Source organism: Ursus maritimus, unplaced genomic scaffold (assembly GCF_017311325.1).
Source record: "Ursus maritimus isolate PB19 unplaced genomic scaffold, ASM1731132v1 scaffold_1, whole genome shotgun sequence".
NCBI lineage: Eukaryota > Metazoa > Chordata > Mammalia > Carnivora > Ursidae > Ursus > Ursus maritimus.
Genome location: NW_024423343.1, coordinates 31212782 through 31284870, shown reverse-complemented (window position 1 = coordinate 31284870; position 72089 = coordinate 31212782). Strand labels below are relative to the sequence as shown.

At 39.7% G+C, this 72089-nt stretch overlaps 1 pseudogene; it reads right to left on the bottom strand.

The window, feature by feature from the left end:
* Positions 1–54011: 54011 nt before the first annotated feature.
* Positions 54012–54606, bottom strand: LOC103659773 (annotated as a pseudogene).
* Positions 54607–72089: the final 17483 nt, after the last annotated feature.

The following is a 72089-nucleotide window of genomic DNA, read 5'->3' as shown; positions in this document are numbered from 1 at the left end:
CAGACATATTAATCACCACACACAGACAGACACACATACACAGAGCTATTATCTTGTGGGTAGGGGAAAGCCCTTGAACAAGAGACACAGAGCTGGTCTGGTAATTTACATAGCAGCTCCTATTTACTTCATTGCAAATTGTGCTTTGAAGGTGACCTGAAGTCAAATCGGTGTGCCATGAGTTCTTCTCCAAAGAGACTCTTCTTTGTTGAAATAGAGCTCATGAAGTTAAATAAAGGTAAACTTGACACAGATGAGTTTAAATGTGTTGTTCTACTCCAGGGAAGACTGAACTTAGCTAGTCACTCATGAATTCAACTGGACAAAACAATTCAATCAGAAAGGGACAAGGTTGGTCAAAACTAGCCATTAAGTGAATCTGCTCAATAAGCACTCCTTTGTTGGGCTAATAAAAATAGTGTAACTTAGTTCTGTAAAAGGTTCTAGTACCTCGAAACCCAAGTTCAAAGAGAAATAAGATACAAATGTCATAACTTCACCTAGCAGACCTCCCACCATGTTCTAATTACATAACTATGTGAATGGTGTAATTGCTCACAGCCCTGAATTAACTTTTTTCCTCCAGTATGATAAAGTATAGGGATTTCTTTTAAAGAGTACCATTTCTCTGATCTCATCTTGCCCGGATCAAAGATAAAGGATGAGTGAGAAAATCAAAGAAACTTCTGGATCCATCATAATGGATGCTTAACTATCCCACTAAGCAGCAGCAAAAGGGATGGTCTGAGAGACCAGACCCTTGTTTGGTAACTTATCGGTGTCTCTTAAACTGAGGCACTAACTCTTGACCTTTCTTCAGTTTTCCTGGTCCTCAAAAGAAGCTTGGTTCTTCAGGAACAAATCTGAGGGGGTGGATCTCTCAACTTTCTCTGATTTGGCATCCCAAAGAATACGTGCTTTCCCTTCGAAGATTCACAGGCTCTCAGCACTTAGAAACCCAGACCACTGTCCAGAGCACACTTTCTCTGCGGTCCTTTTGTTCTTTTCAGGGTGTGTGGACACTTGGCCTCCATACTTGAAAAATGCCTGGGATGAAATATGGGTGATCCAACAATACTTTGTCTTTTCTAAGCTGACCCCGTTATTGAGGCCACTCTGAAGGCCAGACTGCATGCTTTCCAAGCCCTGTTTCCTAGCCTATTTGTCGGCTGAAAGTGTGAAAGGTTGCGGTGCGCCAGGAATTCGAGGGGACAAAAAGTCACAGAAGGGTGAATTTATCCCAGAGTAGGGGTGGACTGGATTCTCCTTACACTGCGCCTGACAATGCTATCTCAATGACAGACTCAAACGCTCCTCTGGCTCCAGAGAACGAGTTGTGAGAGCTGGCTGGAAATGTCAGTTGAGACAAAAGAGCAGCAAACAGCTTTGTTTTCCTATAGTTGTGGTTTTACTTGGTGATGATGACACATGAAGATGAAAATGTGCAGCACGAACTCCAGTTGTTATCTGAGTGAGCATCTCTGCCGACACTGAAGGATATGTGTGGGTGTCACCTGCAAGCAAAGAGAAGAGAGAAAGAAAAAGAGGCCCTGTTTCGGAAAGAAGAGCCAGTTAATCAAAGATCAACAAGTAGTGCTGTTTATTTCATGAGCTTTATATTCGATTTCCTTCCCCTTGTTAGTCTCCAAGTCTCAATTTAGTCTCTGGACAAAATATGTAAGTGTCCGGTGTTGGAGGAAGGGGTGGAAAAGGTGGGCTCGAATGGGCATCGTGGCCATTACTACAGTGAAGTCATTTCTTTCATGTCTCCTGGGCGCATACTTAACATCTGTTATGTTAGCTTCCAAATGGTATGTTAGCTTCTAACTCTTGAGAACCTGCGGCCTGTTATACAAGGGGAGACACACTTGAGCTTGCTGTTGGGGACCCTTTTCCACTCCCAACCCTTGTTTCACTTGTTTTATGCTTCTTCCTCCTCCCTTCCTCTTCATTTACTCAAGAACTACTTCATGAGCCCCTGCTCAGCTCCAAGAAGTGTGCCAGGTCCTGGGGATGTGGCAGCAAGCAACACGGGCATCATTATCTCCTCCCTGGCCGAGTATAAAATGTAGACTTCATCTAGCCCTTCTTCTTCCCCTTCTACTTTAAATGTCTGCTCCTCCTCTGGATAACCACTTAGTCTTAATTATGGGCTCACGCCTTCAGGGGTGTATTTGATAGCCTTTGGTTGGTTAGTTTGCCTGAAATTTACTTCTTTGAGATGTTCTTATTTCACATTGCTAATACATTTAATGTCTTAGATCAGGGATTGACAAACTTTTTCTGGAGAGGGCCAGAGAGTAACTAGTTTAGGCTTTGCAAACACACAGTCTTGTGCAGCTGCTCAACTCCTGTCACTGGAGTGCGAAAGCCGCCATAGACAATACGTAAACAAATGAGCGTGTCTGCGTTCCCATAAACTTTTATTTGTAGACATTGATATTTGAGTTTCATATAACTTTCATATGTCACACAATATGAGTATTCTTTTGATTTTTTTCCCCAGCCATTTATCACGTAAAATCCATTCTTAGCTCATGAGCTGTTCAAAGGCAGGCTGTGGGCTGGATTTGGCCTGCAGGCTGCAGTTCGCTGACTTAGACCCAAGCCACAATTTTAGCTACAAGTGTGTCTTTGAGTTTCAGCCACCATCTGCAATTTTAGGGCTGGAAGCAATCAGTTTGGATGTGTAAAGGCTTCTTGGGGGTGGTGAATGTTAAATACCTGTTTTGAAAGAAGGGCACAGCTCATTCAAGAAGAAGGAAGAAGAAACTGCTTTGGAGGGAAAGCCATTTTAGGTGGAAGGAACGGGAGATTATAAAGAATGATGGAGTCCCCTGCACATTATTGCCAAAAGCCTACAAATCTTGGGAATTGTGGTTACTCTCCTCTCAAGTCCTGTTTACCTTCTCTCCTCCTTTTCTAAGCATCAAATCCTTCTCATCTCTAAGGCAACAAAGTAAATTTTGAGTCACAGCAGGTGGGGGGCAAAAAATACGACCTTGTCTTATGTAATGAACAGGACTATATTCCCTATGAACTCTTCCACACATAACACAGTCAAGTCCAACATGGGCTGGGTGCAGCAGAGGTCAGAAGCAGCTGTCTCAGAATTCGCCCCCTACTTTCTGCCCATCACCAGTGCTTTCAGTCTGCACTTGGCTGCCATTTTATGGATGACCGAGAGTGACCCCCTTGGAATCCAAATTTACACAGGTAACTGGTGAAATCGGTTTTACTCAGATAAGGGCACTGACCTGGCCCTTACCATTCCCTCATCCCCACTCCTGACTCCCGTCTACAGCTGCTCGTTACACCCAAGGTACAAACAGTCCCTGGAAGCAGTCCAGTATATGTGGGCACCCCAAGCCACACACCCATTCACACCATCTGGGCAATTTAAAAATAGGGCCAAATGTAGCATTTAGCCTGATCTATCCAGCCAAGATCAGGAAATTGCCTCTAAAAGGTCAGATGATTAAGATCATTATGCCGACAGTCTAGGATGTCAGTAATGAATAAAGATTCTGGCAGAATGAATTTATCCTGACTTTGTTTATGACATTCGAGTTTTGGGTCTGCATGAACAGCCTCAGGAATTCCAAGATTTTTCTTCTCCCTCATGCAGGGCCACTGTGTACATTTATGTGTTGTATGCTGTGGACAAGGGCCCCGAGCCAGGGGACTAGAGGGGGCTGAAATCCCGTAGGAGGATCCCCTTAAGCTGCTCACCTGCAAGAGCTATGTCCACTGGGGGAGAGCGCCTTTCTCTAATGCCCACACATATGGGCTACTGAGGCACTGACAGAATGCTTGCCTCTCTGCCACTTGGTTACTGAGCTCTTTATAGAATAAATTTGATCCTCATTCTCAAAACCGGAATTATCTAGGATGAACAAGAGTTAAAAATCAACCAAAAAAGTGGAATGATTCTTAATTTCCATAAAAATTCCTCTCCTGGGTCCCTTCTTTAGTCTTTTCTACGCAGTTTAATTCAGTTGGTTGGTTTTTCCTGAAATAACAACTTGGTGGGGTTGAAGGAAGGTTGTTTTTTAGGAGTAATGTGAGAAGAAACTTCCTGGCTCAGATCTCAGAAGAAAAAATCTGCGACCTGGAGAACACTAGGTTTGGAGTTAGTTCTTGGGATGTCCTTGGAACTTTTCAGTTAATGGCAGAGTCTACCCTTATTTTATAGTTATCAGTACATGAGGGGTTTAGACTAAATGACGTCAAGTCTGATACTTATAATAGTTTCCATATTCCTTATTATTACTCTGCCAGGATAATCTTTCCAAAATAAATGCCCTTGTTTTGTGTTTTTGCCCGTCATCACATTCCTGTTTTATAGATATAAATATTTTATGTTCGATATTTGTCAATAAGCATTATTTGGAATAAACCTACAATTTCCTATAACTTTTAAATCCAACAATTTATCACAAAGCTTTCCATCACTTTCTCTTAAGAAAATAATTAATTTTATTCATGAGTTTAGGCTGGAAATCTTGAAAAATTTTTGGAACTTGTAGGCTTTTTGCGTGAATTTAATTTAAAAAGCACCTTCACATTATAACATAAGAAACTATTACATCATTTTTAGAGTTTGTCATTTTCCAAATAATGAACTTTTTCTTTTTCTTTTTTTTTTTGGAACGTGTGAGCAGTGGGGAGGGGCAGAGGGAGAGGGAGAGAGAGAATCTTAAGTAGGCTCCATGCTCAGTGTGGAGCCCCAATGCCGGGCTCAGTCTCACGACCCTGAGACCATCGCCTGAGTCAAAACCAAGAGTCAGATGCTTAACAGACTTGAGCCACCCAGGCACCCCTGAAATAATAAACTTCTTGATGACATAAACTTTATATTATTTAGTCTCCCATGGTGAACTCTATCTTGAATATGATAGGTGCTCAGGTACTCTTAACTGAATGACTAAATGGATGGATGAATGAACATCTTTTAACTGATAAATATCTGCAACCTGTTTTGGTCTTTGACAGATTAGATGAACTAGCTACTATGAAAAGACTGGGAAGATTGGGGACTACTGATAAAGATTTAGCATTTCTAAAAATGGTGAAATGTATTCTATTAGTATATACATTTTCAGACATTGTTCAGAGGTTCTGAAGCAATACCCATTTCCCCTTCTTTGGCAACAAACAGAACTCTAATTGTGTTCAGGTATCTACCCTTCACGTGCTTCTGGGGAGTTCCAGGAAGGGATAATGATTGGTTTAAGCCAGAAAAGTGGTCCTATCTTCTCATTACTGACTGTTATAAGCAGGGACATGTGACAACATTCTGACCAATAGCCATTGCAGTGTGTTCTAGGAGCCTCCATGAAAGTTTTTCCTCGCTCTTAAAAAGAGGTCTGTGGAAATAAAGAGTCTCTTCTCTGCTACAGAGTGTTGTGTCTGTAAGCAGCATCTGGAACAGTCATTTTAGGACTGTGAGGGCTTAGCCTGAGAAGAACATGCTGAGGCAGACAGAGCAGGAAGAGGGACAGAACCCGGGTTCTGATGACATTGTTGAGCTGCAGATGGAACCGACACGGAAGCTGTTCTTTTTTCAACTTCTTGTCATGTGAGACAATAAACAGCTGTACTATTTAAGGTATTTGAGTTGGATTTTCTATTGTGAGAAGCTTAAAGCATTTAACTAGTAACTCCATCTTCATGCTTACTGATGTTCATAAATACTCATAGATTATATTACTTGGGGATACACAGAACTTGACTAAACAGAATCTTGTCTTGTTGACCTGCTCAATAATTAGTCCCTGATAACTCTGAATAACTAAATGTTATTACCACACTCAGGACAGTATTCATATCTGGTGACATGTGAAACTTGGAAAGCTTGTTTCCTTGAACACGATGCCTGTTAGGGTGTTATAGATTACAGAACAGCAGAAGATACAAGACCCCCACAAGAGATCAGTAAGACTTTCTCCTTCTCTTCCTTCTATTATATGAATGGATGATATGAAAGGAGAACCTCTTGAAAGAAGTATGGGGAATTTATAGTTATTTTTGAATTAAATATATATGTGAAGATGTGAAGAACAGGAACATTGGCTTACTTCCTTGCAGTATAGGACACTACACACCAGTTAAGTCTTTCAAGATTCTTCTAGCTGAATAGTCTCCTTCTGTTTCTGTATTTCTTTTTTTTTATAATAATTTTTTATTATGTTATGTTAGTCACCATACAGTACATCCCTAGTGTTCCTGTATTTCTTAACACTCCTTAAACTCCAGGGACCAGTAGGAGAGGGAGGTCCTGGTAGGTGTAAGACAGTAAGTATTTAAAAAATATATTAAATTAAAAAAACACAAAATGTACTTTGTTAAAAATATAAATTAAAAGATTACGTTATTAATTTAGACCAGTGGCTTAAAATTAGGGGAAAAAAAACCCTCTCTTTCTTTTAATGAAATCTTATCAGAAGGTCAAAGTAGATTTACTAGGCTTGACCCTGATTGCTTCAGTCTCTCTTAGCTTCTGGCAGTGGCTACTCGGTAACACTGATCTTCCTTGGAATGACACATTAACTTCTAGAGTGGCTTTGGGATTTCCTGGAGGAAGCCTTGCGTCCTGTGAAAAGAATGTAAACTGAACCCATGTGTTCATGATAGTGATAGACACTGAGAAGGACAGAGAGGTTTAACACATAGTCCTGACCTCAGAAATTTACTATCTGGTTAGAGAAATAACTGGTCATAAACAGTAAATACTAAGCTCCAATTAAATGATACAGAATTCAAATACAGAGGTGAAAAATTATTGTGGACTGGAACTTCAGATATGGCTCTGGACTAGAATGAGTATTATTGTATACACATCTTTTCAAACTTGTGTGAAATAGAATTGCTTCGAGGAGGAGTATTTGCATTTTTAATTTTTAGAACTATTGTCCATTTGTTTTGCATAGAGGTCATACTGATGTTTGAGAGAGGCTGTCATCCTATTTATTTCCAATAATGCAGTGTTATCAACACTTTTGATCTTTGCCAGTTTGAAAGTTTAAAAATGATATCTCATCACTGAATTAATTTGCATTTCCTTTTTTATGAATCAGATTCGTTATCTTTTCATATGGTTAAGAGTAATTTATATTTCATTTTCTGTGAACTGTCAACTCATAATTTTGTTTATTCTTTTCAGCTGTACTGTTGCCTTTTAATGTGGACCCTTTAAGGAATCTAGTCCTTCGCTTGTAACTCTTCATTTTAGTGATGTAAGCTGTTGTTTCATTGTTCATTCATCAATACCTATGAAACACTCATTTGGTGCCTGCAGTGAACTTGGCACAGGAGTTAGATATAACCCCCATCCTCAGGAAACTTCCAGGCTATGGAGATACAGTACCTTTCCCATGTTTTCTTGATCTATTATAAACAATGAATAGAGAGATATCGGAGCTCAAGGGTACAGCATCATTTAACCCATGGGAAGAGTTGGGGAGACTCAGGAAAGTGTTCGTGGAGCACGTGACACCAGCTGAATCTTAAAGGACAAGGGAGACTTAACCAGATCACAGAGAGGAGATTTACATTTCAGGCAGAGAGACCAACTTGTGCAAAAACACAAGCACGGTGCCTTTGAGGAGTTCAGCATGTGAATTCAGAGTGGCTGGAGAGCAGATTAAATGTGGGAGAGTGTAAGAGCTAAGAGTAGCAGCGGGGTTGACAACAAACTATGACAAAAGCATGCCAAAAAATTTGGAGTTTATCCCAAGGGCACTGGAAAGCTAATAATATCTATCTGTCTATCTATCTATCTATCTATCTATCTATCTATCTATCTATCATCTCTTTACTTTAAATTATTATAATTTATAATTAATAAACTTACATATGGAAAGCCACAAAATGAAAACTAAAAGTCTTCCTCTCCCCTACAGTTCCAGTCTTCAGTTTTTACAGTTTCTATTTATTTTCATAACTCTAAATATGTTTATGCTCATATTTCTTGATTTATCAAAGTTAACAGTACTTATGGACTCTCCACAGTGAAAGATGAAGAATTTAGCTCACTTCCACTAACTCCCACCCTCCCAATTTTTTCGAAGAGTTTTAAGCATACGAGGGACCTAATTAGATTAGCATTTTGGAAAGAGAATTTTGCTGGAATGTGAGGGTGCTCTGGTAGCTGTTGTAGTACGGGGGCAAGAATGTGGGATGGAGGGAGGGGTTAGTGGAAGGTACTTGGAAAGGTTAGGATGGCGGCTGACTAGAAGTTATTAGAGGGAGGGAAAGTGTGCTCTCTGGGTGCTAACGGGTGCTACACCAGGTGGTACTTACACTCTAAGATAGGGATGCAGAAGGAGACTAATTTTAGCGGGGAAGGAAGATGATGAATTTCACTTTGGATATGTTGAGTTTGACATGTTTCTGGGAATCCAGGTAGAGATGCCTTCTGAGGCAGCTGGACACAGAATTGTGGCTCTCAGGAGTCAGACCTGGGCTGGGAGATAGATTTTTGAGTCAGGCATCAATCCATAGTTTATTCATTTTCTCATTTATTCCTTCAACACATATTTATTGAGTGTCTTCTATGAGCTAAATGCCGGGTATAAAATGGTGACAGCAGGTAAGTTTCTTTACCTCATGGAGCTTTCAGAAAGGTGGGAGATGGACAGTAACACGTAAACTTACAAATATTTGCATAATTACAGATTGAGATAGGTGCTATGGAGAAAAGAATACAATTTATGAGATAGAATAACAGCATTAAACAAATTTAGACTGGGGTGGGGGAAGGGGGAGAAATATGTGGGTAGATAATGCTTCTCTACATGGACCTGCAGGGTGCAGAGCATTAAGGAGGTCTTAAACAGAGGGCCTTTTTAATTTGAAGTCATGGGCAGACCAAGCCCTAATCTTCATGGAGCTCAGTACCAAATGATGGAGGCCCCACTAAATACCTAAACATCATAAACCAAGACAACAAAGTGTTAACAAATATGTTCTATTCCCCTACTGGGTCAAATATACCTTCATGACGATAAAATAGAAAAATATGTGTGAAGACCAAAAGTTAGCAGTTGTCAACGACAACTGAGTTTGTCGCACATGGCTGGATCTTCTGTGAATTGGCTGAGATGTCTGGGTGAGCAATAAAATTAAGACACATATCATCTTGTGTTTCTTGAACAGGGTGCTGGTTATTATTTGCTCTGAAACTTCACTGAGCTGTACACGTATGATTTGTGCACTTTTCTGTATTGTTATACCTTAGCAAAGAGTTTAAAAAATTTATTAGATACTAAGGCCATAAAATTTATTCTTCTTGTTTTTATTTCAGCACAAATCATAAGTGTTATAATCAAGATTGTAAACACAATTTGTGTATCATTGACTGTAATGTTGAATGAGACAATTTATCTATATTCTTTGTAATTCATTGTAATTCTTTGTCTAAATTGAGATTGTACCTTGATCTCAAATGGTCAGAAAATAGTCTGTAGAGAAATTAGTTTCAGGATAACTTATGGGTGGATCTTCTTCATATCCATTTCTTTATATTTTATTAAAATGCCACTTTTGTTGTATTTTTCACATGTAGTTTTTTCTCATTTAGAAAAATAATTTACTCTAAAATAAAAATACTTTAAATTTCTTTTAAAAAGAAAATATCCACAGTTAGGTTTATTTCTTTTTATAATATTAAACAAGTAATAGTCCATACCAAATAACTGTAGCCAGAACAAGTACAGAAGAAATTTCATTTTTCTAACAAGACCACAATTTGTTTTTTATTTGAAGATCTTCTGTTATTTTTTCACTTCATTCTTCTAATGGATTCTAAGGTCTAAGGTAAGTCTAATTGCTTTAACAGTATCTAGTTGGCAGTTGTAAGGTTCATGTGTTCAAAAGCAGTTGTAAGGTCAAATTTACTGTTTCATGAAGGTTTCTGTCTTTTGGCAAATCCCTAAAATATTGTGTATAGTCTTTCAATTTTTTCAAAGAAAGTTATCACTCACAGCATATTTGAAGCCATATCTCATATAGTGCCAAACACAAACAGTGAGTCATATATGACTTCTGTATTTTGGGCCCAAATTCTGGCTTGCATACATTTTTATTTCCAACTATGTTAGCCTCATTCTCACAGACTTTTTTTGACAATTAAAAAATTATTTAAATAAAATTACTTTGTTTATTTCTTTTGAAGATTTAAATAAATGGTATTGATGTTTTTATAAATATTGTATACTTTGCGATTCTACCATGTGATGTCCATTTAGTGGCCCATGTAAATGTGGTGTGTGCTAAGATGTGCCATCCAGATTCCCTGTAGGACCCTTCACTTCTGAGCTGCTGGAGTGTTAGCTTCTGATGGTCCCCTCTCTAGGAATTGCTCTCTGCTGAAAGCAATTGCTTTACCCAGAGTTATACCTTCTCCATTAGAACAGCCTTTGTTTAGTGGTGGGTCGATTTGAAGGTTCAGTTTTGGGGCAGTTCAGAAGGGCCAACCATCTCTGTCCCAGAACTTCTAGTAGTATCGACTGAGGTATCTGTTATAACTGCAACTGACAGTTCAGTTTCTCCCTGTGCTCAATCCTGATTCCTTCATTGCTCTTCCCTACTGAATATTTTTTTTCCCCTGTAAAAACTCTAATAATTTCATAGTCTCAGAGTTTGGTCCCAGGAAACCTAACCTATGGTAGTAAAGAATCAGCCTCAATCTTCATGCATGTTGTCTAGGCTTACAGATATACAAAGTTTGGAGTCATTTAAATAGTTTAATATTGCAAAATATTTCAAAATATTATGTGAACTTATTGCAAGTATGTGCTAAGTTGTGAGCATCTCTGGAACTACAAATTGGAACTGAAAGAGAAGCAAGAAAAAGGATGTTTAGTCATAGTGGGAAGTGATATCTTGTTGCAAAGGATCTATTGAATTTATACTGAGAGGAAAAATTTAAAGGATTAACTTTTCTTTAGATGAAAAGTTTCTGGCATTCAATCCTCCTCAAAACTTGGTAGCAGTGTCTGCGTCTAAAATGGGCAGGGGTGCGACCTACACCCTTTCAGAGCATTCATCCCGCACTTCGTGGTCACAGGACAAGAGATGTGGAAAAGCTTTTCCTGCAGCCTGGTATACAGGATCTTCAGGACAGAAGTCTTTTTCCTGGGGTGTATTCAGAGTGAGAAGAAAACACAGCACCCTGGGGAATACCAACAGCTAAGAAAAGGACTGAGGGAAGAAAACCTGTGGAGACCTAAAGAAGATTCTGGAGAGGAAGAAAATAAAACTGTTAGGTTGAACCCTGTGAAATTGCTGATATTTGACCTTTAAAAAATTAATACACAATTTTTTGAAAGAGTAGCTTTAGGCTCACTGCAAAATGAGGTGAAAAAGTAGAAGGAGATCCCATATACACATACATGGGGAGAGACCCCCCCCAGAGTCAACCTCTCCCACAGGACGGGCACATTATTGCAGTCAATGAATCACCATTGATGCTTCATTATCGATCAAATACATAGTTCACATTTAGTGTTGTTCACTCTTGGTGTTGTTCGTTCCATAGGTTTTGGAACTCTCCCCATGTATGTGTATGGGCCTCGGTAAGACTACTTACAGTGAAACAGTGGGGCTGGAAGTGAAATCCTAGCAAGAAAACTTGTGATCAGACAGAGAAAAATGGGAAATCAAGAGTAGAACTTCTGGCAAGAAATTTCCTTCTGAAGAGCAGCTTCTTGGCTCCTGATCTCCTTTATTGGTCTGGGAGCTCCTTGATGGTATCTCCAGAGTTCAGCACACTCTGTAGTAGTAACTGGTCATGGAAGACCCTCAAATGTTTGTTGATTGGTGAGCAAGAGGAAAATAATTAGGTAAAGGAAAGTTTGGTTGTTGTTGTAAGAAGGCAAAGATTTAAGCCATTTAAGGAAACAGGGAAACTAGTAGAAAGGGAGAAATGAAGCTGAAGGAATAAAGAAAGTCATAGATGGTGGAAGATCTTTAAGCAATGAGGTAGGGTGGTAGTGCTGGGGAAGGGAATCTAGGACTGGGTAGAGCAGTGAATCTTGCCTGGAGAGTGATTCTGGTCGCCTTTCACACATACGTATGTGTACAGAGGGCCCTGAGCATTCCTTATTTTTAAAGTGTGGGGAAGGGCCATTTCAACCCTCCACTCTGACCTTTTTGCTGCACTATGTACTGAATGGAAAAGAATGGACTAAGCGGGATTTGCTTTCTGCAAAGCAAGCTCTTTGATTCTTCTCTTGGTGCAAAATGCACAGGATGACTTGATATCAGAGGGGCAAAGACAAATCATCAGAGTTTGCACTATATTCCTTCTATGTGTGGACAGAGCTTTTTCCTCCATAGGATTAACTGGTTCTTTGAGGGTTGTTGCCTACACCTACAAATAGTACTGAAAGGTCTGAGAGCTCTCTCCTCGCTCTGTACCCCTGTTTTCATTCTGTTGTTTACTGGTATGTAACAAACCATCCCAAACTTAATGGCACACAACAACAATATATTATTATTATTATTATTATTATTATTAATTATTATTATTATCTCTTATAGTTTGAGGTTTGACTGGGCTCAACTTGGTGATCCTCATTTGGGCCTCTGGAGCTTCTTGAAAGCTTGAAAGCTTCCAGGCTTTCTAAAGTTTTCCAAAGCTTTCTATCTTGAAGGCTTCTTCATATAGTCTGGCAGCTGATGTTGGTATCTGGCTAGGATTTCAGGGGATGTTATTAGCTGGAGGCTATTGGCCTACATGGATCCTCACCATATGGCCTAGGATTCCTAATAGTATGGCAGCTGGAGGCCAAGGGCAAGGATCCCTTGAGAGATTCAGCAGAAGCAGTTTGCCTTAGAGGTTAGAAGTGAGTCACTGAGACTAACCCATTTTCAAGGGAAGGAGAATTAAACTCTACCTCAAGGTGGGAGGAGGGGCCCTGAAACAAAGCATGGCTAAGGGGAAAGGGTATAACATTTGGAATCAGGAGACTTGACTTGGTGGATAGTTTGCTATGTAAGATCACTTTAACAACTATATGCTCTTAAGCTTGCAGATGAAGACGTCAAAATGTAATATCAGTGTTTGCTGGGAATCCTTCACCTGCATTCAGTGTCTCTGTAGCCTGTATTACCTCTAATTCCTTCCAATGCCATATATATATATGCGGCTTTCCATATATTGGTATTCAAGAAGTTAATATTTGAATCTTCAAGAGTAATGCTTGGCCAATGTTTAGAGAATGCTTACAAGCACCAAGCACCATAGCATGTGCATTATATTCATGGTTTTATCCAATCTTCACAACTTTTCTGTGTGATTGGCTTTATTATTTTGTTCCTTTTAGACACAATGAAACTAAGACTTAGAGAATTTAAGTGGGTTGTCAAGGATTCAGACTCAGGGAATTTACTTCCAGAGCCACATTCTTAATCATTTTGCTTTACATGGTCTCTTTCAACTTGTTGCAAGTCATCGGTGCCCATGACTTGTGGTAATTTCTTAGATGTGAATCTAAAACTTTTCCCCCATGCAGTTCACCTGCAGAGACAAGTCACTTACCTAGAGAATGAGCTGTGCTAGGAATTGCTTGGATATTGTGGGTTCCAAAGTGCTTACCACTGCCAGTCCCTTCACATTTTTGCTAGCAACTACATAGTCAAATTCTTTCAACCTTCTGTGAATAAGCCTAGGGGCTTGAGGGTAGGGTATGCATGTGTAGGAGGGCTAATGAGCACATGCTGCCCTCACTGAGCCTGAATTTTTGTATTCTCTTCCTATTTATCTGAATCCACAGCTTCCTCTGTTAGTCATTAATATAGCCCTTGCTACCATGCAGCCCCAGTCTCTTCCTCCTTGGACAGTTGGCAACCCCAACATTAAGGACACATTAAGGAAAACTCCTAGACAGTTTTCCAAAGACGGAACAAGCAAGGAGTTTCTCATCTCTAAAGTGAAGGTAGGTGGATGATCATTTGTCAAATATATAGGAATTAAATAAGTAAATAAATAAGATGATAGCTACCATTTGTTTGGTGCTAGGCTCAATGTTAAGCATCTTAAATCTACAACCTCCTATGCTCATGATAAACCTGAACACTATTTTCAGCATTTTTCAGTTGAGGGAATTGAGACCCAGGGAAGTTAAATAACTTGTCTAAGGCCATGTGTCAAGAAGTGGAAAGCCAACCATTTCATCCAACTTCAAAGCTTCCTCTCTTTTCACTAGTGCTCGTGTCAATCTCACTGTGGGCTAGGTGCTTAAACCATTGTGACCTTAAGATCTCTTCTAATTCAGAGATTCTACAAACCTATGAGCTTTTGTGTCAAGGCATGAAATAATACTGTATGAGGTTTCCTTCCCACTTGTTTTTCTTTTCTTCATTTTTCTGGGGGGGGGGATAGTCCAGAAATTGAAGTGATTAACACATCTTCATAACTCTTTTAACAAACAAGTGAATACGTGGTTTTCACACTCAAATCAAACCCAAGGTTGTTTTCTGACTATAGATGGGTCTTTGCAGAACGTAGTCATTTATAAATTAGGTGGAGCTTGTGCCTGCTTGCCCTAGCTGGAGTGGAGAGAATGAGCCATGAGGGTCTGTGGGAGTGTGGGGGTCATGCTGGGGGAGGTGTGGGCAATATTTTGAAAGACAACTACCACAGTCGCAAATACGTTACACCTGGGTGGCCTCTGGGTGTTTGGGAAGGATTACAAGTACTACATATAATACAAAAGGAAAAAAAAGAGGGGCAGGGGTGTTGGGTCTGGCCCAAAAACTTATGATCTGACTCATAGAAGCATGAAAACATTTGAGAGAAGGGGAAGGTGTGTGCTTTAGGCAGATATGAATGCACACACATAGGACAGCAAATTTGTGACTTTGAGAGTGTGTGGAAAATTTTCATGCCCCAAATAAGGAACTGAGTGCCACTTAAGTTGTGCTAAGGCCTAAAATGTGCTAAATGAAAAAACTTAACTATGCATCACCTAAACTACCATGTAACTCAAAACTTGAAAAACTGAGATGTTGGGTCTTGAAAATCTACAGTAAAGGGACCTACAAGTAAGACTTCATATCACAGTATTATTTCACAAGAAAGAATAATTGAATTAAATTATGATGATTGATTATTTACCTTTATGAAAACCTGTTTCGTAGGTCAGGAAGTATAACTACAGTGTAACTCATGTTTTGTTGTTTTGGATTCCTTTTAATACTTTGTTCCCTTGTGTTCCTTTTATTAAAAAAAGATTTTATGTATTTGTTTGTTTGGAGCACTTATGCAAGTGAGGGTAGGTGCGGAGGGAGAGGGAGCAAGAGAATCTCAAGCCAACTCTGCACTGCATATGGAGTCCGACTCAGGACTCTATCTCACGACCCTGAGATCATGACCCGAGCTGAAGCCAAGAGTTGGATGCTTAACCAACTGAGCCACCCAGACACCCCTGTTCCCTCGCATTCTTATATGTTATACTATATTATATAGAATGGGCTTACCCATGTAGTTTTTGCTCCAACAAAACATTGTTTTGGACAATCTAGTAATCTCTGCCTATTAACAGATTTCCAACATAAAAAAATTAGAGAGTGTGTCCTAAGAGTTAGGTAACAAAAATACAAGTGCAGAAATGGAAGAGAATGGGCAAAAGATAAAGTTGTGCTTGCTAAAGATAGGATTTTGCAAAAAGAAAACCAATAGGGGGTCAAAAAATTTGGGGAAACACTGCAGATAATATTCCCTTCAGATAGTCACCATGTACATTAGCATATTAAATGTTCTGAGAAGTCCTGTATTAAAAAACTGGCTTACGTTTTTTAAAAATCGAAGTATAGATGACATACAATGTTACATTAGTGTCGGGCGTATAACATAGTGATTTGACAACTCTATATGTTGTTGTACTAATACTCACCCAAAACTGATTTACCTTTTAGACAAATGCTTCCCAACTAATTTTGATCTTTTTACTTATTTGTTAATATACAGTAACTATTAGTAACTCATGAATGAGTGTTCTGCATCACATTTTGGGATGTTGGTTTAGGATCCTTTTTGCTTCTATCCTTGTCTTACCCAGTGTGAAGCTGAGAATTAAAATAATAATAAAACTAAATTTGTATAGCACAATTTGGCTTATGAAGCGCTGTCACATACTTTCTCTGCTGATCTTCATGGCAGTACTCTGAGGTAGACATATTGTCCCAATGTTCTAGATGAGGGAACCGAGGCATAGAGAGTTGAAGTGATTGTTATGGTAGGACCTGCACAAGAGAAAGGAGTTGAACCTTAGCCTTTTGCATCTAAATGACAGACCCATATTGATTGTACTATTAGAAATTTTGTTAGTGAATCTGTGGACTTAATTGAGCATATGTAACTGGCTGAGAGGGAGAGGAAAGAGAAGGGTGCAATTGTATGAACATCAGTGAAGGTCCTAGTCTTTCTCTGGACAACCAGCACTTCCTGCTGGAGCAGATGTGTGGATGTGGAGAGCTTTCTTGTTCTCTTTAGGCCAGTATTTCACTCCAGAGGATTGCCCTAAGAGAAGACCAAAGTAGTTTAAGGAGAGAAGGGTAGGCTGGGCTACTCAAAGTTCAGACCAAAGGGTGCAGAATCCATCCATCTTCAATATCTCCAGTGGATGCTGGAAAACATGGTTTATTTTGTTTATTGACATGGATTCCATGATGACTCCATGTTTATAATGATTTGAATGATTCAGTTAACATTCTTTTTAACTAAACACTTTAATCATTGGGAAGAAAGGACACAACGCCACAACTGAGCAGCAGAATATTTTATCCCTGTATTTGGTAACTGGATCATGGATAAAAACAAGGGCAGTAAAATTTGTCAGTTCCCAGAAAGATTTCTAAATAGTCACAGCCAAAAGCTTTTAACAAGAATTCTTAATGGCATGTGAAAAATTTCACAATACTGCTCTCGAAATCAAAGTTTTAATCTTTAATGCATATGCATGTGACTCTGTGTGCATGTGTGAATGTATGTTCATATAGCCACACGAAACACAATATAGTTAGACTACAACATCTTCATGAGAAACCTAATTTTAAGATCAGCTATTGAATTCAAGGGTGGGAGATCTTTTCATAGTAAGAATCAAGAAACAACCATAACAGGAAAAAAGACTTATAAATAATGGAGGGAGAGGAATTCAGGTCACAATATGCCCAGAAGCCATACTTTTATTTTCTTTCCTCAAGTAAGGAGATCTCTAAAAATGTAATCTTTATAGATATAGAAAACATTTTTATAGAGATCTTTTGTAGGATCCCATTTGCAGATAATATTCTGGAACATAGTTCCTGTCGGATCTTTACTGAATTTTCAGCATTTGCATGTGTGATAATGCATAGGAACATAATGGGTTACACCAATAGAGACAGAGTTAATGAAGCCAGTGGTTGAATTAGAAAGTATAGGTTAAAATGGAAGTTCTAGCAGGTGAAGAAATTGGGAATGTGTTGTAAACGTGTTGCTATTAGATTTGATACAAGAATGGGGTATGGGTCAGTATATCCCACTGATGTGAATGTGATCAGGGGATCAAGACAGAAGACTATAGTTGGACTAGAATCCTGAGGGTTTCATGAATACTCTTTCCTCGAGGGTTCATTCAGGTGAGAACAAAAGACAGCTTTAGTAGTAAATTTCTCAATCACAAGAAGTTTCCTAGGCTGTCTAGGGCTGGTACAGGGGCTCAACCACATGATCAAAACCCAGGCTTGTTCTGTCTTCCCGCGCCCGATCTTTCGCATGTGGCTCTTGTCTTCAAGGTTCCATGTAACTTGCTTCATTTCTGGGAATCGTATCTATAGCACACTGAGGAGAAAGGTTGAAGGGTTGAAAACCATCATGAGCTTGTCTTTTTTTTTTTCTTAAGTGTTATTTTATTATAAACTATATCATACACACAAAAGAGTCCAAATAATGTACATGTGATGTGTGTGTACACACACTCGTGATTCAAAGCAAAATAATATAATGAAAACCTGTTACAACTGTCCCAGAATAAGAAATAGAATGTAGAACATAGCCAGTATCCTGGAAACTTCCCGTATTCTTCTTCTATTCCATCTCCCTCTCTCCTTACCTGAGATAAATATTGGTTTATGTTTTGTCATTTTCTTGGTTTGTTTTATTTTGTTATATATGTATGCATCTTTAAGCAATATACATTTTAGTTTTGCATGTTTTTGGCTTTTATGTAAAGAGTCATTTTATGTTTTCTTCTGCAACTTGCTCTTTTGCTCACTGTTCAGTTTATTTATTCATTTTGATGCTATTCATTTTCACTGAACTAAGGTTTTTCTGTTGACTATGTATCAGTCCAGTCTCCAATTTAAGCTGTATTCCGTTTTTCCCCTATTTTAAGGAAGAAAGCTAGTATGTCCTAGTGCATGCACAGAAGATATTCTTTAAAGACTACATATCTAGGAGTGGAATTGCTGTGTTATAAGTTATGTTAATTTCCAACTTCTGTAGATAATGCCAAATTCTTTCCAGGTATTGTATCAATTTTCTTTCCCACCAGCAATGTTTAAGATTTCTGTTTCTCCACTTCCTTGTCAACTCATTATCATTTAATTTTTGTGAGTATCCTGGGTATAAAATAGTATCTCAACGTGTTTTACTTTGCATTTTTCAGATTACAAATTAGTATATTTCTTCAATTTTTTGGGCTATTTGTATTTTCTCTTCTGTGAAATGCCTGGACAAGTCTTTTATCCATTTATCTATTTTTGGTGGGGCAGGGCTGATTTCTCATTTACTTTAAGGAATTCTTTAGATTTTCTGAATTCCAGTTCCCTATAATTGATTCGTGTTACAAATATGATCTATCTTGTGTCTTATCTTTGCCTGATCTTTATGGTGACTTTGAATAAACAAGGCTAAGATTAAATTGATAATTTCTTTGTGTAAGTTTTTTCCTTTGGTTTTGTGTGTTTTATGTCTCATTAGAAAATACTCTTACCACAGGGGGCGCCTGGGTGGCTCAGTAGGTTGAGCATCTGACTCTTGATTTCAGCTCAGGTCATGATCTCAGGGTCCTGGGATCTGGCTCTGTGCTCTGTGTTCCGTGCTCAGCGGGGAGTCCACTGGACATTCTCTCTTTCTCCCTCTCCTTTACCCCTCCCCTCCATGCACGCAGTCGTTCTCTAAAATAAAAAGTCTTAAAAAAAATCCTCTCACCTGAGATCATACACATATTTGCTTCCAAAGGTTTTCATGATTTGTTTTTCATATTTAAGCCCACAATCTGTTTGAAAGTGATTTTTGAATATAGTAGGAGGTTGAGCTGGTTTTATTTTTTCCATATAGATTCCCATTTGTCCCACCATTGCACTGATACACAATGCCACCTCTTCATCAAGCTCCCATATGGGTATGGATCTATTTCTCGGCTGTCTCTTTTGTTCCAGTTGTCTAGGTGTCTATTTTGCTGAGCTAAAATTGTGCTTTCTTAATCTTGCTTTCTGGCCTTCTTCATCAGGAGTACCTTACCTATTTGGTCTTCTTTATACATGTTAGCTTGTCAAGTTCTATGAAAAATTCTGTTGGGGTTTGGATTGCAGTTTCATTGAATTTAAAGGTGAATTTGGGGATAATTAACATGATTATAATATTAAATTTCCCTATCTAAATACATGGCAGATCATTGCATTTATTTGGTCTTCTAAAAAATACCACTGTAGAAAGCAATAAAAATATGATATCTAGGAACAAATCTGGAAAATATATGTAATACCTTAAAAGAGAAAAATCTTTACTGGAGATATATTTTCTAATGTTTTGTTGGTGGTGTAAAGTAATGTAATTGACTTTTATACATTAATCATATATCCAACAATCTTGTCAAACCCTCTTTTTAATTCTGATAATTTTTCTGGCTATTCATTTGTGTTATATATGTTCATATGTTATATATTCACATATGAATAATGAATGATAGCTTCCTTTTCTTTCCCAAGCCTAATGTTTTTTATTTCTTTTTCCTGCTTTTTGTTGTAAGTAAGAGCTTCAATACAATTTTGAACAGAAGTGGTGAGAGCAGGTATTCCTATTTTGGTCTTTATTTAAAAGAGAATGATTTCAATATTCACTGCTAAGCTTGAGATTTGCTCTAGTTTTCTCTTTCTTTCTTTCTTTCTTTCTTTCTTTCTTTCTTTCTTTGTGCTCTTTACCAGTAAGGTATATTCACTTCTAGTCCTGTTTCCTAAGGATTCTTTTAAATTCACAAATGGACACTGAATACAAACAATGTTTTTGTTATATAATGTTAATCTTATAGCTTTTCTAGTCTTTACCTATTAATGTAGTTGTGATGCACATGAAAACATGTCACTCAGCTTTCCTGTTGCAAGGAGCATGATTGACTATGGCCCCAGCTTCTCCCTAATGGGATCGAACACTGTGTTCACATGGAGGCCCAAACTTCATGTGGGCTGCTACCAGCCAATGACTAAACAGGGGGAGAATTCTAATGCAGGCTATTTCTGCAAAATGTGGGACTCCCTGATGAACCACTGTGGCTTTTGGTGTTGAGTTGTATAAGTTCTTTATATATTTTGGGTATTAACCCTTTATCAGATATGTCACTTTCAAACATCTTTTCCCTTTTGGTAGATTATCTTTTAGTTTTGTTGATTGTTTCCTTTGCTATGCAAAAATTTTTATTTTGATGTAGTCCTAATAGTTTATTTTTGCTTTTATTTTCTAGAAAAATGTTGCTATAGCTGATGTCAGAGGCATTACAGCCTATGCTCTCTTCTAGGATTTTTATGGTTTCTGTATTTTCTTTTTTTAAGCATAGTACTCTGATCACCCAATTCTTCAATACTGGTAAAAAATAAAATAAGAAGAACTGTAACTCTGGAACACAGCTGGCCCTTGAACAATGTGGGGATGGGGTGTCCATCTCCTGCACAGTCAAAATCCATGTATAGCTTTTGACTCTCCAAAAACTTAACTTCTAATAGCCTACAGTTGACTGGAAGCCTTACCGATAACATAAATAGTCAATGAACACTTATTTGCATGCTATATGTATAATCTTACAATAAAGTAAGCTAGAGAAAAGAAAATACTATTAAGAAAACCATAAGGAAGGAGCTCAGTTTAAAAGGCCACCTCCAAAAAAATGAAGATGAAGAAAGAGCCAAATGTCACTGGGTCATAGTTTGAGCTATCAACTCTTATATTTCTTTTTTTCTCACTATATTTCTCTCTTCCACCCTCCTTTCCTGTCTATTTAAGTAATAAAGTGGCTCTAAACTTCATTGTCTAAGAAGAGATATGTGGATAAGATGGAACATCTAAAAGACATTCTAGCTTTTGTTTCCAAGAGTTTAAGCCCTTAGAAGTCTTTAAGAAAAAAGGATGGGAGATTTTTGGGTCAGGGCATAGTATTTAGGGAGAGTGGGACTCTTGCAGGTGCCTGTAGGAAGAAATTGCCTGTAGGAAGCAGCATGTCTATAGAGGTCTGGAGTAGAGGAGACTTGTGCACTGCTCTTTGGCTTGTACTTGTTCATGGACACACCTGGTGATTCTTTAGCACAGGGTTTTCTATGAGGCAAAAGCTCATAAATATTTGTTAAATGTTTGGGAGTCTGAAACTTAGAATGTAATGACTTGTGAAGAATTTTAAGGATAACAGAAAGAGGGGTGCCTGGGTGGCTCAGCCAGTTAAGCACCGACTCTTGGTTTCAGCTCAGGTCATGATCTTGGGCTTGTGAGATCGAGCCCCATGTCAGGGTCCATGCTTGGCAGGGTTCTGTTTGGGATTCACTCTTCCTCTCCCTCTGCTTCTTCCCCACCTCACTAAAATAAATACATAAATGAAATCTTAAAAAAAAAAAAAGAAAGAACTTTTGAAGAACGTCTTAACAGAAAGGAGAAAAGGGAAAGAAAAGCACACTATTTGGCCAGGAAGTATATGAAATGATACTAAGAAGACAAAATGATTAAATTCTTATTTCATTACCCTGTTTTCTAGAATGGAAAACTATCTTCAAACTGAGATATGTAAAATAAACATGGTTAAGATAATTTCTAAGAGCTAATTTGCTGGTTAGTTTCCATCTCTATCTTTGCCTGCTCTGCTCCATGTTCTGGGAGATAGCCCTAAATGGATTATATCACAAGAGCTCCTTTGTTAACTAGCTTCTTTTTGGGTTTGAATCCGGGGACAGGGGAGAGAAGTTGAAAGCTAGATAAGAGAGGGGGTGAGTTGTTCTTCCCTGAACCCTCCCCTGTTTTGGTGCCTCCTTCCTTCACATCTACAGCTTTCCACCAGATGGCCCCTCTTCCTCTTCCAATTCTAGTTTGCAGAGGGTTCCAGTAACATTTCCTCCTCTTGTTCCTTTGGGCCAAAGGAGCTATGCTGGCTATTCTTTGCAGTTCTGGATCTACTTATCCCTATTGTCCTTCTTGCTCCATGTCTAGGAGGCTACCCTGTATGGACTTATTCAAATGGCTCCCTTTTCTCTGGTTCCCAGGTGGGTTCAGTCAATGAGAGGCATCAACAGGATTTCAGAGGATGGGGGTGGGGAGAGTGAGATTGGGATATTTATTCCTTTGTCCTCTATCCCTCTCCATCCTCCCTCCCTTTGACATGCTGGGTTGGCTTTGGGCTGTGGGCCTTTATCAAAGGCCAAATATAGCTTCTATCAGAGCTATTCCATACTGTAATCTCTGTGGATTCTAACAGCAGCTCTCTCCACTTACTCATTTAGGCTTGGGGGATACTTTTGTTCCTGATCTCCCTCCCTTACTAGCTCTAGCATATTGCACTATCACTCCTCATTTATTCTAAACACTGCCCAGGGCTTTGTAAGCAATCTAATCCTTCAATTACCCAGTTTAAGTGTGTCATCTGTTTCTTACTGGTACCCTGAAGATATAGCAAGACATTTCCTTGTTGCCTTATGGGCATTTTAGTTCTCAGGCACAGATAGATCGTAACCCATAGATCTGATATCCCTTCATTAGCACCCTAGGATTATTGTCAGTAATTTCTAAAAGATTGTGGAGGATAGGAAGCATGATAGGAAACTAGAAATGAACAGCTGTGGTCCTTAAAGTTCCAAAAAAGGGAGAAAAGTGGCTTCTAGAAAATTAATATCCATGAAAACGTAGTTAGAGGATGTACACTACCAGATGTGTCAGGACTGGTTAAAACAGCATTTGCAAAAGAGAGGCAAACTGACCAAAGGAACGTTATAGAAATCTAGACGCAGAATCCACATGGACCTATTACCTGAATATGACAAAGGAGTTACTCCAATGCAATGGGGTAAAGGATGGTCTTTTCAATAAATGGCAATTGAGTCAATTGGATATCCAAATGGAAAAAACTAACTTGACCCCTACCTCGTATCATATGCCAAAATTTAATTATAGATGAGTTGCCAATACAGATTTAAAAGATAAAACATCGGTGGTTCAAGATGGAGATATAGGAAGAGCCTGGATTCACCACCTCCCATGGGTGTATCAAATCTATTGTTACATGTGGAATAGTTCCCTCTGAAAAAGAACTGGGAAGAAGCCAACCAGCTGCCTCCACAACAAGGGATAAAAGGGCCACATCTAGACCAGCAGGAGAGGCAAAGATGAGGTCTCACCAAAAATCCCACCTCTTGTGGTGACACACAAGAGGGCAGGAGCTTAGAGTTTGGAGCTTTTCCCTGAGGAGTGAGGGGTTTGTGCCCTACATTGGACTCCTCAACCCTTGGAACGTGCAGCAGAGAAACAAGGCCTCCAAAACATCTGGTTTTGGAAACCAACATGGTTTATGTCCAGGAGACCCAAGGGATTATGGGGATCTGAGATGCTTCTTTTGGAGGGCTTTTATGGAGACTCACTTACACCAGGAACTAGCACAAAGGCAGCAGTATGAGAGGAGACTGGATTATATGTGAAAGACTTTGCTAAAGCTGAAGGCATGCCTTACCCCAGCACCTTCTCCTACGTCACTAAATCTCAGCTGCCAGCAGTCTTTCCTGGCTTTGCTAAAGCCGTGAGCATGCCTCACTCCCAGTGCTCATCCCAGGCCTCGCTACAGCCATGGTTGTGCCCCACCCCAAGTGCACTTCCCAGGCATTGCTAAACCCAAGGATGTGCCCTCCCCTCAAAACTCTCCTGTAGCCTTGCCTAAGCTGGCAGGTAAGCACAGTCCACACAGAGATGCCTCTTGATCTCCTGGCTTTGGTGGCCAGAGGAGTTTGTGTTCCTAGAGCTCACAAGACTATAATAATTAGAAAGACAGTTCTGGACAGGCTACCACACCCAGAGTACTGCACAGACAGCAGACTGAAACACATCCCCAGTCTGCCTGTAAAAAAGGCTCATTTAATTGTCTTAGAGCTTCAACCTGAGGGATAGGCTTCAGGTTTGCCACACGGCTAGAGGTTACAGAGGTACTCTAAGAAAATGCAGTCAGGGAGACACCATCTTTAAGACCTCCCTTGGTCTCACCACAGTTCACTGGTACATCTTAGAAAGAAATTTGTATACTCATCTGAAGCCCCAGTTCTTACAACTATCACCCAGGAAGCACCTCTAGGTCTCCTAGTCTGAAGGTCAGCAGGACCTATGATTGTGGTTCCTCAGATCTGTATATATTTTCATACTTCAAAAGCTGCTGCCTAAGGAGATGGATTCCAATTATCCTGATACAGAGTGCTGACTAGAATCCCTCCCTTTGGAATATTGACAGGTCTTGGCTTGCCCTCAACAACTGAGACCCATCAACAATAAATTAGGTTACTTAGACAATCACAAGGGCTCAAGAGACAACCAAGAGCTAGGGCAAAGTTGAACAATAAGATTCATCTTCTACACAAAGCCACTCATTCAAAAGTGAGAGAGGTAGCTGTTTTGCCCAAAACATAGAAACAAACACAGAGAAGTCAAGCAAAATGAGGAAACAGAGTAATATGTTTCAAATTAAAGAATAAGACAAAACTTCAGAAAAAGACCTTAACAAAACAGAGATAAGGAATCTATCTGAAAAAGAGTTCAGGGTAATGGTCGTAAAGAACAGAACTCAGGAGAAGAATGGACAAACACATCAAGAACTTCTACAAAGAGATAGACAATATAAGAAAGTACCAAATAGAAGTCACAGAGCTGAAGTATGCAATAACTGAATTGAAAAATATGCTGGAGGGGTTAAACAGCCAGACTAGATGAAGCAGAAGAATAGATCAACGACCTGGAAGACAGTGCAGTAGAACTCACCCAAACTGAACAGAAAGCAAGACAAAAAAATTTTTTTAAAGTGAACATAGCTTAAGAGAACTATAGGACAACATGAAGTGAAATAACACTTGCATTATAGGAGTCTCAGGGGGAGAGAGAGAGAGAGAAAGATGTAGAAAACTTACGTGAAAAAATAATGAAAACTTCCCTAATCTAGGGAAGGAAACAGACATCCAGTTCCAGGAAACGCAGAGTTGCAAATACGATGAGCCCAAAAAGATCCACCTCAAGAAACATTATGACTAAAATGTCAAAAGTTAAAGAGAGAACCTTAAAAGCAACAACAGTAAAACGACTTGCTACGATGTACAAGGGAACCATAAGACTCAGTTGATTTTTTTGGCAGAAACTCTGCAGGTCAGAAGGGAGTAACATGATATTTTCAAAGGGCCGAAAGGAAAAAAACACAAACTTCCAACCAAGAATACTCTACCTGGAAAGTTTCTCATTCAGATTTGAAGGAGAGCTAAAGAGTTTCCCAGACTAGCGAAAGCTAAGGGAGCTCATCACCACTAAACCAGCCTTATGAGAAATGTTAAAGGAGTTCTTCAGGCTGAAAAGAAAAGGGACCAACTAATAAGAAAACATATGAAATTTAAACTTTCATAGGTAAATGTGAATATATAGTAACAATATTTGGATTACCCACTTAGAAAACTAGTATGAAGGCTAAAAGACAAAAGTAGTAAAATTAGTTACAACTAGAATAATTAGTTGGGGGATATACAAAATAAAAAGATGCAAGATATGACACCCAAAACATAAAACATTGGTGGTGGTGGTGGGGGTGAGTAAAAATGTAGAGCTTTTAGAATGCATTCAAATTTAGTTGCTATCACCTTGAAATAAACTGTTGTATTTACAGACTATTATCTGTGAACCTCATGGTAACCATAAAGCAAAAACCTATAGTGGGGCGCCTGGGTAGCGCAGTCATTAAGGGTCTGCCTTCAGCTTAGGGCGTGATCCTGGCGTTCCGGGATCGAGTCCCACATCGGGCTCCTCCGCTGGGAGCCTACTTCTTCCTCTCCCGCTCCCCTGCTGTGCTCCCTCTCTCGCTGGCTGTCTCTCTGTCATATAAATAAATAAAAAAATCTTAAAAAAAAACCTATAGTAGATACACAATGATAATGGGGAAGGAATCTAAACATAACACTAAATAAAAAAGGTCATTAAACCACAAGGGAAGAGAGCAAGAGAAGAAAGGAATAGACAGACGCTACAAAAACTGCCGGAAAGCAATCAACAAAAAGGTAGTAAGTATATACCTATCAATAATAATTTAAAATGTAAATGGACTAAATTCTTGATCAAAAGACAGAATGGTTGAATGGATAAAAAAATAAGACTCATCTATATATTGCCCATAAAAGACTAACTTCAGATCTAAGTACACACATAAATGGTAAGTGAAGGGATGGAAAAAGATATTCCATGCAAATGGAAACAAAAAGTAAGCTGGTATAGCTATAGTTATATCAGAAAAAATAGAGTGTAAAACAAAGATCATAATAAAAAACGAAGAAGGGCATTACATAATGCTAAAGGGGTCAATCCAACAAGAGGGTATAACATTTGTAAATATTTATGCACCCAACATAGGAGCACCTAAATATATAAAGCAAATATTAACAGACCTAAAGGGAGAAATTGATAGCAATGTTATAATAGGGACTTTCATACCCCACTTACATCAATGGGTGGATCATCCAGATAGAAAATCAATAAGGAAATATTGGCCTTAAATGACACAGAGACCAGCCAGATTTAACAAATATATACTTAATGTTCCATCCAAAAGCAGTAGAATACACATTTATCTCAAGTGCACATAGACATTTTCCAGAATAGATCACCTTAGGTCACAAAATGAGTCTCAATACATTTAAAAGATTCAAATCATATCAGGCATCTTTTCTGACTTCAATGGTATGAAACTAGAAATTGATTACAAGAAAAAATAGAAAAGTAAAATATTTAGAGATTAAACAACATGCTGCTGGACAACCACTGGATCAATGAAAAAAATCAAAGAAGAAATAAAAAAAATACCTTGAGACAAATGAAAATGGAAATACAACAGTCCAAAAATCTATGGGATGCAACAAAAACAGCTGTAAGAGAGAGGTTCCTAGCAATACAGGCCTACCTTAAGAAACAAGAAAAAAAATCTCATATAAATCATCTAACCTTATACTAAAAGGAACTAGAAAAAGAACAAACGAAGGCCAAAGTTAGTCAAAGGAAGGACATAATAAAGATCATAAATAAATGAAATGGAAACTAAAATAAAAAGCAATAGAAAAGGTCACTGAAACTAAGAGTTGGTTCTTTGAAAAGATAAGCTAAATTGACAAACTGTTAGCTAGATTCATCAAGAAAAAAAGAGCAGAGGCTCAAATAAATAAAATCAGAAATGAAAAAGAAGTCAAAACCTATACCACAGAAATACGAAGGACTCTAAGAGACTATTACTTGTCAACAAACTGGATAATCTAGAAGAAATAAATTTCTAGAAACATGATCTTCCATTACTGAATCATGAAGAAATAGAGAATCGAAATAGATCAATTACTAATAAGGAGATTGAATCAGTAATCAAAAACCCTCTACCAACAAAAGTCCAGGACCACACAGTTTCACTGGTAAATTCTACCAAACATTAAAAAATGATTTAATACCTATCCTTCTTAAACTCTTCAAAGAATTGAAGAGGGAAGAATACTTCCAAACTCATTTTATAAGGCCAGAATTACCTGATACTGTAACCAGACAAGACACCACAAAAAAAGAAAGTTATAGTCCAATATCCCTGATGAAGATAGATGCAAAAATCTCCCACAAAATATTTGCAAACTGAATTCAACAATTTGCTATAACAGTTCAACAATAATCAACAATAATCCTATAATTAAAAGGACCATAGACTATGATCAAGTGGGGTTTATTCCAAGGATACAAGGATGGTCCAACATCTGCAAATCAATCTATGTGATAAAGGATAAACAGCATATGATCACCTCAATTGACAGAAAAAGTACACAAAATTCAACACACATTTATGAAAAATACTCTCAACAAGGTGGGTATAGAGGGAATGTACCTCAACCTGATAAAGGCCATATATGACAAACCCACAAGTGACATCATACTCAGTGGTGGAAAGCGGAAAGCTTTGCCTCTGAGATCAGGAACAAGATAGGGATGCCCACTCTTGCCACTTTTATTCAATATAGTATTGGGAGTCCTATCCATGGCAAGAAAAACAAATAAAGAGCATCCAAATAAGAAAAGAAGAAGTGAAACTGTCGTTGTTTGTAGATGACATCATACTACATATAGAAAACCCTAAGGACTCCACCAAAGAGCTGTTATTAGAACTAATAAATGAATTCACTAAATCTGCAGGATACAACATCAACATACAGAAATCTATCGCATGTCTATACACTTATACTTAACTATGGGAAAGAGAAATTTAAAAAATAATCCCATTTACAGTTATATCAAAAAGAATAAAACATCTGGGAAAATACCAGTGGTTGCTGAAGGGTCTTCTGAGATTCTGGTAATGTTCTCTTTTTTGATCCAGGTGTTACACATGTGTATTCATTATGTGAAAATTAATTGGATTATTAATTCACTTATGATATGTCACTTTTCTGAGGTACATAATAAAGAAATAATTTAAAAATTAACAATAGAGATAAATATAAAGTTTTTAAAAAAGGTTTTATTTTTTTTAGAGAAAGAGAGAGCAGGGAGAGGAGCAGAGGGAGAGTGAGAGAGAGAGAATCTCCAGAAGACTTTGCTGAGTGTGGAGCCCAATGTGGGGCTCAATCCCAGGACCTGAGATCATTACCTGAGCCAAAACCAAGAATCGGACGCTTAACTGACTGAACCACCCGGGCGCCCCGATAAATATAGTTTTGAATTAAAGTGTAAACAAATGAATTGCACTAGTACCAGTTTGGGGAGTCAAGTTAATTAATGGTAGATGTCATAACAGACAAACTCTCAAATTTTAGCATTTAACACAGTAAATGTTTATTTCTCATTTATGCAAGGTCTTTTGCAAGTTTTGAAGCCTACCTTCACCCGGAATACAACTTCCAAGTTCACTGCAATGAAGAGAGCAATAGAGGGGGCACTGTCTCTTAATTGCCTCAGCCCTCAAGTGGCACTTGCTTTTTCCACTCTCAGAACTATAGACTGGCTTCAACTGAACTACCAAGGAAGGCTAGGAAGTATGGGAGAGTAAGTGGGATATTTGGTGAATATTAATTGTGCCGTCACAAGCTTAAGAGAAGTTGGCTTGAAAATACATTGGTGTGTTTTGTTAACTACAAGTTTAACTCATGCCACACATGTTTGTGTGATGTGGGTGTTAAACATAAGCAACTTTAGAAAGCATTGATAAAATGTACTCAGGGAAATAAGGAGGTAGTTTTCTTCCATCAGAGCTGGGTCACAATTGAAAAACTGTATTCAGATGATACAAAAATTGTGTCATCTTTTAAGATAGCCACAGACGTGTTGGTATATGTCCAGAGAAGTTTAACTACAGAAGTGTATTAGCCTTGATAGGCTATGATACATTGCAGTAACGAATAAATCTTCATCTTAACTGCTTAATTCAATAAAGGTTTATTTCCCACTTGTGTCACAGGCTGGCAGGTGTCTGACAGGTCGCTTTCTATGTGATGACTCAGGGATTCAAGCATCTTCTGTCTCTGGCCTCTGTGTCTCCCAGGCTTTCCTTGGAGTCTTCTACCGAACCCTCTGCATCAAGCAGGTCAACAAGGGAAAGAGAGCAGGGAGGATCTCACGGGACATTTGACCTGGCCCATGTCATGTTGCCCTCACGTTACTGGTCAGAACCTTAAGTCTAAGGAGGTGGGGGAATGGGATATTCCTGTAGGCACAAGCAAAGGAAATGTGATTGGTAAGCTTCTAGGCAGCTTTGCCACAGAATTCAAAGGTGTGTGGAGAATGGGTGAAGGAACTCAAGATAATCAAACTGGAAAAATAGTGGCTATCCCCAAATATATGAAAAGAGCACATGATAGCTTCCTTAAATATTTAAAATACTATTGTATGAAAGGGGGAATATACAAATCCAGAGTAGCTTCTGGAGGCAGAACTCAGAGCAATGAGTGATGTTATTAATGAAATGAGCTTTAATCTATTTAGTATTAGAAAGAACTTACTATAAAAAAAATATAATCAATAAAACAGTTCATTCCAGAACAGGTACTTTGTGAGTGCTAATAAATAATAATTTATTAAGTGCTTACTATGTTCTAAATTCTTTTTATTTTGAGATATAATTGACATATAATGTTGTGTAATTTTTGAGTGTATAGTGTATTGATTTGATACATTTATATATTACAAAATTATTGCCCCCATAGGTTGGCTAACCCCCTCCATCATACCATATAATTACCATTTCTTTTTTATGGTGAAAACATCTAAGATCTTTTCTCTTAGAAACTTTCAAGTATATAATACAGTATTACTAACCATAGTCATTATGTTGAATATTAGGTCCCCATAAATAATTTACCTTATAACTAGACATTTGTGCTCCTTGGCCAACATCTCCCCTATGTACTACATTTTTAATAACCACTCTTAAGGTATTACTATTATAAATATCTTTACTTTGCAGATAAGGAAACCAAGTCTCAGAGAGATTAAGCAACTTGCCCAATGATACACAGATGGTAAGGGGCTGACACAGCCAGGATTTGAATCCTGGTCTTTCTGAACCCAAAGGCTGTGCACGTAAACCCTATGCACACTGCCCTCAGGGAATTTTGTATCAGGTAGTGTGGATAACAGTTCAGCAGGAATATTTCAAAGAGGATTTCTTGCTAGACACATCTCCAAAGGCAAGGGAAACAAAAGCAAAAATGAACTATTAGGACTTTATCAGGATAAAAAGCTTTTGCACAGCAAAGGAAACAACAAAACTAAAAGGCAACCTACAGGATGGGTGAAGATACTCACAAATGATCTATCAGATAAAGGGCTAGTATCCAAAATCTATAAAGAACTTACCAAACTCAACACCCAAGAAACAAAAAAATCCAGTCAAGAAATGGGCAGAAGGCATGAAGAGACATTTTTCCAAAGAAGACATACAAATGACCAACAGACACATGAAAAAATGTTCAACATCACTCGGCATCAGGAAAATACAAATCAAAACCACAATGAGATATGGCCTCACACGGGTCAGAATGGCTAAAATTAACAACTCAGGAGAAAACAGATGTTGACGAGGATGCAGAAAAAGGGGAACCTCTTACACTGTTGGTGGGAATGCAAACTGGGGCAGCCAATCTGGAAAACAGTATGGAGGTTCCCCAAAAAGTTAAAAAATAGAACTATCCTACAACCCAGTAATTGCACTGCTAGGTACTTATGCAAAGGATACAAAAACAGTGATTCAAAGGGTCACATACACCCCAGTGTTTATAGCAGCAATGTCCACAATAGCCAAACCATGGAAAGAGCCCATATGTCCATTGACAGATGAATGGCTAAAGAAGATGTGAGATTTTAGAATATTACTCAGCCATCAAAAAGAATGAAATCTTGCCATTTGCAACAACATGGATGGAACTAGAGGGTATTATGCTAAGTGAAATAAGTCAGTCAGAGACAGACAAATACCAAATGATTTCACTCATATGTAGAATTTAAGAAACAAAACAGATGAATATAGGGGAAAGGAAGGAAAAATAAGATAAGATAAAAACAGAAAGAGACAAACCATAAGAGACCCCTAACTATAGGAAACAAACTAAGGGTTGTTAGAGGGTAGATGGATGGGGGGATGGGGTAATTAAGTGAAGGGCATTAAGAAGGGCACTTGATAGAATGAGCACTGGGTGTTACATGCAACTGATGAATCACTTAAATTCTACCCCTGAAACTAATGATACAGCATATGTTAACTAAATTGAATTAAAATTAAAAAAAATTTTTTTTAAAAAGAGGATTTCTTTGTTGTGTCTGAATTGGACAGACATGGAAGGTGTTTCATGACAGAAATGTATAAAAACACTTCTGGGAACATTGACAGGATCCGTTAAGTAACTAATGCTTTTGTGTGGAAGGGGGCTGAGGAAGCAGAAGAAACATACGGAGAGGTAGAATTAAACAAAACCCATTGCTGGTCCAACCCAAGCTTTGCCAAAATTATGGTTGCCCTAAGTGATGAATAGCATTAGGAGGTATGGGGGCTAAAAATGATTCATGGTGTTATTTCCTATGCCTCAGGGATTGGCTAGTACCAAAGTAAATCTTGGCTACAGTCACTGCCAGGAATGTTGTGCCTTCATTGGACGCTCAACATCTCCCCCTACAGGACTTGGGGATACATAGCCTCTCTTCTGCGTAGGCTGTAGAAATTTTAGTTCACGCTCAGTCAGCCACAGAGGAATAGGTTCTGACAGCCTTAGTAATTTTGTCAAGTAGTCATAGAGATGCCTACAAAGGGAGAATAGATTCTGAAGGCATTGGAAATGCATCATAACTCCCTGTCTTTGGCTTTTATTCATAAAAATAGATGTGTACAACAAACACAACTGGACCCAAGTACCCAATCCAGTTAAGACACTCAACTGGTCAGAATACACAACCACCAGTTCTTCATCTTATAAGGAGCAAGTTTTTAATTTTGATTCAAGTGCCCTTTCAGCAATTGTTGCATGCCAAGAATTGCATGCAAGAAAACGTTCACTCTCTAGTTTGTAAAAATTTATACCCTCTCTAAAGTGGTTCAGGGGTCACAGACCACAACTGTACAACAGGTCATTTAAATGTAAAACAAAACTGAGTTCACTGACAAGGAGGAGAAAGAATAAATATATTTAGACCACAGAGTTGAACAGACGATCACATTTGGGCAAGAAAATTGCTATACGATTTCCAGTTGCTAAAGTCACAATAGAAACACAGTGTTATATACTTTCCATTTTCTGACAACAGGAAGAAAATAAATCCATCAGCAGATAGATTTTTTTTTCCTGGGATGCCTGGTTGGCTCAGTCGTTAAGCGTCTGCCTTCGGCTCAGTGCATGATCCTGGTGTTCTGGGATCGAGCCCCACATCGGGCTCCTTTGCTGGAAGCCTGCTTCTTCCTCTCCCACTTCCCCTGCTTGTGTTCCCTCTCTCGCTGGCTGTCTCTCTCTCTCTGTCAAATAAATAAATAAAATCTTTAAAAAAAAAGATTTTTTTTCTGTCTCTGCAACTACATGAAATCATGAATAAATGGCATGGGGTTCTTGCATAAAACACAAAAATGTGTGGAGTGAATAGAATCTTAACTTCACTAATAGGATACTGAAGCGAACCCTCAGATGGTTCTTGAATCCACAAAGACATAGGGAATAACTTTAAGAAGTAACAACGAGGTCAATTTTGCAGCAGACTGTTGATAAGGAGCAAACATTGTTTTTTAGGGTTTAAGTCAATAGAAGGATAGAACGTGACGGTCTAGAGCAGAGATTCTCAAGCTTTAGTAAATCGTCTTGGAAGCTTGATTTTAAAAAAGGTGGGTTCTTAGGCCTTTTTCCTTGAAGAGCTTTGGATTCAGTAGTCTGGGGCAGGACCCAGAAATCTGCATTTTTAACCACATTCTACCAAGTATTTGAGGTGGAGGTTGTCCCTGGATCTGATTTTGAGACACACAGAGGGGATGACATAAGTGGATCTGGGGCAGGTGCGGGATCAAGAGCTGTTTACAATTGTGGAAAATAAACTGGAGGCACTTCACAGCCTATGTGGAGATGAAGCCCATCTGGAAGGAGAAAGCGTCAAGGTTTAATGTGAATCAGGCACAGTGCGAGATGCTTTGCACGTACCGACTCGCTTAAAGAAACGAGGAGCCTCAGGCAGTAGTTCTCTTCCCAACATATTAGATTAGATGCCTATTTAAAGTATCTGCCATGAATTGTTTGGAGCACCGAGTCTACTGTATCATACTAGTTACAGAATTGTGTCAACTTGTTATGTCCAGGGTCCCAAGACTATTAAGCGTATCCTCAAATGGTTCCATTTTTTTTTTATTGCTCACAATTATGAACACAGAAATTTAGAGGCCGTGTCCCTATGAAAAGAATTCACATTTTGAAGTTTTTTCTACATCTGAGCAAGCCAAAGATGCCAGTGGTCAGCATGAACTGGAGGGGCACATGGGTGATGGTGATGGCAAGGAAGCTGGGGGCAAGATCAGAGAGTTCCCTCAAGGTTTCCCATTGCTGCCACACAGGAGGCATCCAGGTTTTGAAAACAGAACGAAGCAAACAAAACTTCACCTGGCTCTATGAGTGGTTAACTTCTTGGTATGGTGTTGATATGCATCCCTATTCACGTTGGAGTGTAGGTCAGAGAGTGTGTGTAGGAGAGGGAAAGACCCATGACTACTGCTGAGAGTCTAATCTGTGTCCCAACAATGGTGGTACAACCCAAAACCTTTGAAAAGTCTACGTTAGAGATTTCCCCATCGTGAATCTTATTTTTAAAAATTTTCATTATACAAGAGCATAGGACATTGACCTTGGGATAAAGTTATAGAAAGTAAGGAAAAGTCCAGTCTTCTGGATTCAGACCAATTGAAGACTAGACAATGGCAATGTGTATATAATACTACCCCACACCAAGTTGAAAAGTTGAAAGTCCTATCAGGCATTTGTTTTGTCTCTACAATATGAAACAATGAATTGAACCACTTTTTCTTCCCCTCTATTAAGTGGCTGATTAAACATTAGTTTCACCTCAACACTCTGATTTTATTTATTGTTTAACATTTAGCCCTGATAATACTATCACTTTTTAGCCCTGATAATACTATCACTTTTAAGTGCTAAGAATATGTTTAAATCAACTAAAATATATCCATTACATTTTATTTAGGGGATTTTTCTCTGCTTCTCTTTTAGCCTCCTAAAGCAGGCAGCCAACTTATTAGCTCATCTATTTTGGCACAAGAAAACGATGAATGGTCTTAAAAACTTGGGAAATGTAAAACTTCAGAGAAATCACAACAATATCCAGCTTATACCGCTGTTTATGTACTTTCTATGGGATGTATGTCTCATCCTGTGGAAGGATTTCCTCATTCTGAATCCCCCAAGGTCTCTGACTGATTTCCCTCTTCCTTTGGCACTGTTTGTGTTTAAAAAAGAATGCCCAGGAGAAAGATAACCATCTTGCTGTTGCTTTGTGGACACACATGCATTCTCATACAATTTCTATTCCTTCTTCCTCATAAGTGATGAGATGAAGAACTGAGTTTAAGCACATCACCAAAATTGCACAGTAAGTGGTCAGGAGTCTCCACACTGCACGAAAGGAGGCTGAGTTAGCCCAGGAGGGAAGCACAGCTGGAAGCTACATATTGCATCATCTGGCCTTCCTCTGCTGAACAAAGAACATTATTCTGTAAAGTATTTACAGATGCTCTTACTTCAAGTGCCAGAATGCATTTGTTTCAATGGAGGTTTTCAATCTGCAACTTTGAAATTTTCCTTAGGATGGAAAACCCTGTAACAATTCATTGTACCCTGGAGTATATTTGAGGGAAAATAGTTGAAGCTTAAAGCTAAACTAGCAATTTGGATAACCTTGAAGGCTGATTTTTCTGGGATGTTTCCATTTTGTATTACAACACAGAAGTTCTGCCTTTATTTCAAAAAGGAAGACTTAAAAAAAAAAAAAAGGCTTTCTGTAGCCATGGAACCGGGCATACTGTATGATTTTCAATCTGTACTGAACACGAGGGTGTGAGTATTCAAACGGATATTCTCCGGGGCTGTGAATTTGTTCAGGAGAGCCAAGATCAGGATGGGCTTCTAAAAGCAATTGTCAGGGTGCCTGGGTGGCTCAGTCGATTAAGCATCTGCCTTTGGCTCAGGTCATGATCCCAAGGTCCTGGGATTGAGTCCCACATTGCAGGGAGCCTGTTTCTCCCTCTGCCTGCCTCTTTCTCTCTCTCTCTGGCAAATAAATAAATAAAATCTTAAAAAAAAAAAAAACTAAAACTAAAACAGAGGGTTGTTGCGAGAATGGTATGACTTCTTTCTTCTTCCCCTTTTGTGGGGTCTGGAATGTGGATGGAGTGGCAAATTGTCTTGGACAATGCAGACAAGGACAGAACTCCAGTGATACAGAGCAAAAATAGAAGGACCTCAGTTTCTGACACCATAGAGAAGGTCATACCTGCCTAAGACCCTTTATATCCATACATTATTGATATGAGAGAGAAATAAATAGCTATTTTACTTAAACTACTATTATTTTGGGATCATTTGCATGTTAAGAATCCTAATCAATAAACCAACTTGGTGCTAACTGATCTCCTGACTCTGACCTCATTGATTAAGTTCTAATTAACTCAATCAAAATAAGACTCTCCAGATCATCTTAAAATTAGAAATATAACCAAAATATATTGTTCTTAAAAAGAAGTTATTTTATAAGTTGAATAAGAAATTACAGAAACAACGTAGAATCTCAATCTTCTTTTTTAAAAAAAAAAGATTTTATTTACTTATTTGAGACACAGAGAGAGAAGCAGACTCCCTGCTAAGCAGCAAGCCTGATGTGGGACTTGATTCCAGGACCCTGAGATCATGACCTGAGCCGAAGGCAGATGCTTAAGCCACCCAAGAGCCCCTAGAATCTCAATTTTCTGATACAACTGCCAAGGCCCCAAAGGTGTATGCCTTATCCGGAGCTGTCCAATAGAACTTTCTGCAATGATGGAAATATTCTGTATCCGTGCTGCCTGATATTGTAGCCACTAGCTATCGAGCACTTGAAATATGACTAGAATAACTAATAAATTGGACTTTCAACTTTTTTCATTTATATAATTTAAATTAATTTAGATTTAAATACCCATAGCCTTAGATCATGGCCATAAAGATTTTAGTTTTTAAAAGTTTTGATATTCTGTATGTTATTAAAGCTAAATAATTGAAGCTTAATAACATATAGAATATCTCCCTTTGAGAATTTCAACTTTTCTAGAGAGACCTCCAATATAAATAAATGGACTACAAAATATATTTTCAGGTGTCTTGACTTCACTTGCTTTATAAGGTTGTTAGCCAGAAGACCATTAACTATTAGAGAAGCAGTCATGTACCAAATATGATTTTTAAAAAAGAGTTATTTATTTATTTATTTATTTATTTATTTATTTTAGAGAAAGAGAGAGAGCAGGAGGTGGGGAAGTGTGTGTGTGGGGGGGCAAAGGGATAGGGAGAGAGAGACTTTCAAGCAGACAAAGGGAGAGGGAGAGAGAAAATAGCAAGCAGACTCTCCACTGAGTGTGGAGCCAGACGTGGAGCTCAATCGCATGACCCTGAGATCATGACCTGAGCTAAAACCAAGAGTCTGGCACTTAACCTACTGAGCCACCCAGGCGCCCCCAAATATGATATTTTTGATATAGTTGATATTGAGCTACTTTGGAACAGTAATTAGAAGTAGGGCCAATGATGTATTGAGGCCTTTCCTGGGTAATGAGAGTAAAAGCAAATAATTAGCTAAAGGAATTAGGCTTCCCTTTTTGTCTTCTCTGGTGGAAATGACACGCGTGCCGCTCAGCCAAAAAGTGGCAAAATGCATTGTATTTAAAGCACAGATGAAATTAGACCAAGAGCCCTGTCCCAGCTCAACTAACTCACGGTGTGGTCTTGGGCAAGCTGCCTACTTATCAGTTTCATCATCTACAAGATGAAGAGAGCAATGTCTCCTATTCAGAGTTGTGAGGCTGGTATGAGATGATACTCAGTAAGCATTTGGTGCAGCAGCAAGATCGGAGGAAACACGCTGAACTTTACAGAATGATAGGTCACAATCTAGGTCTAGAACTAAAGGGTGAAAATGAAAAAGAAGAACAAAGGAGAAATTTTCCAAAGGAGACAGATTTAGCCACTAATGGGAATGCATTGATCTTGCAAATGCCTGGGGTACTTCCCTGTAGAGGCAGAAGTAGAATACATAAACTTAGACGATTATTGAATAATTGACAGATGTTCAAATAGACAAAATGTGACTCAGTAAAGGTGATGTGTTAGGAAATACGGTGTTTACTTTTCTAACAAGTTGAGTCAGAACCAGAGATTTCTGTCATATAGTGCCAGAAAGCTTGAAAGCAGTTTCATGAGGTTGGCAAAGATAAAGGTTGATCAAATTAACTTTATTTGCATGTTTATTTCCTTGAAAACCAGAAGGTATTAAACATCAAAACCAGTGCATATGGAAAATTGGATGTTCTCTAGTCCATGTCTCTTATAGGCACATAACTAATAGAAAACCGAATATACCCTGTATGTATTAATCAAATTAAGCATGTTTAGGGAAACTATCTCTTTTGGTTTGTATTGAGGTATTGATGTAGGATGAGAAACTTCACATTAGAAATGAACAAATGGACTATTCTCATTTTCCACCATTTTTGGTGCTCAAGTATTTGCTGGGCATTTGCCATTTTCTTAGCTTAGGTGTACAGGGGAAAACATGAGTTAGGAATTATGATCTTAATAAAAGTGAGTGAATCTAAAAAAAATTTTGTGGTTCAAATAAAAATTTTACCAGTCAAATAACCCCTAATAACCCCTTTCAGATTGCTTTATCCAGTTTCAACCTAATATTTTATTATCTTACTATTTTGTATATTCCTGCACTAAAGCCAATGATATCCCAGAGGATGTTATTACAAAATCATATGACTCTCATCTTAAAAGTATGATCAAACAAAAAAAAGTAATCTGAAATGTTGGATTTTCTTACTTTTATGATCTAATCTGGCTGCATTTCAGGAGAGGAATGTTGATCATTCCAGGGATTGTAGTCACTGGAAGATAGGAGTGAGTGTGGGGTAGGGTAGGACTTAAAGGGACAGTGATGAGAAACTGGTGTTGTTTAGAACTGGCTAAAAACATAGTTACCAGTGTAGCATGCCATCCTAGATTTCTCAATGAAGTTGATCTGGTTTAAGGTATAGCCATTTAACCAGCTCCTAGACATAGAGGAGTTTTCTGGTATTCTGTGTTCATAGGGGTTTTTGGTTATAAGCATCAGAAATCAACCCCAGCTAACTTAAATGAAAAGGGAATCGTCAGGCAACTCACAGAATCAATAGAAGGTCTGAAAAATTAGGCTTGAAAAATAAACAGGAACCAAGAGAGACTTGGCAGCAGTAGACATGGCCAGAGTTTCACCACCTGTTAATGCCACCCTCACTGGACTTACGATGCTGGTGCTGTCACCACGTACATTCTCAGACATCCCTAGATCTTTGTGTCACCACCATAAGAGTCAAAGTCCCTGATGAAAGCATCTGATTGGTAGAACCTGCAACCTTTACTTTATCTTTCATGGCTGAGGTGAGATATTCAGTTCTTTCAGTTTCACTTCAAGATACAGACAGTGGGGGATTATTTTCCAGAGAAAAAGTGTTCAGATAAAAAAAGGTAAATATCCATGATGCTTTCTGGACCATATACCTTGGAGTTGGATTTACTGGTTCCTCAACCAAAGAGGACTGCCCTTCAAGGTGGTGGAGTTGGGCCAGGTAGGATTGGGAGGGGGCCATTCCAAGGAGGAAATACATATCTGTGACAACTATAAATCTTTTCAGAACTTATATAATCAAGGTATATATTAAACACGGCATAGGGAATGCTGGGGACACGATGTCTCAGCAAGCCCCATCCTCACTTCCCCTTTATGGCTAGTAACTCCAAGCCAAAACTCCTGGGTTACCTGGGAGCCAGAGCTGGGAGGCAGGTGGAAAGCAGAGGCCAAGCTTCCCTTCCCCCTACCATTCTAAAGCCAGATAAAGCCCAGATAAAGCCTAGGGAAAGTCTGAAAGCTACAATTCCTGGAAAGGGCTTGACACGCAGACATCCCCAAGCACTCAGGGAGAAGGCTGACATTGGCTAACATGAGTGTGACTGTCTTCTTGTTCCCCAGGAAGCCAAAGAAGAAAGTCAGGTCTTCTCCCACAGAGAAGAAGAGAGGCATCCTCTCAATTTCTCAGCAAGGGATTGAAAACCTTTTCATCAATGTAATGGGCCACACAGTCAGAGTTTGCTGTGCTTCCACCCCTCTCCAGGTTTTAGTGCTAAAGTACCTTCAAGGACAAAGGAAAATAACACTACACCTCAAGGGCCAGCAGCCATAGAGAAGAGTAAATAAAATAATCAGAGCAGACTTAAACAAAATCTGAGGCTTTCGCTGAAGGAAAGACTTTAAGTAAAAAATAAATCCAAAGACCTCAAGATAGGAAAAGATATTCAGGGGAGAAAACAGTAGTAATGAAGGAATCCTGTGATATATCCATGTAGTTAAACCAAAAGGAATAACCATGAACTATCTGAATGTGTATAACCTAAGAGGGAATTAATATAGAAGGAAACGGAAATTAATGAAATAGAAATTTTAAAATGGCACAGAGGCTAAATAAAGCTGAAAACTGGTTCTTTGTAAAAGTTGATAAAATAAATAAGTTCCTTGAAGCCCGGATTAAGGAAAAAAGAGCAAAAATATATAAAATTGGGAATGAGACAGGAAACATAATCACAGAAATGTAAGAGATTGAAAGCATTGTAAGATAATACCACATATAACTCAATTGCAACCAATTTGGAAACCTAGAAGAAATAATTTTTAGCAAAATATAATTACCCAAACTAAGCCAAAATTAATGGGGAAATGATTAGACTAATTACTACAGAGTTTGATACAAATCATCTGTACTTGCTGAAACTATAAATTCCTACAGCTGATTGTATCCCAGATCTGATGAATCAGAATCCCCAGAGTCAGGGCCTAGTAATTTCTGATTTATCAAGAGTCCCCACTGATTTCTATTTTCAGTGAACTTAGGAAATGCTGTTATAGAAGATTCAGGCTAGGTAATTGTAGACCTACCATTTAAGAAAAGATTTTAGGATGTGATGTTTTTATAGCTGAGTTCTATTTAGTCTTTAAATAACAGATACTTTTGATATTATATAACTATTCCAGACCATAGAAAATGATGGAATAATTCTTATGATGTCAGCATAATGTTCATGCCAAAACTTGATATAGTACAAAGAAAAACAAAAAATACAAACCAAACTTACTAATGAAATAGATAGATCAATCTAATAAAAAAGCACACAGAACCCAGCAATGTATCACAATAATAATACACTATCACCATATAGAATTTATTTTATGAATGTCAGGATGATTTAAAAACAATTAATTAATTTTATTTATTTCATTAATAAATTGAGAGAAAAAACATGATGATATCAATAGATGATGAAAAGATATTTGATAACATTGATTCCTAATAAAAACTATAAGCAAAATAGGAATAAAGTGAGATTATTTAAATATGATAATTTCTGTTTTCTAAGAGCTAATAGCAACTATAATCACAAGTAGCAATACATCAAAACATTTTTAATTAAAACAAGAAGCCACATATGGATGCCAGCTATCACCATTCTTACTTAACATGATCTTAGAGTACTAGCAACTGGAATAAGACGAGAAAAAAATCAAGATTGGAAAAGAAGGGGGAAAGTCATGTCATTTTACTTGTGAAATAATGAACTAACTTAAATGAAAAGGGAATCGTCAGGTAACCAAAGGATTTTGGTTAAAAGTAAAAGCTGCTAGAATTAATAAGATAATTTAGTAAACTAATTACATACAGATATATAAAAAGTCAACAGCTTTCCTTTATATTTCAGTACTTAACATAATACTGAAAAAATGGAATTGAAGAAGACAGACTCCATTCATTATAGAAACAAAAACCTATAAAATACCTAGAAATAAATATAACAAGAGGCAGAGGATCTCAGAAGGGAATTACAAAATCCTATGACCCAGGGAATAACAAAAGGAAAGGTATCATATTTTCTGAATGTAAAGTCAATTAGCTCAAAACTGATATACACATGTAATGCAGTTTTGAGTATAATGCCTGCAAATTTCTTTTCAATGGCATAAAATGATCTTAATATTCGAAAGAATGAATGCTTGAGAATAGTTCAGAAAGTGTGAAAAAGAGTAACCGCTATTAATTCAGTATAATTCTAAGCACTTTGCATGAATTAACTTAGTTAATCTTCAGATAACTCCATGGGGTAGGTTTTACTTTTGTCTCTATTTTATTTATTTATTTATTTATTTATTTATTTATTTATTTACTTACTTGACATGAGCTCCACGCCCAGTGTAGAACTCAACAAGGGTCTTGAACTCACAACCCTGAGATCAAGACCTTGAGATGGAGACTTGAGCTGATATCCAGAGTTGGATGCTTAATTGACTGGACCACCCAGGTGCCCCTAATTTTCTATTTCAAAGATTAGAAAAACTGAAGCTCAGGAATGTTTTGAAGCTACTAAATGGCAGAGCTAGAATTTGAACCCAGGTATGCTTAACCACTAAACATACCAAAGCTGGTATACTTAACCACTATGCCATAGTCTTCTTTCCTGATATTAGGACATACTATAATTCAGAAGTTGAATTAACTTTTTTGTCATAGAAGTAGATAGATTAGTGAGACCAAACAGAGCATCTATGATAAAAGTGACATTCAATTCAGTGGGAAAGAATAATTTATTTAATTATAGGAGCTAAAACCAGTAATTATCCAGAAAAACATAAGGTCAAGTATTTATCTGTGAACATAGATAAATTTCAGCCAAATTGAAAATGTAAATGTAAAAAATTAAAAAGCAATAAAATATTAGAAAAAATCTGGGAAACTACTTATATAACTTGGGAGATAGGAAGACCTTCTTAACTAGATAGGCAACATAGGATATATAAAAAAAGAAATATTTGACAGTACAAAAATAAGAAAAACATTTTGCAAGGCAAAAAATTCTGTAAATAAACTCCAAAGACAAGTGACAGAATTGGAAAAAATATCTGTGATTCAAATGCTGATATCTACAACTCATACCTAAAATGAGCTAATGGTATGAATAGTTCTTAAAAGTATATATTTAAATAGTCAATAGGATGTGAGAAGATGTTCAAACTAGCCAGCAGAAAATGCAAATTCAAGTAGAAATAAGAGTCTCTCTTTTGAATTGTTGCTAATGTGATGGGCTTGAAAACATCCGCTGTTGATAGAGACAGAGGAAAAAAGAAAATTCTCATGCATTGGTATAAATTCTTACAGACTTTGAAGAAAGCAATTTGGTTACCTCTTTTTAAAACTAAAAATTCGGGGGTGCCTGGGTGGCTCAGTTATTTAAGTGTCTGGCTTTTGATTTTTAGCTCAGGTCATGACCTCAGAGTCCAGAGATCAAGCCCCAAATCAGGCTCTGCGCTGGGTATGGAGCCTGCTTAAGATTCTTTCTCTCTCTCTCTCTCTCCCTCTGCCCCTCCCCTCTCACACTCTCTCTTTCATTCTAAAAAACAAACAAAACAAACCTAAAAAGTCATGTGCCCTTTGACCCAGCAGTCCCATTGTGGGGAATCTATCTCGGGGAACTGAAAACAGCTGCAGATAAGCATATTGACTAGAAGACACTTAGTGGAGGATTGCTGTAGTGACAAAAATCTAGAAAAGCTTATAAAAAAGGGGGAAGGACAAATAGGTACGTTCACATCATGAAATATCATATCATCAAAAAGAATGAAGTCAGCTGACTTTCAGGGAATGCCACAAAATACTGAAGAAGTAAAGTAAGATTTAGAGATATGAGGGGGCACCTGGCTGGCTCAGTTGGTGGAGCATGCGACTTGATCTCAGGGTCGTGGGTTCAAGCCCCACATTGGGCATGGAGACTACTTAAGAAAATAAATAAAAAGAGATACGCATAGTATGACCTTATTTTTATAAAGCAAACAATTCCAAAATCCTACTATTTATCTGAAAATTTATGAATATTTACACATATGTATATGCACTAATTTGCTTGCATGTGTATATGAAAAATACAGAGGGGTGCACATTGATATTAATATGAGGTTAAGGGTAGAGATTGAGTCAGCGTAAGTGGAGAGGAGATGGAGGTGAGGGACAGAAAGAGGTTAAAAAAAAAAAAAGACCGAAAACAAAAACAACAAAAACACAAATTTTCCTAAAATGATCCAGTGTGTAAAATGTAATTGTATTTATGTAAAAAAAAAAAATGTGTGAGTGTATTTACCTATAAACAAATTTCCTTTTCTTTCTTTTTTTTTTTTTTAAGATTTTATTTGTTTATTTGAGAGAGAAAGCATGAGCACAAACGGGGGTGAGAAGGGCAGAGGGAGAGGGAGAAGCAGACTCCCCGCTGAGCAGGGAGCCTGATACAGGGCTTGATCCCAGGACTCCTGCATCATGACATAAGCAGAAGGCAGACACTTAACTGACTGAGCCACCAGGTACCCGAAATAAATTTTCAAGCAAATCCCAAATGCTATATAATTTCATCTGGAAATATTTCAGTAAGAATCTCCAGCATATACCCTTATGTGTGCTTGTGCCATGAACCAGGGAAAGGAAAAAGGTGGAAGGATGCACACAGGGTTGTTAGTACTGGACACCTCATGGGTGGAAGTGGAGTGGGGGGCAGGAGGGATATAATGAGCTTTGCTTTCATATGCTTTTGAACTGTATTGTTTTACTTGGTGCATTAAACATGGAAAAACTCGTGATTTGGTCCTTTGGCTGGCCTTAGAATTGGAGAAGACTTTAGCAATATCTACCATCTTTTCTCTCATACTCAAGGCAGCATGGTCGAGCAGTGGTGAACATGAAATAGTTAAGTAGAAAACTATTAGTGAGGAAACAAATGGATGACTTTTTACCAAAGCTGTTAAAATTAAGATAATATTCAGTGGTCAAAGGTATCACAAAGCTGTCAGGGAAAGAGCTTATGAATTTTGGAGGGAGGAATCATATATATATCATAAGTATAATATATATATATATACTTACATATATATAAAGAAGAATCATATAATCATATATATATATGATATATATAGTAAGACCACACCTAATGAAATAAATCTAAATCTAAATTTTGAAAATTTTTTACATTAAATACTTTCAAGTAGATAAACTTAATTCTCCAATCATACATATGGATTATTTCCCAAATAATAATGCAATAATTATCTTTTTTTATGTGTTATTAAAATGATGTTTAAGAAGAGTATACAATAGCTAAAAACTTTTTTAAGATTACATGTTAAGAGAAACAAAGAATGATAGGAAAGAAAATACCCCTTCTTTTAAAACAAATCAAAACAAAACAAAAGGCCTATGCAATGAAAGGAGGCAGGAAGGAAATCTAGCACACTCGAATGCTAACAACTGTTTCAGAAGTGATATCATATATATTTATAAAATGTTACTCTATTTTGTTTTGTCAAACTTCTGTAATTAGTATGTTTTTACAATGAAAAAAGAAATCAACAAGCTTAAATATCTTTTCTAATTCAAGCGCAAAAGTCTATTGACATAAAACCTTCATCAGCATTCTGCGAGGTTATTGTTAGAGTCATTCTTTCACCGTTTCTGGCATTATGTAGCTAGTGAAACATGACACAAAGGCAGAAGTACATATATCGTCAGTTATCTTTAGCCGGGTCAAAAAACAGCTATAAGAAATTGCGGACAGGAAAATAGGAGAATACCGTGAAATCAGTATTTTGGATCCACTATGAGGAAAATACCAGCCTGGCAGGAAGAATTGAAGAGAAGAAAAAAAAAAAGATGTTATTTCTGAACTAATATGACTGCTCTAGAGCGGCCCCAATTCCCCTTTCATTTAATTAGCTAATTTCGTTATTCATTCTCATTTGTTCATTCACATAAATATTCATTCGTTCAAATATCATATTCTAAATGAGGCAAGTTAACCTCTGGGACTGGCAGTATCCCCACATGTAAAATGGGGATCACACGGAGTACTACTTACAGCCTGCCTCTGAAGGCTTGGGACAATGAATGTGAAGTTCCTGGCACATGATAGGTTCTAAAAAAAAAAAAAATAGCACCTGTTGTTGTGGTCATTATAATTCTTATTAGGCGCCTAGCTTAGCACCAACCACTCTTTTTTTTTTTTTTTTTAAGATTTTATTTATTTATTTGACAGAGAGAGACAGCCAGAGAGAGAGAGGGAACACAAGCAGGGGAGTGGGAGAGGAAGAAGTAGGCTCCCAGCAGAGCAGGGAGCCCCATGCGGGGCTTGATCCCAGGACCCTGGGATCATGCCCTGAGCAGAAGGCTGACGCTTAATGACTGAGCCACCCCGGCGCCCCCACACCAACCACTCTTGTCAGAACAAAACTGTTTTTACTGCAGAGGCCCCACAGTATGTTGGGTACTATTTATAATTTTAACAGTGTACAGAAGTGTGTGTTTTATCGCACAAAATAGATTCAGTATTTCTTTACAAGTTTTACACTAATGTTTGTTGTCTGTGTCAAATCCTTAATGGAAAGCTGCCTTCAGGCCCTGAATCAGGACAGTGTGACTGCCACTAGACAGGCCCAGTGGGAGATGAAAAGCTTTTTGCTGGTAGGCGACGCACCCCTTACCCACGTGTGAAGTGATGACATGGGCCCCTCAAATCCTTCCAGAGGCTGTTGCTAGGCTTCTTGCTAGAAACTGCTAGGTGGGAGTTTTTCTATGAGCACCTGGTAATAGCAACCATGTGACCCAGTGGCTAATGCATCCCATGGCCACTTGGAATAGTAACAAGAATCTCCAGATGGAAGGATGCTGCAAATGATATTTTATATAGTTAAAAGGACATTTGGAAGTCTGGGAATACACATGCACTTTATGTAAATCCAAATTCCATTTAGACAGACACTATGGCCTCCGGGCACCGAATAAAGGAAGGTGACTCAGATGCATGTTCCCATCAGGTGCTAACTCAAGACCTGGAGTCGGCTAAGCTTTAAGCGTTACGAGGAGTGCCCAGCATGGTCAGCTGTCAATCATGGGAGCTATCATTTCTGCTGTTGTTAGCATCACAATCATCATCATCAAGCCCTGTCGTGATTATCTGAGAGCTCGACCAAGAAAGAACTTGCCCAGACCTCATTCTGTTTAATTGCATGATACACTTAGTGTAAGGGAAGCTGTTTTTCTGGTTCTAAAATCTGGTTTTATTTGGGGGTAAAAAGCAAAGGTCTCCATATATCACAATCCTTTGCTACATTTACTTTTTACCCCCAAATCCAAGTGCTGGCAGCTCCTTTTTTTTTCTTTTCTTTTCTTTTCTTTTCTTTTCTTTTCTTTTCTTTTCTTTTCTTTTCTTTTCTTTTTTTTCTTTTCTTTTTTTTTAAAAGATTTTATTTATTTATTTCACAGAGATAGAGACAGTCAGCGAGAGAGGGAACACAAGCAGGGGGAGTGGGAGAGGAAGATGCAGGCTCACAGCAGAGGAGCCTGATGTGGGGCTCGATCCCACAACACCGGGACCACGCCCTGAGCCGAAGGCAGACGCTTAACCGCTGTGCCACCCAGGCGCCCCGTGGCAGCTCCTTTTCTAACCTAGAAATCATAGTGCTTTAGAACAGCTTTTCTTAATGCTCACCTCCTCTTACTCTGGGATACACATGAGTGCTGCAGACCCCCGTTGAATGTATTCAGATTTGATGAAAACCCAGAAAACTGTGGTGACGCGAACCATTACAGTAATTCGTGAGTGCTACATCTCTAGCTGGTTCCCCAGAGCTGAGAGCTGTTTCAGTTTGGGTCCTCTCTGAGGCAGAGCCTGAGGCAAGGACTAGGATGTGAGTTTATTTGGGAGGCGTTCTTTGAAGCAGGAGCGAACAAATGGAAAGCGAGGCTGGCAATGAGGAAAAGCTAACATAAAGGTACATTACTGAGGTTGTCACATTAAGCAAGGGGGCCCGGGTTCTCCCAGAACCCTGGAGAAGCATAGAGAATGTCTCTTGGAAGCATCCATCTGAAGGGTGTCTCCAGTCACCCATAGATAAGGATTTCTGGGGAGCTTAATGGCCCTGAAATTCTGGAATTATGTTTGCACATAGTTGGGGTGGGATTCAGAGAAGGCCATGAGGGAAAACAAAAACACAAATAAACAAATCAGGGGCGTAAAGACCTCCAAAAATCTGCTCTTTCGTATGAGCGACAAGAACTATCAAAATCAACTTTTTTAGAACTCTGGAAATTAATGAAAGGTGTGCATTAATCCAGGGAGTGTTTTCTCAAGAAAAATAGCTAAATCTCAATAAGAACAATAAGACTTGTAGCCTTTCAAGGCTGACCACATAGCTAAAGAGGAAAAACTGGTAAATTAGAAGGTTTTGAAAAGCTCTGATGTATTCCTACAAATCTGGAAGGCCACAGGCATGTACAGGACTATGGACATACTCAAGAAACGCCTGGAAGGCTTTGCTCTCCCACACAAGCAAACGAAAGGGAAAATGAATGAATGCAAGTGGTGTAATTTATAAAGATCACCTTGAATTCCCTATAGTTAATTTTTAAATACAATTCCAAATTTTATATTGTAAATACAGTTCTAAACTTAATTTTTAAAATTTATTAATAATTTTTTCCCTCTGTAACACATCTCATAACAGATAGTAACCTAGATAGTGGGAGCATGGTGGAGAGCCACTGCTTGCCTCATCACCTATTGCAGTGGATCCCAAGTTTTAATAAGCATAAGGACTATTTAAGAAGCTTTTTAAAATGTTGATTTTGGATTTCTTCTATTTTCTAAACTACCCCCCGCCCTTTTCACCCCTACTAAGGAATGAGACTAAGTAGGATGGGGAGGGTCCCAATTGTTTGTATTGCCAAAAAGCATCCCTGGCGATTCTGATGCAGGTGTGTAGATCTCAAATGAAGAAACAGTGATCTTGTTCAACTCACTAGTTTTATAGAGGAGATAGTGAAACACGGAAAGGGGAAATGACTTCTCTAAGGTCACATGATAGAGGTAGAGGTATAGAGCGAGAGTCTAATTTCAAGTCTTGTCACCTGTAGTCTTGTGTGTTTTCCAAGATACCACAGTTCTTCTCATATATGTGGGTTAAAATAGCCCTGCAGTCTCTGGTCAGGTGTGCCCAGGGAGGTGGTGGATCACATTATCAGGGAGTCTTGAAGCTGCCACCTACCTGCCCATGGCTTGGGCAATCAGAAATTGTGCTATATTATTGCCCATAAAAAGCAGCCGGTGCGGAGCATCAGAATGTGAGCAATGCCACTGTAGCCACCATGAGAGAGCCAGTGAGTGCAATGATGTATTTGAAAGTTCTTGCAGATTTCAGAGTGTGGTAACCCCAGGACCCACTAATTACTAATTTCTTCTTAGACCAGAGCTACGCAGTACTAAGCATTCACATATTTTCAGACATGTGGATCATTGAATTAAGTGTTTAGTTTCCTGCTGGCATCTGACATCATGAAACCACAACTGTAAAGAATTCCAATTCACAGCTATAAATAAACTTGGCTGCAAAGACCAGAGACAACAGGAACTATGAGACAGAGTGCGATGTACCTTTTTCTAGGATAAAAGATCAGCCTGGAAACTATATTATTATAATTTGATATCACTGGGCTGGTAAGAGGAACAGAGGAGGTTCTAGGCTGAGAAAGCCTCACATGCAAAGACATGATGGTATAGGAAAATACGGGAAGCTGGGAATGATAGGGAGTTTGCTGTGGGTGGGTGAAGAGGAGAGAGAGAGAGAGAGGACTGGCTGGGGAATAGGGAGGGGCATGAGCACTGAGACTGGATGGAGTTCAGAGTAGGAGGCAGGGTCCAAATCACTAAGGGCCCCAAACACTATTTTCAGGAGCTCGGACATCGTGTTATTAATAGTGGGGATCCATTAGGAGGATTTCAAATGACAGACTGCGGTTTAGAAAGATCACTCAGGTTGGAATATGGAGAGAAGTTGGAAAGGGGGCTCAGGAATAAAGACCCATTAGAAACGCTAAGACCCTGAGCTAGGGTATGGTTAGCAGTTCTTCCCATGCCTGAGGATGAGCCAATTACAGTTGCTGCTACTGGGCCAGTTCTCAGGAGGCCCAATCCTGGGAATGTTTTTGCCTTCTGCCTCTTTATTTCTTAGGAGACATTCCAATGATCTGATTCCAAGATCAAATTTCAGAGATACAAGCTTGAATGATGGGAATAACTGTTACAAGAAAAATTGGTAAGGCGAGGGGAGGAGGAGATCAGAAAAGGGGAAAGGGAGAGGAAGAATGGAATGATACATGGACACGTAAAACTTAGAAGAATCATCAAGAGGCTACAAAAATATCTTACAAGGATTGCTTTAAGGAAAACATCCAGAATTTCAAGATGGATGTCTTCTGTAGTGATTAAATTTATTTTTAAATGTGTTTTTAAAGAGCTTATTATTAAAATTAATGAATTATCTCAGGGTGATCTCATGTATATATATCATGCCAAAGAGGTAAAAGGTTATTGAGCTGCACAGAGGAAGCTGATCAGGGTCTTGTGGTTTGACAATATGCATTCTGAGTAGGAGCCAGAGCTTAACTTCACATCTCAGAGGAGCTAGAATTTTCTGAGAAGGGGATGAAAAATGTGCACTTACTGGGGTGGTGGAGGAGGTTAGGGCTGGAAGCCAGGTTACCAAATCACTGTCTGGAGCATGTGGGCAGATGTAAAAGTGGGAGGAATGTTCAGACCACATCGTTTCCTAGTGAAAATGCCAATGCAACTTGTAACCATAGCAACACAATAGCCCTATTAAAACAACAATAACAAAAAAATCATGATATCAATTGCACTTAATGGACACACAAAAAAACAACCCTTCACTCTTTACTAATAAGTAAAATTTTGTATTCAGTTTTTTTTTCTTTTTATCCATTGGATTAATAATGCTTTGTTAGAAGATTTCGATTTCTTGATAATCTTTTCTCACACAGAGGCAAAAGTTTTAGAAATATAATCTGCCTGGTAATTTTGGATTGAATGTCAGACATTGTGATTATTCCCTTGTAAGGTGCTGGTTATTTTTATATTCCTATAAATATTCTTGATGCTTGCTCTGGGCTAAATTACTTGCATTCTCTGAGGTTTGCTTTTAAACGTTATTAGATGAGACCAGAACTGCTTCTAGTCTAGGGTTGATTTTTCCTCACTACTCATTCTTCTACCCAATGGGCCACGAAATATGAGACTTTCCACCCTGGTTGGTGGGAACAGGAGCTATTTCCAGTCTTAAGTGAGCAACAAGTTTTTTTCCCTCTAATTCTATCCCTGGCCTCAGGTAGTTCCTTTCATATATACACTGATCACTTTCTACCTGAACATGCCAGGGGGACCTTCTCAGATCTCTAAAGCTCTCTCTGTGAAGCTCTCGCCTGTGAAACTCTAGCTGCCTTGGCATCCCTGAGTTCCAGTTCCATCCTCAATTTAGGGAGCCCGCCTCCCTGCACTGCGTCTTGGAAACTCTTTCCAGGCAGTAAGGTGGGGCAATCATAAAGCCCTCCTTGTTTTCACCCTGCTCTCAGGGATCACTGTTCTGTGCTGTCTGGTGTCCAATATCTAAAAACTGTAGGCTTATATATTTTGTCTATTTATTTTTTAGTTTTTCTTTCAAAAGGAGGGTTAGTTAGATCCTCATTATTCCATTTTGCCAGAAGTAAAAGTCTCCAACTTTATGGCTTCTGAATGTGGTTGATGGGTAACAAATTTGGAGAACAGAATAAATTACATCCTGACTGATCAATTAAAGCTTCTTAATCGTTTAGGATACCTTAGTAAAATTTACATCATTTCCTAGTGTCAAAACATAGTTCTCATAATTTTATATTCATAGTTTTCATATAAATATGTAGTGAGCAAGTATCAAAGTTTTATTTCTCATTAATGAGGTAACCAGAAAGATGATAAAGCCAGTTAGAAAACTGAGACACTGAGAAAGTAGATGATATATTAGGAGGGAGGGAGGGAGAAAGAGAGAGAGAGCAAGAGTGAGCGAGAATATAAATGGAAAAATATGTTGGAATAGGATTGCTAAATTTGATACAAAACTGGTTCATGTTCCATAGGCCAATAAAATCATAACCTTTGGGGTTATCTTCTTGGCTGAATAGAAATAATTGTTATTTCTATTATACAAAAACTCATTTGTATAATATTCATTTCCGCAAATTAACATCTAACCTTTACAGACTTAAACATGTCTTACAAATGTGTTGTGTCTTAAAAGATGACCCTTGGGTGGGCTTATGACCATGTTTTAGGAAGGCATTGAATGGACACAGTCATCTTTTTTGACTCATTCCCAAGTTTTGGAAATCTTAGTGTAATCTTACCTGTAAGTCAATGAGAACTGCCATTATCTAGCTGGTCACTCTGGGTCTATGTTTGCTAGGGTAATGAAAAAATTAAACTACAGTAGTGTTTTATAACTGCAGTTACATGTTAGAATCACTTGGGGGAGCTTTCAAAAATTACCAAAGCCAGTAATATTCCACTATATATATGTATACCACATCTTCTCTCTCCATTCATCTATGGATGGACCTAGAGGGTATAATGAATGTTAAGGGAAATAAGTCAGAGAAATCAGATACTATGTGATTTCACTCATACATATAATTTAAGAAACAAAACAAATGAACAAAGAAATTAAATAGGGTCTTAAATATAGGTTACAGGGTGCCTGGGTGGCTCAGTCATTTGGGCGTCGGATTCTTGATTTTGGCTCAGGTCATGATCTTGAGGTCATATGATCAGACCCCCTGTCAGGCTCTGTGCTGAGTGTGGAGCCTGCATGAGATTTTCTCACCCTCTTCCTCTCCCACTGCTCATGCTCTCTCTAACAAAAGAATCTATCTATCTATCTATCTATCTATCTATCTATCATCTATCATCTATCTATCTATCTATCTATCTATCTATCTATCTATCTATCATCATCTAGCTAGCTATCACAAACGGGTGGTCGCCAGAGGGGAGGTGATAGATAAAGGGGATTAAGAGCACACTTACCTTGACGAGCATTGAGTAATGTATAGAAATGTCGAATCATATTTTACACCTTAAACAAATAGAACACTGTATGTTAATTTTACTTCAATAAAAAGAAAAATAAAACACTACCAAAGTCAGGGTCTCTTCCTAGACTAATTAAATTAGACTCAGAGGGTGAAGTCAGGGCATCATTAATTGTTTAAAAGTCCTCTATTTATTCCAGTGTGCAGCCAGGGTTGAAAACTACTGGTTTAGACTGGGTTTCTCAGACTTCTTTCAATAACAATGCTCTGTAATTCTATGGCTTGAAATACAGGCAACTCACTTTTACACTGAAGAAAGTAGACATAAATACAAACTCTGCTAGCTTTCTTGCACTACCAGTGACTTGGAAATAATTCAAGGCTGCCGGCATTCATTCTATGGTGTGGAAGCAGCGGGAAAGGCCAGGGGTGGGAGAGCTGAATGACTGGTCTTTGTGTTCCCATTAGAAATAGTCAGCTTGAGTTGCTGGAAAGAGACAGGAATGTCTGCAGATAATTTCTTTAAAAAAAAAGAAAAGAAAAATCAAAATTCATTTTGTGCCTCTGCTTCTATACTGTTGAGCCCAGAGCAGGTGTTCTTTCACACAGTTATTATTGGAGACTGCGTTTCTGATTTAAGACTGTGTATCAGTAAATCAAGGCTGTGACCCATAATATCTGTAAAAAGAAAATAATGCAACAAGTATAAATCTTTAAGATGATTTCAAATAATGAAATTCTACTTCAAATTCTATTCTTTCATGCTTGTTGGGTAGTTTTTTTTTTTTTTTATTGAAAAGCCTTTTTTTTTTCCCACTTCAACAATTTATTTAAAGTCATATATAAGATGACTTTATTCCTGCGTGTACTCAATTGTTTCTTCCTTGTATTTGCCCTTTTCCTTTCCCACTTGGTGAGATTTGCCTTTACATTTAAGGATATTTTGTGTGGTCTTTGCCCAGTTTTAGTCTAGTGATAACCACCTTGTTAGAGTGAATGCCCACATGGACAGTTGTGCCATCTGCCCTCTCTCTCTCTACTTGTTCAATGTAGATGACATATTTCTTCCTGTAAACCTGGACTAATTTGCTCATTTGCTGACCTTTGTAGTGCCCTCACACAGCCTGTACGTCATCCTTTCAGATGGGCACGGATCGAACATTGTACTTCTGTCTCAGCTCTTTGAAAAGAAGGGAAAGCATAATCTTCCTGCTAATGTGGGAAGGTGCATTGAGATGACTTTTATGTTTCTTCCTCCGGGCAGAAGTCATAAAGAGATTGAACTTCATTTTGGCCTTTGGTGCTTTAGCAATGTCCTCAAAAGGGAAGAGAGAAAAGCATTTTTTTTGAAAGCAAGGGCTTTTGAAACTCTTTACTCTAAAACTACATTTATGAGAAACACATAGTAAATGTAACTAGCCAGCCAAACATTAAAAGAAAAGTTGCTTAACTTCCTAAGTTTTTTTTTTTTTAATCGTAAATTAATGTTGAATTTTCCCAATTGTTTCTGGGCATCTTTCTCAATAATTGTATGACTTTTCTTCCATCTGTTAATGTAGTGAGGAATATTAATAGATGCCCAAATATTAAACTGTTTTACTTCTGAACCCTACTTGGTCATGAAGGATTATTCTTTTAATATTCTATTTGATTATGCTTCCTCCCTGACACTTTTAATGATAATAATCTTTCCTTTGTGGTGAAACATCCCTGTGAGTTGCATAAGGATGGTATTAATTTTCATAGCCATTTGACAGATTAGAAAACTCAGACACAAATGTAGTAAATGACTTATTAGCCAAGAACAAGTAATTAGTGACAAAATCTATACTTAAATGTTTGGTGCCTGATTTCTGGTCTAGGAATTTTTTCCCACTACTCTCCTCTAGTAAATTTATGTTTTCATCAAGCAAACATCTCAATCATGAAATATTTCAGATAACCTTATAATACTTCACATAACCTTAGAATACTGTCTTGAAAACAGGATTTTTAATTCTAGATAAACCATGAACACTGTTTAAAATCCTAGTTCTTAATTCTTTCCTTTTCTTCTTCTCTACAGTAACAGTTCTCATAACCACATTTAATAATCATGGGTTTGGGGGAAGAATGTGTGGTGGAAGGTGGAGAAGATGAGAATAAGAGAGTTCAGGTGGATGGTGGAGCCATTGACTGAGCTAGAGAATCCACCTGGATGAGTAGATTTGAGGGTGAGGCTGCATGGATGGGCTTAGAAAGGTGTGGACACATTAGTTTGAATTTCCAGGTGTGAAATCTACAAGGCAGTTGAATGTGCAATTCTGAAAACTCTGGAGAGAGGTTGAGCTGAACATGTACAATTGGTAGCAATTGGCATAGAGGTGGTACCAGTAGTCTTGGGAACAGATGAAATCAACCAAGGACGGTATGAGGAGCAAAGAGATAGGAACGTGAAAGGCCAACATTTCTGTGGATTGAGAAAGAGGAGCCAAGAAGAAACACAGAAAGAAGAGTCAGAGAGTTGGAGAAAAGCAAGAGAGGGCAGTATCCTGAAAGCTAAAGGAAGAGAGATTCTCCTCTCTTCTCACTCCAACCTTGTCTTCTCCCAGGCTTTCCCATCTCAGTAAATAGCTCACCATCCACCCAGCTGCTCAAGTAAGCAAACAGGTACCTTTCTGATTACCTCCCACCTCCTCCCATCAGCAGGTCTTATCAATTCAGCTTCTAATTATATATGAATTTCTTCACTTCTCCTTCCATAGGCACCCCATGACTCCAAGACACTAACACCTCTTCTCCTGGACAACTGTAACAGCCTTCTGAGTGGCTTCCCTGCTTCTGATCTGGTTCTCCTTCTGCCTAGACCGCACTCCCACTAGCAGATAGAAGAACACTTTTACAAAAGCACAAATAAGATCCCGTCATTCCCCTGGTTAAAATCATCCAGTAGTTTCTCATTGCACTTTGACTAAAATTGAAACTTTATCATGACCTAAGTGGACCCACATTTGGTCCCTGTCCAGCACTCCAACTGCATCCCGCACATTCTCCTACTACTGCTTATTAAATCCAGCCAATGGCCTTTTCTCTGTTCTTTGAACATACCAAGTTCATGCTCTCTCTGGGCCATTGTCTTTGCTTATTCTTTTGTCCAAAGTGCTCTGCCCCAGACCTATGCAAGCCTGGCTCTTACCCTTAGTTAAGCCTCAGTTTAAATATTACCTCCAAATAGGGCCTCCATAACAAAGTATCACAGACCAGGTGGCTTATACAAAAAAATTTATCGTCTCGGGGCGCCTGGGTGGCACAGCGGTTAAGCGTCTGCCTTCGGCTCAGGGCGTGATCCCAGTGTTGTGGGATCGAGCCCCACATCAGGCTCCTCGCTATGAGCCTGCTTCTTCCTCTCCCACTCCCCCTGCTTGTGTTCCCTCTCTCGCTTGCTGTCTCTGTCTCTGTTGAATAAATAAATAAAATATTAAAAAAAAAATTTATCGTCTCACCCTCTGGAGGTTAGAAGTCTAAAATGCAGGTGCTGTCATGGTTGGTTCCTTCTGAGGGCTGTGGAGGAGAATCTGATCTAACCTTTTCTTGGCTTGTACATGGCTGTCTTTTTCCTGTGTCTCATCACATCATCTCCCTCTATGTGAATTTCTCTGTCCAAATCTCCCATTTTTATAAGAACCCGTCATATTGGATTACCGTCCTCATGATCTTCAACTTGATTATCTCTGTAGGGACTCTTTCCAAATGAAGTCACGCTCTGAGGTACTGGGGGTTAGGACGCCAGCATCTGAAGAGACATAATCCGACCCACAATGCCCATACCCAGCGGTCATCACATTGCATGGCTTCATTTTCTTCACGGCGTTTGTCTTTATCTGAAATTACATCATTCATTTTTTGTTCACATTTTGTTATTTGTCTCTGGAAACTCCACAGAACAGGAACCTTGCCTGTCTTTGGAGCAGACTCTGCTGGTGCCCCTGACATATCTCCTGTTGCCATAGATACCAGCAGCTTCTCACTGCAAGCCTCTGCAACGTTCTGTCTGAGGCTTCCTCAAGCATGCTGGTCCTCTAGTGAGGCAGGCTGGAGATGCCAGAAGTTACTGACAGATGAGAGGGGAAAGAATACCCCAGTTTCCTCTCTCCCCTGTCAGGGACAGTGCTGAAGTTTGCTTTCTGCTGTCTCTGAAAGGTCCAAAGCAGGACGTAGCCAAATTATCCTTACTGCTCATGAATATACCTATCTTGGCTTCCTCCCTCTCTGTTTACTTCCTTACTCCCCTACCAGTGTTTCTAGAATCTCTCCCCAAATAAACTATTTACAGTGAACTCTTGTCTCTGGGTCTGCTTCCTGGAGAACCACAACCTAACACAATCTTCTTTATCGCTGTATTCCTGGCACCTAAAACTGTACATAATACAACACTATGGTTACGCTCAATAAACCACAATGAATTAATCAGTAGAGGGTGGTGGTAATGACATTGTCAAATGCTGTGGAAAGAAGTCCAGTAGAAGAGAACTTTAAAAAAGAATGTCAGTTTGGTAATTGTGAGGTTAGTAGCCACTGCTAGAGGAGCTTATTAGAATGGCAGGGGGCAAGTCTGATTTTAGTGGGCAAGATGAGGTGAGAAAGCTAAGAGCCATGGACAGGAAAGAGTTAACTTCATGTGACAGCGGGGTGGAAGGAAGCGGTTTTTTATTTTTCTGGATGAGAACAGTTTGAGCCTATTTAAGGCTGATTCAATGGAAAAGGAGAGAATGATGATACAAGTGAGAAGAGGGGACAACAGAAGGTCAAGGTCTTAGATGGTAAGTTAGAGGCTGGGTTATTGAGAACAGGAGGAGGAGTTAGCATGCGGAAACAGAGGCCTCTGGTTTTCCAAGAAAGGAGGCAGGAGGTAAGAACTGGTAAACAGAAATAGGAACAAACATATAAATATACAGTAAGACTCTTTTTTTTTTCTGATTTCGGAAGTGACAGGGGTTCCTTGTAGAACATTTGGAACAAATAAATTTGTTTAGTACTTACAATATTTCAGGCTCTGATCTATGTGCTTTACATGTATTAACTCATTTTCTCCTCAATCTATCCTATGAAGCAGGTACGGTTTCTATCTCTTTACTACAGAGGAGAGAGACTGAGTCAATTGCCCAAGGTCACAAGACTGGTCACAATGGCAGGCCTACCTTGTCTGGTTCCACAGTCATTCTGTACTCAATGCAAAGGAAAGCTCCAAAGGAAAACTTATCCATCAGAGAATAAATAAACACACATGAAATACTTAAGACAGATATAGAAATCACCAGGAGTTCACTGCCATTGCTTCTGTTTTCTCAGGGAAGTAGGTGGGGACCCTGAAGCGGGGAATGGGGGTAAGTGGAACTCATTAATAATAATAGTTTGAAGATGTTGCTTCTGGGAAAGGAGACAGGAACTGATGAGGAATTTTCGACAGGGCTGAAGAGTCAGCTTGAGGTTGCAAATACTAAATTGGGGGGAAGATCAATCGGCATGGTTCAGCGATTTTTCTCAGGGGCACTGCCCCATTTTGCCATGGGAGGTCCACAGAAAGTCAGGAGAAATTGATAGTCTTAAAGAAAGTGTGGTTGAAATGGCTGCATCTTCCTTTGGGATCCCTGAAGGCAGACCTTGGGGCAGATATTTGAGAGCAAGCAGTTTATTGGGAGACAATTGTAGGAAAATTGCTGGCAGGGAGTGTGACAGGGGAGGGAAAGATGACGATAAAGGGTGTGCACTGCAGACAACCGGAGCTTCATCCTGATGGGGGACTCTGGGAGCCAGTGCGGAAATACATCTCAGCTATCTCCCCTGAGGGGATTTCCATTAGCTAATGGTTAGAACTGCTCCAGAAGGAACCAAGCAGGAGCTGAGAGCTGCCACACCTAAAGATACAGAGAATTTGGTTGGCCAGAGAAAGGCTTCAGGCAAAGAGATGTTGGCTGCTGGGGGTCTGGGCACCATGGAAAAACAAGGCCTGAGGGGATAAAGACCAGGCCTCAGGAGTGTCTGCTACACACGGACCATGGATTTTTGGTTGGGTCAGAGAGGTAGCAAACCTGGAAGGAGCCTAGGAGGGCAAGGGAACAGTTGGATGAACATCTTTTGGGAAAATTATTTTAAATCGGTAATGTTGGTGCACAGACTAAAATCCAAGTATGAAAGAATATGCAGTGAAAAGTAAATCTTTTCTCAGCATCCAGCTCTGTCTTCTACTGTTGCTAGTGTCCTGTATATCCTTTTAGAGATAGTGCGGTAGGTACTGTGTATGTGTTACAGGTGTAGATATTATATACACATACTTATATTATAGCTATAGGTATTATATATGCAAACTAAGTACAGTTAATAAACATATCATTTATTTTTACATAAACTACCCCATATAAGTGGTAGCATATAATATACTCTGCCTCTTTTACAAGTGTATCTTGGGGGAGCCTTTCCTATTATTGCATATAGATTTGCCTCAGTTTTTAAAATAACTGCATAACATTCAATTTTATGTATGGATTTACTTAATGAGTCTTTTGTTGGTAAGTTCTATTTTAAGTCTTTCTTTGTTCTGAGATAATTATTCTTATACACGTGTATTATTGAGCACATTCCAGTGATCCATAGGATGAATTCTCAGGAATAGCATTGCTTGGCCAAAGGGCATGTGCATCTAAATTATTGATAGAGAATGCTGAATTTCCTTGAACCCATGTACATACCCATGGGATGGACGATCATAATGAGGCCAAGAGCAGAAGTACAGGAATAGGGAGGAGAAGAGGGAGGGGCAGTCGGACAATGAAATGCCAGGTATCAAGATTCTGGTGTGGTGGTTCCATTCCTGCCAGGGTCTGGGGTGTGGCCACACCAGGAAGTTGTTGGCCTGGAGTGGTGTGCAGGTGAAGGTCAATGACACAGAGTCAAGGAAGTATGAGGTGTCAGAATAAGTCACCCAGAGATGAGCCAGCCAGTCTATCCCAGGGTTTGTCGTTATGTACGTTGTGAAATGCAGTTAGAGAAAACTTCAGCTTTATTATTTATGTATTTATTTTTAAAAGATTTATTTATTTATTTTGGAGAGACAGAGAGAGAAAAAGAGAGAGAGAAAGAGCACATGGAACTAGAGGAGATTACGCTAAGTGAAATAAGTCAAGCAGAGAAAGACAATTATCATATAGTTTCACTTATATGTGGAACATAAGGAATAGCATGGAGGATGTTAGGAGAAGGAGGGAAAATGGGGGGGGAGTCAGAGTGGGAGACGAACCATGAAAGACTATGGGCTCTGGGAAACAAACTGAGGGCTTCAGAGGGGAGGGGGGTGGGGGATTGGGATAGGCCGGTGATGGGTAGTAAGGAGGGCACGTATTGCATGGAGCACTGGGTGTTATACGCAAACAACGAATCATGGAACACTACATCGAAAGCTAATGATGTACTGTATGGTGACTAACATAACATAATAAAAAAAAAGTGCAGAAACACAGGGGAGGGGGTGGCAGAGAGAGAGCAGATTCTCTGCTGTACATGGAGCCCCACATGGGGCTCAATCTCATGACCCTGAGATCATGACCTGAGCTGAAGTCAAGAGTCAGAGGCTTAATGGACAGCCATCCAAGCGCCACTCAGCTTCCCTTTAAATCTAGCAAAGAAAAGATGCCAGATGCTACCAGTCCTTTCTACTCTGTGGAGCAGAAAACTCTCATACTTGAGCTGAGGGAGAAGTACATCAATCAACGTGACTGCCCCAGGGGACAGGCGATGATGTCTCTATTTTTTGTGGTGGCATCTGTGGCAGTGGGACTGGCAGGGCTGTTCTCCTGAATCCTGCAGCTTCAGGTGAATATCACCTGGGCCTGTGGATAACTCATTTTCCAACATCTCCAGTCCCCCGAGCATTGCTGACATTGTCAAACCAACCTGGGCCTGGGCACCCCTTTCTTGGTAATAAAACCAATAGCAGTAATAACAACAGTAGAGGGTAAGGTGCTGAATCAGTTAGGGTTTGTGTTCAGCAGCGTGTAGTTTAAACACTGGTTGAAACCAGAGAGGAGTTCTCTTCTCTCTCAGGTGACACGGAGTCCAGAGAGAAGCAGTCCACAAAGGCGTAGCACTTCCGCAATGCCAGGGGTGTGTCGGACTTCTTTCTGCTCTGCTTCCCCAGTGCTGACTTCTACCTTGTACTTTCTAGATGGCTGTGGAATGTTAGCCATCACGCCCATGTTCCATGCTGGAAGAAGGAAGAAAGGGTCAAAGGTAAAAGGGAGCATGCCAATGAATCAGCATTCCCCATCCCTACCTTTTAATGAATTTTCCCAGAAGCTGCACTCAGTAACGTTCTGCACTCAGAACCTAAATCTCGTTGCACAGGGTGGTAAGTCACATGGTCACCCTTATCTGAATCGCGGTCATCACGTTTTATTGTTTCAGGGATGATTTTTCCCCATCTCTTAACATCATCACTTTGGACATCGGGACTTCCACAGGTTAGGGAGACGCAAGCACTGAGACCATTGCAGGTTGCTTCTAGCACTTGGCTATTTTAGTCACGCCGCTATGAACACTGGTGGACAGGTATCTGTTTGAGTTCCTGCTTTCTTTTTTTTCCTTTTTTCTTTTTTTTAAAGATTTTATTTATTTATTTGACAGAGATAGAGACAGCCAGAGAGAGAGGAAACACAAGCAGGGGGAGTGGGAGAGGAAGAAGCAGGCTCACAGCGGAGGAGCCTGATGTGGGGCTCGATCCCACAACGCCAGGATCACGCCCTGAGCCGAAGGCAGACGCCCAACCACTGTGCCACCCAGGCGCCCGTGAGTTCCTGCTTTCAATTCCTCGATTCTTTCAATGCACCTAGGACTTGCTGGATCATGTGGTAATCCCATGTGGAGCTTTTAAGGAGCCAGAAAATGCACTTTACATTTTGTATTTAGTTTTTACAAACTTGGAGTTGTTGATACCACACGTGGACATTCTAATAGAGACGACCTCCTACTCTGGATCTGACAGACTGATGCTGTCACTGAGTAGTGTCCCTCCGAGTAGGCGAGCTCTGAGTAGCGCATGCTGACGTGAGCTGGAGGGAGTCATCTCCATCACAGAAATGGGTAACACATAAAAAAGGCTAAGTTACTCTCCTCTTGGTAATGAGAGCTCCACTAACTTTCCCTAGCTCTGCCCCCAGGAAGCCTCATGAAGTGCCTGTGGAGGGCCTTACTGGGTTTATACTAGATTCCCTTGACCAGTGTGGACTTCTGAACACCACACCATGAGGTTCCAGGCAGGAGCGATCTCCACCCTTACCCTTGATCTCAAGCCAACCTGTCACAAATTTATCAAGGAGAAGGAAGACGAACTTAGTTATTCCGTGATCCAGTAATAGTTCTCAGTGTGCACTAGTAGAGTGGGTAACAATATGGCCCCGAAGTTAGATGGCTTGTGTTCAGATCCCAGCTCTACAATCTATTTGTTGTGTGATCTTCATGGAAATTAATTTTTTTTAAAGATTTTATTTATTTATTTGACAGAGAGAGACAGCCAGCGAGAGAGGGAACACAAGCAGGGGGAGTGGGAGAGGAAGAAGCAGGCTCCCAGCAGAGGAGCCTGATGTGGGGCTCGATCCCGGAACGCCAGGATCATGCCCTGAGCCGAAGGCAGATGCTTAATGACTGAGCCACCCAGACAGCCCTTCATGGAAATTATTTAATTTCTCTGTGCCTCAGCCTCCTCATCTATAAATCAAGGATTCGTAATAGTACTTTACTTGTCATACGATTGTTGTGAGGGTCACCTGAGTTAACACAATTAAGAAGTGCTTTAGAAAGATGCCTGAACTCTGGAAAGGCTCTGTAAGTGGGGGTAGTGTTAGCAGTACTGACATTATGATTATACCCAGTAAGGGTAAATTCTATAAACCATAATAGTTAACAGCAAACTAACTGTGGATCAGTATTTATAGTGCTGGTAACTGGAAAAAAAAAAAAAAAGAACAAAATTAGGAGGACACACATGAACAAAGCATGGAGAGACACACCCAGATGGGTTGAAAAAGTCACTTTTCATTACCTTTGGTTTGATCTTACAAGCCTGGAGAATGCTAACCACTTGGCCTCTTACATGTTTTTTAAACTAATTAATTTATTTGAGAGAGAGGGGCGTGGTGGTGGGGAGGGACAGAGGGAGAAGGAGAGAAAGAATCTCAAGCAGACTCCCTGCTGAGCGCGGAGCCTGATGTGGGCTCCATCCCAGGACCCTGAGACCATGACCTGAGCCTAAATCAAGAGCCGGACACTCAACTGACTGTGTCACCCAGGCGCCCCTTGGCCTCTTAGATTTGTTTCTCACCTCCAAACCGAAGACAACTATTTTCATTGCATCATTGTGAAGATTTACTGAGGCAAAGATAGGACTTTATAAATTATTATCACTAAACAAATACAAACACTTAAATTAACAACATAAAGTAGCCCTTCAGCTACAACTGTCATTGTCCAGATGGATTTGGTGTTTGTGACCAGGCTAGGCATAATCCCAAGGGAGGTTGTGGAAAACATGGAGGAGGTTCGAGGCCAGGCACAGACATGAGGAAGAGCTGGAGTTTCTGTGTAGTGGACCAGGTTAGTATCTGCCCACTGGGGATGTGGGTAGGATGAAGGGCACCAGAGTCTGAGGAATTTGGGCTAATTTCTATACAGCGTTGAAATTAAAGTACAAGAAAGAGTTCTTGAAGAAAATGGTGAAATCTGAGTCTTTCTCCATGATTCTCCAACGGGATAGAGAAAGAAGCGACACAGTCTGTCCGTGGTTGTAGCCAAGGTGGGGGATGGACTGGAGGCTGTCCAGCCTTGAGGCAGCCTGGTTACCAGAACGGACCGATTCTATGATGTCATGTGGAACTAGGTATTTATTTAGCAGTCACCTTGCGCCATCTATGGGTCAGTATGTTTCCTTGCAATTTGAGGACCGCAAGCTGCTGTGATACCTTCAGATACAACGTGGTTGGTTTTATTTTTGTGAAAGCCTTTTTTCATGTTTTGGTTTACTTGTTTTGTTTTGGGTAGATTCGATACCTTTTGTGACTATCAAGAATCCTCTCTTTGTAACCAGGGAAAATTTTGCCTTGAGATGCAGACTTGCAAGAAGAAGGACCTGGATGCTTGGATTCCATTTAGTGATACGTTTCTAATAGCTAGGGAGTCCTTTCCTTTACATTAAATGACTAAGACGACATTTTTAAAAATCCTGTGAGGCTTGCATCTTCCCACAGTTTACTGGAAAAGGGGCTTCGCCAGGAGTCGGAGCCATTTCTGCTTTCTATTGTCCCATGTTTTATTCTTAGTGCCAAATGGCATAGGGAAGGCTGCTGCTTAGGACAAAGGAACCCTCAGATTCTGTGAAGGGAAATCAGGAGGACTGTCTGGAGGGGATGAGGTGGGTTCTGGATTTTAGAGGAAGTGAGAGTCACAGGAAAAGAGGAGAAGGCCACCTGTCTTCTGTGTCTGCAGTTCAAGAGGGCCTCCCATAGAAAGAGAAACTGGTTTCTCATGAGGTTGTCTCATATGAAGCTTTTTTCCACTCAGTCTCCATGTTTGTTTCTGTGCTAAGCTCCCTCGCCCTGTCCCTGGTCCGACCATGCTGGTGGTCTCTTTTAGTTTCTGGAAAGCACCATGTTCTCTATCACTAGAGGCTTTTGCAGCTGCTGCCTCTTCTGCTTGAAACATTCCTTATCCTGGTGAGTCTTCTTCATTCCGTAGATTTCAGCTTACCAGTCACTTCCTGAAGGAGGCCTTGCCTGGTCCCCTTGCACCTGCCTCACACTGCGTTCCTACTTCTCCTTTGGAACTTACATCACACTTGTAGGGTTACAGGTCCAACATTTGTCTTCTGTATTGCAGGTGGGACGCCCTGTCTGTATCCCCGTTCTCCAATAAGAGGGACCTGGAGGGATCAGGAGGGAAGAACAGCAGCGAACTTGTACATGTTCCGTTATTAAGTTTTCTCTGGAGGTTTATTTTAGAAACCAAGCAAAAGATAACCGAATGAACCCAATCACTAACTCATGGTAGGGATGGGGGAGAGAATGTTGTGGGTGCCATTTTCCCAGCACAGCAATGCGGCAGGCCCCTGTTTTCTGATCCTGTAGGGAGAAGTTGGGGGGGGGGGTGGAGCTGTTTTTACTCCTGCTCCCAAGGGTGGAGTAGGTTAGTGACCATGCAGAAAGGCCTCTAACTGGAGCATGACAAGACCACCAGACTCAGGAAGGGAGAGAGAACTTTTCTCTGTCAACGAATTGAGAAAAGCCATTTCCCAGAGTGCAGGGAAGAATTGGAAACATTACGTCCATAGCTTTCTGCTTGTGCACAGAGGAAACACATGTGAGGACTTGGTAAGAAGGTGGCTGTCTGCAACCCAAGAAGAGAGCCGTCAGCAGATACCAACTCTTCCTGTCCCCAAGACTGTGAGAAAATAATTTTCTGTTGTGTAAGGCACCCAGCCTATGGCATTCTGTTATGGCAGCCCAAGCAGATGAAATCATTTCCTCGCTCTCAAGAACTAGACTATGATTTATCTGTCTGTGGCTTCTGGGTGAGTTTGCATTTAACTTTTTTCACTGACGAAGGAACAGCAGAATAAACTAGATCCTGGAAAAGAAGACATTCCTCTGCTGGGGTATTTATAGGCCATGTCTCTTAAGGCCCTAGTGACTGAGTCTTTCTCAGGGTGAGGTCATGGATGTCTCTGGGGTATTTTCTCTGACATCAACCAATTCTCTGACAACACCTGGGTGTCCAACAATTCAACTCAATTCTGACGTTATCTACCTGGAGTTAGCATCGGATCCAGCAGGTTAACGGTCTGCCCTCACATCAGACACCCGTTGCGAATGCCAGGTCACCTGTACTACTGACCAACCAGCTATACATCAGGAGTTCTCATGACCACACTCCTGAGGTTTGGCAGTTTGCAAGAATGGCTCACGGAACTCAGGAAAACTTTACCTACGTTTACTGGTTTATTATAAAGGATACAACCAAGAAATAGCAAAATGGAAGAGATACATATGGCAAGTTATGAGGGGTGTGTGTGGCATGGATTCCATGCCCTCTTGGGGCGCTCAATTTTCCCAGCACTTCGATGTATTTACCAACCCACAAGTTCTCCCAATCTTCTTGTTCCAGAGTTTTTATAACCTGGGGGTGCCTGGGTGGCGCAGTTGGTTAAGCCTCTGTTTCTTGCTTCTGGCTCAGGTTGTGATCTGAGGGTCATGAGATTGAGCCCTGAGTTGGGCTCAGCATGGAGTCCGCTTAAGACTCTCTCTCCCTCTGCCCACCACCACTCTCTAAAATAAATAAATAAATCTTAAAAAAAGAGTTTTTATAACCCAATTTCCAGTTCTTCTCTCCTTTCCATCAAGGTCAGTGGGTGGGGCTGAATGTTTCAACCCACTGATCACTTCCTCTTTTTGGTGAGGCGCTCCATCCTGAGGCTGGCTAAGGGTCTTATCTTAAGTCACTTTATTAGCATAAACTCATTGAAAGGGGGTCATTATGAATAACAAAAGACACTTCTATTACTCAGGAAATTCCAAGGGTTTTAGAAGCTCTGTGTCAGGAACTGGGGGTAAAGATCAAATATATTCCATATTATACTATAATGTCCAACATGTATCTGTTCGTGAAAGTTTGCAATCTATGGGCCAGATGAAGATTTTTCTATATCCAGACTACTGGATTTTCCCAAGCGCGTCTGTGGGATTGTGTAAGTGTATACAAGAGTGCATAAATATATTTTATCTATGTAGGAGAATAAACTCTTTTCATGCATTTTAGAAACATTTTTTAAAAACAAGATTATTTTGCTAATGAAACGTATTTATTATAGGAAGTATCCAAAGGATGTAGCACTTGGAATTAACTGGAGTGCTGTATGAGCGTCTAACATGGTATTTCTGTAAATGTAGAGATGTTAAAGCCTACAATCCGATTTATTTCTGAATCCTTGACAAACCTCATTTGGTACTCTATGTAGAATACATCCTTGCTAAAATTTTGTTGAATTCATTTTTTTTTTTTTTTAAAGAAAATAGTCTGAACCACTTATTTGAATACCTCTGGAGTTACCTTAACAGAATTGGGAGCCTTATTTAAAACAGATGCAAGAAGACCCAAGGGAGCACAGATTTTTAATTTGTGGTTTTAAATATTCACAGTTCATGGGTGCCTATTGCTTCCTGTCTCTTGACAGCTCCCCGTGCAACACAGTACGGTTCATTGCTTTGATCTCTTTCCTTTCATGCTCCGCTGAACATGTAGCTCTGTGGGCTGAGATTAAAAGCCCCCCCACAGGCGGCCAGCTCCCTGGTGGTGGGTCTGAAGAGGAGAGATCACTTCAGGCCCAAGACTCCCCAGAGGTGGGGCAGCCCAGCTCCAGCTTTCTGAATCTTTATTTTCCCCTTCAGCGCTCGGTCTGTCAGAGATTCTGTCTTGGTTGTAAGCCATATAGACACCAGCTGATTTTACCTCACTGGTTAAAATGGCATCGGGTGGCTGGTAGGGTTCCTGGCGGAGTGGGAGAGCTAGGTGTGGAGCTGCAGTGGCCATTACATGGGCTCTGGGGAGGCCGCCATTGCCCCTGCCCTGGCCAGGAGCTGAACTCTGTCGCCTGCACAGCGGCTGCCCTGGAAACTGCTGCCATGGAAACATCATCCTGCTGCAAGCGGCCCCACCTCCAGAGAGGGTCTCCGAGTTACTGCTTCTTTTTTTTTTTTTTTGATAATAATTTTTTATTATATTATGTTAGTCACCATACAGTACATCCCTAGTTTTTGATGTAAAGTTCCATGATTCATTAGTTGCGTATAACACCCAGTGCACCATGCAATACGTGCCCTCCTTACTACCCATCACCAGCCTATCCCAATCCCCCACCCCCCTCCCCTCTGAAGCCCTCAGTTTGTTTCCCAGAGTCTATAGTCTCTCATGGTTCATTCCCCCTTCTGTTTACCCCCCCTTTCTTCTTCCCTTTCTTCTCCTACCCATACTGCTTCTTCATGTCACTAAGCACCTGATTCACACTCCAGAGCGGTTGTTTCTGATGGGTGGATGCTAGATCCGTGACTACCTGAACAGATGCCTGGAAAGGCTGCAGCTGGCGTTTCCGTTGTTAGAGTAGCAAATGGGCCCTGCCTCCCATGAAACTCGTAAGAAAGGCAACTCTTCAAATACAGGCAGCACATTCAAACGGTAGGCAGCCAGAAGAAATGACAACTGTCCATGATACGAACTAAATTAAACAATACTACCCTCCCCCACCACCCTGAAGGAGGATAAAAACCCTGCTCTACACAGATTATTAAAAAACAAAACAAAACAATACCTGCCAATAGTAACCATGACAGCAGGGAGATAGCAGTTTATTCCTTACCTTTGCTGCTTACTGGAAGAACGATTTCAAATCTAATTGTTTAAAGTTTGCTATACCAGGACCTTTCAGCTTCATCTAAATATTTTCTTTAAGGGAGTTTTACTTTTTCTTTTTCCCTTTTTTGAGCCCTACATTATTGGTGTGCCATGGTATTGGATTGGAATGGGTTACAGGTGTTTTCCATTCATGGAAACCTCTAATTTGTACGTGGGAGTTATGATTCTAGAAACTTCTAAATTGGAGAGCTTCAGTCCTTAAAATCCCTGTGGGGATAATCTGGTTTTCCTTAACTCAATTGAGGCAACTTCTCCTTGGATTTTATAAAAAATCAGAAATAGAGTCAAATGGGCCATTTTTACTTAGAGGGAAAAAAAGGTGTCATATCTCACTTGACTTGTACTGTGTCGCTTTGGCATTGAAGATTTTCAGTTCGTTTCAGTTCACTTTTACACTCTTACCTCTGAGAGGTGCAGTCTTAGAGTGCAGGGCATGTGGCATAATGGTGAGAAAAGGAGAGAGAGATGTGACGGGAAGAGTGAGAAGCCAGGGAATGGAGCGTCCCGAATGGTGTTGGACGAGCCATTTTACTCTCCAGAGAGCACCCTCCCTGCCGAGACCCTGCTGATGTTGGTCCAGTTACTTCAGACGGTTCAATATAGGCCAACATTGTTGCAGCAAATGGATTGGGAAGTGTTCTAACATGATTTCCACCTTCCCACTGACAATAGCAAGTCTTGATCAAGGGAGAGGTAGAAGGTAGAAGAAAGAAGTAGAAGAAAATTACTCATTTTAGATATTTAACTTACATCATTGTTTAATTAATTAGCCACTTATTTAATTCAGTCTATAACCATTTACTAAAACCCTATAACATACTAAGTGTTATATTTATTATTTCTTACATTTATTACCTCATTTAATAATCCCTCTAACAACCCTATTTTATGAAGCAGATCTAATTCTTTCCCCTACTTGAGAAATAAGAAAACTGAGGCCCAGAGAGCTTAAAGGGTTTTGGTTTTGGTCAGAATTTTATAGAATGAGGTAGAACAGCATGTCTTCCAATCACACCCTCTTTTGAACTTTTGAACTTTTTAGGTCATTATCATTGCATTCCTAGAATGTGATATTCAGTGATGAGTGCATCTGTCTTCCACACACTGTGCAAACTGGGAGGAGAGGGAAAGTTCTCATGGGCAGATTGAGAAGAGTGGTTTCATTTATGTAAGGAATGTGTGTCCCATGTCAGGCACAGCTTGACACTGACCCAGGAAAGCGTGACATCACCAGGCCAATTGGAAGCAGGGAAGATATCACTTGGAAGAGCCCTTTGGTGGTGGGAGCAAGAGTGGTGGGGTTGTACAGGATAAAGCACACCTGCTTCCACTCCCACTTCCCTCAGTGCTTTCAGAACACGGACAGAGCTTGTGCATATGTGGCTCCAACTCTAGGGTCAGCTGGTGGTGGTAGTGTTCTTTCTCTATTGCTGCCATAACAACTTAGCACGTATTTAGCAACTTAACACTCCTCTATTATCTTACAGTCATATGTGTCAGAAATCTGGGCACACATGGCTCAGCTGGTTGCGTTCCAGATTTCCAAGGCCAAAGTCAAGGTGTGGGCAGGGCCATATTCCTTTCTGGAGCCTCTGGGATGAATCTGTTTATAAGCTCATTCAGATTGCTGACAAAAGTCAGTTGCATGTGACTATAGGAATGAAGTTCCATTTCCTTGCTGGCTGTTGGCCAGGTGTCATTCTGTGCGTCTAGGGGCTACCCACATTCCTCGGCTCATGGCCTTCTTTTATCCTTTGAGAGAGCACGAGCAGGAGGGGAAGAGGGTGAGGGAGAAAGAATCTCAGGCAGACTCCATGCTAAGTGTGGAGCCTGACACAGGGCTCAATCCCAGGACACTGAGATCATGACCTGAGCTAAAACCAAGAGTCCAGTGATAAACAGACTGTGCCACCCACGTGCCCCTTCTTTCACCCATTTTCAAAGCCAACAACAGCAGGTTGAGTCCTTCTCGTGCTTTGAATCTCCCTGATTTTTACTTCTGCTTCATTTCTCTACTGCTTTCAGATGGAGGAAGTTATCTGCTTTTAAGGGCTCATGTGATTAGATTGGGCCCACTTAGATAATATAGGCAAATTTCCCTGTCTAAAGTCTGTACCTTAATTACGTCTGCGTAGTCCCTTTTGCCATGTAACACAACAAATTTAGAGGTTCCAGGGACTGGAGTGTGAATATCTTTGGGGCCATCTTTCTGCCTTAACACAAGGATTGCTAGTAGTCCTAAAGCAATGAACTCATCCCCCCATTCTAGGGGCCCAGGGTTGCATGAACCCATGAAAGAAATACTCCACACCAGCCAGCAAGAATGATCCATTTGGCAGGCTGCCCTCTTGGAGGGAGGCCTGGCCATGGGGCCGAGGACTACCACATGGGCACGTTCCCAGAGCCCTTTGTGTCATGTGGTCCAGGTCCTATGTCAGTAGGTTGGTGAACATCCCCAAAGGGAGAAACAGGAACTGGGGTCAACAAAGTTCCCTGTTTGGGCTCCTGCCTGGAGCTACTGATTCTGGGTGTTCCCAGCTATTGGAAGGGAACTCAAGGAAGGCATTTTAAAATGTAGGGGTCCCCTGAGATGGGTCAGGTTCTAAGGGCAAGGCAGTATTGCTTCCAACAACTAAGCTGACCAAAGCTTAACTTTCTTATTATTCATGTAAAATCTCTATAGACTGTAGTTCAATGCCCTGTTGGGGTTTTCCCTGATCAGGCAGTGGTGTGTGACAGAGAGCACAGAAGCTTTTGTTTCAGCCAGCTTTGGTTCAAGTTCCAGATATACCCCATATTGGCTGGATGACCTTGGACAATCTACTTAATCACATGAGCCACAGCTTCTTCACCTATATAGCAAAATGAAGGCAATGATAGTGAACACTGGCACTCAAAGGATGACAGATGTCCTAGCTACTTTACACTCTTATCTGCTTATTATTTCCACCTTTAACATGTGATGATCAAGTGAGATGGCATTTGAAATATAATAAGTGTTCCATAACTTTCAACAATAAACACTAACTGAGCCCAGTGGTGGGCTGATAAATGTTTAACAACTGGCTCTCTGGGGGAGGAGAGGGGAAGGACTTGAAGCATTTGCAATTTCCATGGTGTACATACTCCCACGATGGCTAATTTTGAACTACCAACATGGTGTCACTCATCAGGGAGCTGTGAAGCAATGCTAACAGCCGGGTCTCCTGGGAAGGTGGGAGCCAGCTCCAGCACCTACTGGCTGAGCTCTTACTGTGAGCCAGGCACAGTGTTCATGCCGGAGACAGTGATGGAAATGATGGAGCT